The 72,089-nt window shown below is 36.6% G+C and overlaps 1 non-coding gene across 1 annotated transcript; it reads left to right on the forward strand.

Annotated features, from left to right (window-relative positions):
- The first annotated feature begins 44,574 nt into the window (after window positions 1-44,574).
- On the forward strand, window positions 44,575-44,681 carry LOC141669910 (small nucleolar RNA R71). Its single transcript, XR_012554157.1, has one exon. It is a non-coding gene; the product is annotated as a small nucleolar RNA R71 (small nucleolar RNA).
- Window positions 44,682-72,089: the final 27,408 nt, after the last annotated feature.

The following is a 72,089-nucleotide window of genomic DNA, read 5'->3' on the forward strand; positions in this document are numbered from 1 at the left end:
GATACCATTTAAGTTAGGAGAATTTGACGTCATTCTAGGAATGGACTGGCTATCTAAGCATGATGCTCAAATAGACTGTTGTAATAAGAAGGTGATTCTGAAGATGCCAGATGAGAAAATGGTGACATTTAGAGGTCAAAGGCAAGCAAAGAAGTTTTTAACGATGATTCAAGCTAAAAGGTTACTGCGACAAGGATGCGAGCATTATATCGCTTAAGTAATAGATAGAAGTTAGGATCTGGCAAAACTTGAAGATATTCCAGTGGTCAATGAGTTTCCAGACGAGTTACCAGGACTTCCTCCAGATAGAGAAATTGAGTTTGCAATCGACTTAGCACCTGGAACGGAACCTGTATCCAAGGCCCTCTACAGAATGGCGCCAGTTGAAATGAAGGAATTAGTGAAGCAATTGCAAGAATTATTGGAAAAAGGAGTGATTAGACCTAGTGTGTCCCCATTGGGTGCACCAGTGTTATTTGTTAAGAAGGAGGATGGAAGCACGAGGTTATGTATCGACTGTCGGGAGCTCAACAAGCTTACTATCAAGAACAAGTATCTGCTACCTCAAATCAATGATTTGTTTGATCAGTTAAAGGGTAAAGTACTTTTCTAAGATTGATTTGAGATCCGTGTATCATCAATTAAAGATTAAACTTGAGGATGTACCGAACACAGCTTTCAGATCCAGGTACAGTCATTATGAATTCTTTATGATGGCTTTTGGATTGACCAATGAACCCGCAACATATATGGATTTAATGAAGATAATTTTTTAGAAGTATTTCGATAATTTTGTAATTGTGTTCATAGATGATATTTTGATTTATACAAAGTCAATATAAGAACATGCGGAACATTTAAGGATAACTTTGGGAATTTTGAGAAGGGAAAAGTTGTATGCCAAGTTTTTAAAATGTGAGTTTTGGTTACAGGAAGTTCAATTTTTAGGACATATAGTCAGTAATGAAGGAATTAAAGTGGACCCAGCAAAGACTAAAGCTATTATGAATTGAGAGAGACCAAAAACACCAATAGAAGTGAGAAGTTTCTAAGGATTGGCGGGATATTATCGAAGGTCTGTTCAATATTTCTCAAAGATTGCAACACCTCTGACGAATCTTACCAGGAAGAACGAGAAGTTTATATGGAATGAGAAGTGTGAAGAGAGATTTCAAGAGTTAAAGAAGAGATTGATCACGACACCTATTTTATCACTTCCAGACGATCAAGGAGAGTTTGTAATTTATAGTGATGCTTCTCATAAGGGATTAGGTTGTGTACTGATGCAGCATGATAAAGTTATTGCCTATGCATCTAGACAACTGAAGTCTCATGAGCAGAAGTATCCTAATCATGACTTGGAAATGGCAGCAATAGTATTCGCCCTGAAGATTTGGAGACATTATCTATACAAAGAAAAGTGTGAGATTTATACGGACCATAAGAGTTTGAAATATATATTCACGCAGAAGCAACTTAACATGAGATAACGAAGATGGTTGGAGTTGATTAAGGATTACGATTGCACGATTAACTATCACCCAGGAAAAGCAAATGTAGTGGCAGACGCGTTGAGCATGAATGAGAGATTAAATTTGTTGACTGTACCAGATGAGTTATATAAGGAGTTTCAGAAGTTGGAGTTGGAAGTTAGAATTTGTAAAGCATCAGAAGTGAAGATGTATATTATGACCTTTCAGCTAGAATTGTTAGAAAAGATAAAGAGATGCCAAGAGGAGATAATAGATCAGGATATCAATAATTTGGTAGGGGAAGAATTATGCACCCATAAAGATAATCAGGGTATCCTCAGATTCTCTTCCCAAATTTAAATTCCACCAGCGACAGAGTTAAAGAATGAAATTCTACAAGAAGCTCATAATTTTAAGTATTCGATTCAGCCAAGGAGTACTAAGATGTATGGAAATTTAAAGGAGAACTATTGATGACCAGATATGAAGAGAGAGATTGCAGAATGGGTTAACAGATGTTATACATGTCAAAGAGTTAAAGCGGAGCATCAAAGGCCAAGTGGATTATTGCAACCATTATAATTCCAGAATGGAAATGGGAGTACATTGTTATGGATTTTATAGTCGGATTACCAAGGACAAAATCAAACCACGACGCTATTTGTGTTATAGTGGACATACTAACCAAGTCAGCTCATTTTCTTCCTATTAATGAATGATTCTTATTGGGCAAGTTAGTTCACATGTACTTGAAGGAAATAGTAGTTTGTCATGGAGTCCCTGTGTCTATTGTATCTGACCGAGATCCACAATTCAATTCAAGGTTTTGGAGGAGTTTTCAAGAATGTTTGGGAACCAAGTTGAACATGAGTACAACTTATCATCCACAGACAGACGGCGAAAGTGAAAGAACGATCCAGACTATTGAAGATATGTTACGTATTTGTGCCATCGACTTTAAAGGAAATTGAGATGAGTCTTTACCTTTAGTAGAATTTTCTTATAATAAAAGTTACCACGCCAATATCAGAATGCCTCTCTACGAAGCTCTATATGGACGCAAATCTCGATCACTATTGGGATGAAGTTGGAGAACGTAAGATACTTGGACCAGAGTTGGTACAACAAACGAAAGAAGTAGTCGAAGTCATTCAGAAAAGGTTAATTGCAGCACTGAATCATCGAAGGAAATACGCAGATCCAGCTAGAAAAGATATAGAGTTTGCATATGGAGTACTAGTTTGCTGAAGGTATCACCATGGAAGGGACTGTCTAGAATTGAAAAGAAGGGAAAGCCGAGTCTTAGATATATTGGACCTTTTGAAATTTTGAAACGTGTCGGAAAAGTAGCATACGATTTGGTATTACCCCCTCTTATGGAGCATATTTATAACATTTTTTATGTGTCAATACTTAAGAAGTACAATTCAGATTCCAGGCATGTGATAAAATATGAGTCGATAGAACTTCAAGCAGATTTGTCCTATGTTGAGAGTCCAATAGATATTCTAGAAAGAAGAGAGAAAGTATTGAGAAATAAAGTTGTAAATCGAGTAAGAGTATTGTGGAGAAACCTAAAGGTTGAGAAATCAACTTGGGAGTTAGAAAGTGAAATGCGTGAGAATTACCCTCATTTGTTTCTTTAGGTGATTCTGAGGACATAATCCTTTTAAAGGGGCAAATATGTAATATCTAGGTTGTATCATGTAATTATTTTTGACAATAAATGGATATTATGTGAATATTTTATAAATTTTTGGTGCATTACGTGTTAATTGATATCTGTGTTGGTTGTTTGTATGTGATAAAATTCGTGAATTTTAATTTTATATTTCCAGAATAAGGTATAGATTATTTTGATATTTTTCTAATAATTTGTATGTCATAATATGATTTTATAATTGATCTTTAGATTTAATTAATTATTTTTTAATTTAATTATTAATTATTTTGATTATTCGGGAACCGTCCAACTTCAACGGTTTATACGTTTTTACTACCCGGAAGTTATGGAAAACCTCATTTCTAGCCTAATCTTATTATTCCAAGCACTTTTCGTGTTTTAACTTTTTCGATCCGGAATACGAATTTACCTGTACGATTCCCGGTATAAAATTTACGATATTATTTAATCGTTCCGGTAAACCAGTAAACTAGATATTTTCAATATACGAGATATTTTGATTAAAATACTATATTTTCTTGTAATACGAGTAAACAAAAGCTCGAAACCCCAAAGCTTTATTTAAAATCCCGGTTTTGATGGTTATCCTAAAATCGGTATCGAATTGGATCAGTTTTATTAATACTTAGCTATTAAGAATTCTATGTTTATATCCGACATGACCCAACGGGGTACCAATATTCCGTAAATATAAATAGCTTTTACCGTACTGTATTTTGTAAAGATAAACACAAATATACAGTAAAATTAAATAATTATCGAGAGAAAATATAGGTATTCATCGTGTTCTTCATAATCAAACCAAGAATCGAAGGTGTTATCGAACTACAATTTTGGTGTACGAGTAACCAAAACGAATCTCTTGACAAGTAGATTTATGTTTTATCAACCATATTACTACATAAACATCAGGTGAATTTCTATAATTTTTATTAAATTCAAATTTAATTAGGTATAAATTAAGGTTTTTAGATTTTGAAGTTGTTTGTGTGATTTGATGATTCCATGTCGTATAGCATCTCCTGCCATTCAATTCGATATATTATATGATGAATTTTGAGCTCCATGACATAGAGAAATTAGTGTTTGATTTTTGAAATTAGAAATTAGGGTTTGAATGTTGTTTGAATGTTCTTAATTGGAAATTGGGGGTTTTCTTTCTGTTAATTCAGGGTGGATTTTGAAGTTATCAGCGTGTTTGGCTTGATTAGAGGAATCGTTTTATATAATTGCATGTGTTGTGGGAGTTTGGATTCGACTTGAAAGGAAAGCTTCGAGCTCACCGGTTTTTATGGCTGATTTGGCCGGATTCCTTGCTCCAGACGTTGTTTGTGTTGATTGATGCTGGGTTTGAGTTCCCAGGGTCAAGAGGAGTGATTTCATGTCAAAAAACGAAAAGAAAGCAGAAGATTTGGTATCGCCGGAGTCCGGCAAGACCCACTGGAAACTGGGTAGTTCATCGATGTTCTTGAGGACCCGGTGCTGTTCATGTTGACCCAGTTTGGGTATATTTCCGACCCAGGTTTGATCCATTCAGCCCTTATTCCATTTCCGTAAAAGCATTTCCGTAATTTTATTTTTAAAAATTAATTCAAAATTCATATTTTAATTCCAAAATTCATTTTTAATTATTTATAAATTCAAAAATAAATTTGAATTAATTAATTAATTTTAATTAATAATTAATTATTTTAATTTGTCAATCAATTTAAATATTAATAAATTAATAAATTTAATTATTTATTAATTAATTTTAATTTATTATTTAATTGGATTTAATTATTCCTTTTGATTTAAAAATTCTGGAAAATAGTTTCGAAATTTAAAATATTTTTTTAAATTATGTTTAATGCTCGATAATTATTTGTAAATGATTTTAAAGCTAATTTCGGGTATTCGAGCTGTTAGAAATTGAGTACAACACTGGGGGGGGTGAATGTGTTTTATTGATTTTTAGCATTTTTCAAACTTGTTTAAATATGGTGAACAAAGCAGTTTATGATTTGTAAAGATATTGTGTATAACAGAAATAAAATCACCAGCACACTATTTCAAAACTCACTTAATTTGTATTAATTAAGTTTGTCTTGCTACAAGTTATGTGTTCTTAAAATATAAGAACTTAGCTTCTTTCTTGAGAGAGTACAAGAAAATTTAGATATGTTTTGTTACAACTAAAAATAAAGGACCAGTGTTTATTGTATAGATTAGTAAACACAGGTTTACACAACATGCAATAAGATGTACTAAACCCTTTTCTAAGGTATCTCTAATTCTTTCTATTTTGGCTCAGTAAATCTTTGCAAATCTTGTAGGTCTGTGACCAACCTTTGTCAGTTAATCTTGACCCTTGATCTTGCACTCTTCAAGCTGCTTTTGTAGACTTTCCAATCTAAGTGAATAGATCGTTTGTTGATTGATAATCTTGAATCTTTAATACTGTATTTGAGGTTCATGTTGAGATCTCCAGTTTGTTCTATAGATAAGTAACATCTTGATAAGTATGATTACTTATCGAGATCTCTGAGTTCTCTATAAATGTATTTGACTTGTCAAGGTCTCCGAGTTTTCTATAAGTGTACTTGACTTGTTGAAGTCTCTACATCTCTACATGTAAAAATGACTCATCGATATCTTTGGGATCTCTATATACATTTTGACTTGTCGATATCTCTGAGATCTCTAATGAGAAATTGACTTGTCGATATCTCTAATATTCACATCTTTATTTGACTTGTCGATATCTCTGAGTTCTCTGCATGCATAAATGACTTGTCGATATCTCCAATCTTCACATCTTCATTTGACTTGTCGATATCTCTGACACTTCTCTATAAGCCATTTTGGACTTCTCGATAAGTCATTCTGGAGTTCTCGAATGACTTCTCTATATAACTTGATCTGTGACTTGTCGATATCTTGACTTAGAACATTTTTCATAAACCAGATTTATTCAACTCCAAACTTCTACATCTTTTCTCTGAGGCATGATCTTTTCTTGATCTTCTTTCAGAGTTTATTCTTAGGCTTCAAACTATTTACAGAAAAATACTTCAGTCTAATCATCTAACCTTTTTATAGACTCAAGAAATATAATACATAATACAGATTTAGACTATCATACAACTAAATCTCATGGTTATCAATGTGACTTAGTCTTGTTATTATACAGGCATGTCTTGCACAACAATCTCCCCCAATTTGTGAGAAGATTGCTTGTCACAAATTCATGCCTGATAACAAGACTAACCCTAAGTTAAAAATAATTACATAAAAATTGACAGATTGACAAATACAACTTTTATACATTTGAAGATTACATAAGTTCCACAGTTATAGCCATCAAGTGAATTTCTCATAGCCTGATTTTTTTCTAATGAGGTCCTTTAGGTTTACTAGCACTTCTTCTATTATTTCAGTCCCTCTTAGAGCTTCTACAAGATTGAGCCATTCATCTAATGTGTAACCATTGAGGTAACCAACTCAAAATCTTAAGAATATGCCAACTTGTATGTTCAAAAAATGTCCATCCTTTGATATTCTACTAAATCCCCTTACCTTGAGCTTATTTGATCTCTGCTCAAACATCTCTATCTCCTTAGCATATTTTCTACCCCTTTCCTCCTTTTCATCCTTCAATCTTGCATGTCTTTCATCCCTTTCCCTCAACCTTTCAGACATCACAGCCTTCCACATTCTTGTACTTGTATCCTTATCCTTCATCAAGCTAATCACTCTCTTTAATTCTGTGGTTGAAAAAGTTTTCATTACTGTCATGCTGATCAAAATGAAGGTCCCATCTTGGTAGTGGATTCTGACTTTTGCTAGTGATACAACCCAAACTTTGAAAATTTCTTCAGCTAATTGTTGGAAAAAAGTCATCATCAGTGAAGCACATATTTAGAGGCAGAAAGTCAGTTTGATTGATGTTAGGTCACACTTTTACTGTAGAGGGGGTGAATACAGTATTTATTACAATCAAATCAAACTTCAAGAACTTATGTAACAGAAAACAAACTTTATTGAAACAATAAACTCTGTTACAATCTGGAACTGTTATCTCTCAGTGATGAACAAAATATCACGAGAGCTGCTAGGGTTACAGTAAATAATATTCTCGATAATAATAACACTTATAGTGTAAACCCTATGTCTGTGTTTATATACTACACAGTTACAAGATAATCGCTAATTGATATTGAATATAATTCTGCTTCCTAATATATATCAATCAGATATCTTCTATTCCAAGTATTCCATTCTTCACGGAATTCCTTCTTCATGCATATCTCTTCTTATGTTTATCTTGATCTTCTTAACTTCAATCAGCTACTGTCCTTATCTGATCGTTCTTCAGCACTTAAGCTCTGATATTTATCTCCTGATGCTTATCTCCTGATAACATAAGTACTGATATCCCTTAAGTTCTGACGTCCAGTATAAGTACTGATCAGTTAAGTACTGATTTGTTCTGTTCAAATAAGATCTAAAATCTAAACATAAAATATATTAGCCATGACATTATCAAATATATCTAACAATCTCCCCCAACTTGTAAATTAGCAAAATATACAAGTTTAACAGATATTTGATGATGTCAAAAACATTAAGTACAAATGCATGAGAAATAGACAAGATAACTACAACTTACAGTCCTTAAAGCTTTTACCAATTCAACTTCTGATAACAACTTTGGTCTGTATACACATCAGAATTTAAGTAGTTGTAGATCTTTGACTTGGCTTCATCATTTTCTGATCTCTCTGATGTCAGGAGTTGTTCTGAGATAATTCTTCAACAAACATTTCTCAGCATATCTGAGTTCATCAATCATTCTCCGTTTGACATCTTTAAGCTCTGCAGTATCTTCACCAGTTTGAAATATTGCAGCTCTGAGATCATTAATCTTTGCTTTTCTCAACTCCCGATCTAGTCTTATGACATAAGCTTTGTTAGACTCTAGATTGAATTCAAGCCCCTTAATACCAAGATATGTTCTGATCTGTGCAGTATTAGGCTTCATATCAACAATATCACCATTGTGATTTCTGTACTTTGGAACATATCTGCTGTCAGACTTAACAGAATAAAGCCTTTTCTGTCTCTGAATCTGTTCTTTTAAGTAGTTTGCAGCAGTCTCTGTTATTCTGTCATCCACTTGAAGTAAGAAAAGTACATGCTCCAATTCTTCAAAATACTTCAACGGAATGGCATTTTGTCTTATATGATAAACCCTACCATCTGTCATGAAATACACCATGATGTATTCTTTCAAGTAGGTATGGTAAACCATTTGTACAGATTCTAGTTGATTCAATCTCTCAGGAGTTGCTCCAATACCTGGTTCACTCAAGGAAGTTGGATCATTGGTAGTGTTGTGTACTCTTCTTTCATCAGCACTTCCCAATCCAGTTTTATCTCTAGCTTCCTTTCCAGTAACTACTCTTGCTTCAAAACCACTTGGAGTAGTCTTTAAAGATTGAGTCTGTTTTGCTTTAGTGAATCCTGGTAGGAGTGTTTTAAATTTATTTTCTGATATCAAGTTAACTTGAGCACTGTTAGAGGTTACTTGCTTATTCTGAATATCAGAACTTACAATTTCTTGACTCTGAACAACTTGAGCCATGTCAGAGGTTGTTTTAAGAACTTTTCTTGAAGTCAGAGCAAGATCATCTTTTCCATCAGTAATTTCTTCTTCCTCAGGAGATACATAAGGCTTGATAGGTTCACCAACCTTTTCTTTACCCTTGGATCTTGGATCTATCTGTGGTTGTGATCTAGCCAAAGTTTCTTCAGTATGTATCCTTTCTTTGATCACATTGCCTTTAGGTTTTGGAAGTAACTTTTTACCAGAAGCTTCAGATTTAGATGTGACTTTCTCTGATTTAAGTCTGGCTTCTTCTTCCTTTAAACTTTCCAAGTCCATCCCTGGATTTTCTTGAAGAAATAACTGTCTTGACATTTCCTCATCAAGATCTAGAAGTTCATCAGAACTTATCCTTTTACCAGCAGCAGAACTTATTCTTTTCCCAGTATCAGAACTTGTTCTGTGACTAGCTTGTCTTGATGTAAACCTTCTACCTTGACTATGACCACTACCCATTCCAGAGTTTCCTTGGTCATCTTTTCCATCATCCTTTCCTTGCAGTGACTTGTTGGTTTTGCATTTGGACTTAATTACCTTCTCCCCCTTTTTGGCATCAGCAGGTAATAAAAGAGAGATAAGTAGTTCCACTGAGGTCTGGATTTCAGTAAGTTGCGATTGCTGAGAAGCTTGATTTGTCAGAATTTGATCAATCTGAGCTTGTTGCTTCTCTTGAGTTTTCTCAATATAAGCAACCCTATCAATGGTAGGTTGGAAGAACTTTTTCTTATCAATTTTCCAAACTTGTTCCTGTTTGATAAAGTTCTCCTGAATCTTGTGTAGCTCTGCATGAGTGTTGGAATGAAGACCTTGTAGATGTTTAGTACTCAATGCAGTGACTCTAAGCTGGGTTTTAAAATCATCAGAATGTAACATTTCATCAGCTTTAGTCAAGTGCTCAGCAAGATGTAAAGCATTTGGAACACATGAAACTGAGTTCCATTCCTTAGTCCACTCCTGACCTGCAGGAGTTTCACTCCAAGGTACTGGTGCATCCCATATAACAAACTCCTTTACCAGTTCAGACTTAGGAAGAGTCAGTGGAGGAGTATGTCCTGAAGGACCTGCTTCATCAGCATCTACAGTTGTAGCAGCCTCACCAGTATCTCCAACATTTGCAGCATCAGAACTTAGAGAATCAGTATCTTCTGATAAGACAACTGTGTGAGTAGCAATGGAGGCTTCAACATCCTCTAATTGCTGATCTGATACTAAGTTCTGATCAACAACCATATCCTGATGCTCACCTAAAATCTGATCATCAGCATCTTGATGCAGAGAAGGTGTTAGTGATAACTCAGGAGTTTGAACAGCATCAGTAACAGGTGTTGTGGAAGGATTATTTGCTGTTGGAGCTTCTAAGAAAAGTATTTCAGGCACAACCAGGTTCTGAATATCAATTTCAGCACTTGTGCCTGGATCAACAAGAGACATAGAAGGTGAATTAGCCTTGTCAGATACAGGTTCCTGAGATGGAGTTGATGGAGAAGAAGTGACTGGAGCAAATTCCTTGTCTTGTGAGATCAGAGATTCCTGATCCCCTTCCTTAGCTGCTTCCTCCTCATCATCTGAAACTGGCCTTTGTGCCCTCTGTTTCTTGTACTTCCTTGTTGATTTGGATTCCTTGGGAGTTTCAGGAACCGTCATACGTCTAAGCCTCTTGAGAAGCCTAGAACCCCCAATTGCAGAATCCTTCTGAGAAGTTGCCTTCTCAGCTTCATTTACCACAGGTTCTGAAGAGGGAATCTGATCCTCAGAATCTGATTCATCTCTCAAAGTAATGCTTCTCCTCTTTTGAGGTGTTTGAGGAACAATCTTTGTTCTCTTTGGCTTAGAGGATGTAGGCTTCACAGTAGGTGCTGAAGAAGAAGGTTGAGCAGTCTGTGAAGTGGAGAGATAGGATTTGAGATAAGTTCTGAGGGTAGGTTGAGTAGAATGAGAGGTAGGTACTGAGGTTGATGGATTTTGGTTATGGTGAGTTGGTTGAACATTTGAGTAAACAGATTTGTAAGTAGCAGGATCAGCATTTACCAGAATCTGTTTCACAGACTGAGGAATCTGTAATTGTCTCACCATTGATTTCTTTGTGTCAGCATTTATCAGGTCGTTAAAGTATCTTTTTGCAACCTTAAAAGGTGGGGTTTGAGTGCTGACTAACTGGGGTTCAGCAGTACAATACGTATAAATAAGTTGACAGAATCTAGCAAAATAAACAACATCTCGATCCTCTGTCATCCTATCCCCAATAAAACCAATTATTCCAGTTGCAAAATCAAAATGAGTTTGATGGATAATAGCATACCCGATGTGCTGACTCAGAATTGGGATGGCATCAAAATTTGAACACTTGTTGCCAAAAGCCTTGGTAATGCAATCGAAGAAGAAACTCCATTCTCTTCTGATATTAGCCCGTTTCAACTGTCCAAGTTTCGTCAGACTCTTTTCATATCCCAAATCAGTCATTAACCCCCGAAGTTCTGATTCCTCTGGTATAGAGAAGGTACAATCTTCTGGAAGATGTAATGCTCTTCGTATTGTACCAGGAGTGACTACATAGGATGAATCACCCACTTGGAAGATAATACTGGGAGTTCCTCGTTTACCACCATCATCAAAAACTCCAGTCCTCCAGAACCGCAGAACTTGTTGACTTGAAAATAATTCAGGCTGAGTTAAGGCGTACCCAACCTCACTATGTGCAAGAAGATCTTGCACAAAATGCAATTCAGATGGAGCTTCAGCATGATCAAGAATTGCAGCATAGTTGTTTGGAACAAACTTTGCTCCATCAATGATTAAATCCTTTGGTGCCATGTGAAAAAATATTGAAATTCAAGTATGCCTGTTAGGTGTTTGAGATAATGTCTGTATGAAAAACCAACGGGAGCTTGCTTAAGTCCATAAAGTGCTTTATCAAGCCTGTAGACATAATCTGGATGTTTGGAATCTACAAAGCCTGGAGGTTGTTCAACATATACTTCCTCTTCCAATTCTCCATTGAGAAAAGCACTTTTCACATCCATTTGAAAGACAGTAAACTTTTTGTGAGCAGCATAAGCCATGAATATCCTTATGGCTTCTAACCTAGCAACTGGCGCAAATGTTTCATCATAGTCAATTCCCTCCTGTTGAGAATATCCTTTTGCAACCAGCCTTGCCTTGTTCCTTACAATTATGCCATCACTGTCAGTTTTGTTTCTGAATACCCACTTTGTACCAACAACCGATCTATTCTTAGGTCTTGGCACTAAGGTCCAGACTTTGTTTCTTTCAAATTCATTCAACTCTTCCTGCATTGCTTGCACCCAATCAGCATCTTGAAGAGCTTCTTCCACTTTCTTTGGCTCAGACTGAGAGAGAAAAGAATTGTAAAGACATTCATTCAAAGTACCTGTTCTAGTTCTGACACCTGCCTCAGGATTTCCAATTATCAAATCAGGTGTATGTGATTTTGTCCACTTCCTTGCAGATGGAAGATTTTCTCTAGAACTGGATGCTCCCCCATGATTCATGCTGTCTTCGGTTTCATTTTCTGATGCTCCCCCTGAAACTATGCTCTCTGAGTTGGATCCTTCAGCATTTAGATTTTCAGTACTGTTAGTACTTGGCTTATCAGAACTTGACGAATCAGAATTTGAAGAGCCAGATGTATGTTCTGATGCTTCTTGAGATGTGATAATATCTTGAGTATGCTCCCCCTGCATTGGTGCATCTTCCTTTGACGTAGTCACCACAGTTTCAATAACATCAGAGTTTAATCCATCAGAATTTACAGTATCAGGACTTAGACTGTCAGGACTTGAGGTATCAGAATATGAATCTTCATTTTCAAATCTCAGCTGATCATGATCAATGCAATCTTCAAGTCCAGTGATCTTCTTGTCATCAAAAGAGACATTGATAGATTCCATGACCACTTTTGTTCTCAAATTATAGACTCTGAAGGCTTTTGTAGAAAGTGGATATCCAACAAAGATTCCCTCATCAGCTTTTAGATCAAACTTGGATAGCTGTTCAGGATGAGTCTTGAGAACAAAACACTTACATCCAAATACATGAAAGTATTTGAGATTTGGCTTCTTGTTCTTCACCATCTCATATGGTGTTTTTCCATGCTTGTTAATGAGTGTTGCATTTTGAGTAAAACAAGCAGTCTGCACAGCTTCAGCCCAGAAATAGGTTGGAAGCTTTGCTTCTTCAAGCATTGTTCGTGCAGCTTCAATGAGAGTTCTATTCTTCCTTTCAACAACTCCATTTTGCTGTGGAGTTCCAGGAGCAGAAAATTCCTGCTTTATTCCATGATTTTTGCAGAACTCTTCCATTATCAGATTCTTGAATTCAGTGCCATTATCACTCCTCAAAATTTTCACAGAATCTTTGATCAATTTATCCAGATGTTTGACATGATCAATCAGGATAGATGCAGTTTCACTTTTTGTGTGCAAGAAATACACCCATGTGTATCTGGTGAACTCATCTACTATGACCAACGCATATTTCTTCTTTGCAATAGACATGACATTCACTGGACCAAATAGATCAACATGAAGTAGATAATAAGGCTCAAGAATTGATGATTCAGTCTTGCTCTTGAACGAAGATTTTCTTTGTTTAGCCTTCTGACATGAGTCACAAAGACCATCAGGAACAAACACTGATTTTGGCAGTCCTCTCACAAGATCTTTCTTGATCAGTTCATTTATCTTGTTGAAGTTTAAATGAGAGAGTTTCTTGTGCCAATTCCAGCTTTCTTCAGTTGAGGCTCTACTCACTAAACAGATTGCAAAACCATCAAAACTTGTTGAAAGCTTAGCTTCATAAATGTTACCACGCCTGAATCCCTTCAGAACAATTTTTTCTTTAGATTTACTAACTATTTCACAATGTTCTGCAAAGAAATCAACATGATAACCTCTGTCACAGATTTGACTTATACTCAGTAAGTTGTGTTTAAGTCCTGAGACCAGAGCTACATCTTTAATGATGACATTCCCAAGATTGATATTGCCATATCCCAAAGTTTTTCCAATGTTGCCATCTCCATAAGAAACACTTGGGCCAGCTTTCTCCATAAAGTCTGATAGCAGGGCCTTATTTCCAGTCATATGTCCTGAACATCCACTGTCCAGAACTAAAATATTTTTCCTGTTGCCCTGCAATCAAAAAGACCACTAATTATTAGTTTTAAGGACCCAGACTTGCTTGGATCCTTTGGCCTTTTTAGGTTTGTTAACATTTGCAGCGGATTTAGCATCAGATTTTATGTTAACAGTTTTCTCATCAGAACTTATACTACCAGACTTTGAATCAGAACTTACACTAGAAGGAACAACAGAAACTTTCTTTAAAGAAGGTTTTATTTGATAATAATCATAGTACAAACTATGATATTCCTTACAAGTATAAATGGAATGCCATAAACTACCACAATGAAAACAAGGATTTTGTGGTTTGTATCTAACAGACTGACTCTTAACTCCTGATTTTGTAGATAAGGAGTTAATATTCTTATTCTTCCTGCAAAAAGAAGCCAGATGGTTAGAACTTCCACAGTTATGACACGCTTTCCTAGGAGCATCAGGAACAGATTTATAGTTATTGCTTTTATTCACACCTTCCTTTCCATTCCTGTTTTTCCTAGGTGATTTTACCTTGTTTGCATTCTTAACATCTTTCAGCTTATGCTTAAGCTGCTTCTTTGTCATTAAGCCTATGTTAACTTCAGCTGTCTTTTCCTGTTTTAGTTTGTCAGAAGCTAATTCCTTTTTAACTTCTGATTTCTCATTTTCAGATTTTTCAGTTACAAACTTAACAGGTTTTAACTTCGGCTTTTTCTTATCAACAGGCTTAATTTCTACAGTTCCTTTTTCATTTTTATTTTCTCCATAACCTAAGCCCTCTTTCCAGTTTCCACTGCTTAGCAAATTTTGAGTTGTTTTGCCAGAGTTAGTCCAAGTTCTGATAATCTCTCTCTCCTTTTCTAACTCAGTTTTTAGATATTCATTCATTTTTAGCACTTCATCCCTAACATAAAAAGCATCATCTCTATCCTGCTGAGTTTGATGGAACATGACTAACTCTTTTTCTAAGAAATCATTTCTTTTCCTAAAAGCAAGATTTTCAGAAGTTAATCTTTCACATGTTAAAGTTTGATCTCTATAACTAACAAACATGGTTTTAAGATATCTTCTCAACTCATTAATATCATCAGTATGAAAAGCATAAGTAGTCTGAGGTACCTTTGTTTCAGCAGCTTCAGAACTGCTCTCAGAACTTGATTTATCAGCATTTGCCATCAATGCATAGTTCTCCTCACTTTCAGAGTCTGAGGTGTCTGTCCAGCTTTTCTGCTTTGTGACAAGAGCTTTGCCTTTGTCACTCTTGGTCTTCTTGCAATCAGGAGATATGTGGCCTTTCTCACCACAATTATAACATTTAACATTAGCGTAATCTCCTTTGTCAGACTTTCCTCCTCTTCCTTCAGATCTTCTGAAATTCTTCTTATCAGAACTTATGCCTTTCCTGGAAAACTTCTTTCCCTTCCTGAACTTCCTGTATGCAATCTTTGTGATTCCTTTCACCATAAGAGCACACAGCTTCATCATCTCCTCATCAGCATCAGTTTCAGGCAAGCTTTCAGAATCTGAGTCATCATCACTCTCAGAACTTGATGACTCAGTATCAGACTTTATGATAAGAGCTTTACCCTTGTCTTTCTTTGAGGAAGGTGGTTTGGGGGATTCCTCTTCAGCCTTGAGAGCAACTGTCCTTGACTTTCCTCCTTTCCTCTTGCTTCTTTGTTCCATCTCAAGTTCATGAGTCTTGAGCATTCCATAGATTTCATCAAGAGTTGTCTCATCAAGATTGTAGTTGTCTCTTATTGTTGTTGCCTTCAAATCCCAACATTCAGGAAGAGCTAACAGGAATTTAAGGTTTGTATCTTCAAGATCATACTCCTTATTAACCAACGACAAGTCATTCAAGAGTTTGACAAATCTATCATATACATCAGTCAATGACTCATTAGTCCTAGAGTCAAAGTGTTCATACTCTTGAGTGAGTATTGTCTTCCTGTTCTTCTTAACTGTTTCAGTTCCTTGACACCTTGTCTCCAGTGCATCCCATATCTCCTTAGCAGTCTTGCAGTTGATTACCCTGTTTGACATTACATTATCAATGGCACTATGCAATAAGTGTCGTACCTTGGCATCCTTAGCAATAGATGCTAAATCTTCAGCAGTGTAATCACTCTTTTCCTTTGGTACGGTCATTGCTGCTTCACCTGCAACTACAACAGCGAGCTTGGTAGGTTTGTGAGGCCCTTCCTTGATTCTATCAAGGTATTCTGGATCTGTTGCTTCCAGAAACATGGTCATCCTTACCTTCCATATGGGATATTCAGATGGTCTCAATATGGGAACTCTGATAGTCTCATATCGACTCTGAGTTGATGTCTTTGATGATTCCTCAGTTTTGGTAGGCTTAGTTGGAGTTTCTGTGTCAGACATGATTGTGTTTGGATCTTTAACTGTATGTGTGTTAACAGAAGGCTCTGATACCACTTGTTAGGTCACACTTTCACTGTAGAGGGGGTGAATACAGTGTTTATTACAATCAAATCAAACTTCAAGAACTTATGTAACAGAAAACAAACTTTATTGAAACAATAAACTCTGTTACAATCTGGAACTGTTATCTCTCAGTGATGAACAAAATATCACGAGAGCTGCTAGGGTTACAGTAAATAATATTCTCGATAATAATAACACTTATAGTGTAAACCCTATGTCTGTGTTTATATACTACACAGTTACAAGATAATCGCTAATTGATATTGAATATAATTCTGCTTCCTAATATATATCAATCAGATATCTTCTATTCCAAGTATTCCATTCTTCACGGAATTCCTTCTTCATGCATATCTCTTCTTATGTTTATCTTGATCTTCTTAACTTCAATCAGCTACTGTCCTTATCTGATCGTTCTTCAGCACTTAAGCTCTGATATTTATCTCCTGATGCTTATCTCCTGATAACATAAGTACTGATATCCCTTAAGTTCTGACGTCCAGTATAAGTACTGATCAGTTAAGTACTGATTTGTTCTGTTCAAATAAGATCTGAAATCTAAACATAAAACATATTAGCCATGACATTATCAAATATATCTAACAATTGAAATAATTCCAGATGACCACAACACCAGCTTGTATTTTCCTTTATTTTCTTCCAACAGACTTGAAGTGAGTTATGGTTGGAGGCTTGAATAAAGGCAGGTTTGTGATTTTCTGTAATGTGACATGGCTTGATCTAATTTGTATCATGAGTAGGGTGTTTGTAGTTTGTTTATACAAGTATTTTGGCTTTTGAGGTAGGTTTGATTGAGATAGTGTTTGGCTTGGTTTGGTGGTTTGAGTTTGTGAGATTTGGATTTGCAAGACATTTTTCTTGACACCTTCTTCTCCACCTTTTTTCCTCCTGCTTTCATCTCCCCTTTTTCTATCATCCCTCTATTGGGAACCACGGACTTAGGGTGTTACTACGTTTTACGATAAAGATTACGAAAAGAGGATTACCTTGTTTATGGTTGATTCCACGCTCTTCTATTGTATTCCCAAATTCCCTTGAGCGAAGTGTGGCCTCCGTCTTCTCAAGTTATCCTCTCTTCTTGCTCCTTGGTGGCTACAATATGTTTTCATACAATTGCCAAGCAAGAAGAGAATAAGAATATATATAGGCTACAATAGGGACCATGGATAATTAGGTTGGACCTTCTAATTACATCTTGAGCCTAGCCCAATGTAATTAAATATTAATTCAATCCACTAAAGAATTAATATTTGCACTACCTTTCCTAATACCGTAATTTAATTAATTCGGTTCCAATATTATTTGCTTATTAAATTCCCCATGTTTAAAATATCATATGTCCATTAATTAAATAAATTACTGATAATTTATTTAATTAATATCTTTTATCCTTGATCATCCACTCAACCTTTATTTAATTATGCCAGAATAAATTCCACCTGCAGGGTTTCACATAATTAAATCTTTTTGAGATTTCAAGGGGACATCATTAACCCGAATATTATCAGGACATGGATTCATTCAATAAATAATATCCACCATGTATATAATTCCATCACCCAAAATATAATGATATAATTCAAAAGAATTATTTCATATATAAATCAAAGCATGTAAATAATATACACGTGTCAATTACTATTTCCGGATTAAGAACCTAAGCATTAATAATAACATAGAATCTTAGTTCTCCTTCTTAATCAGTATTAAGGGAACAATTCTAAATTTGATCCTGTTCAATATAAACAAAGTATACTAGTATTATTTATTAGTCAATATAAACTAATCTAAATAATACTACAGCCATACCAGTGGATTGTCCAACACCACCTGTGCTGTGAACCTCATTATATTATATAACCGTATTTAACAATCTAATATTCTGTATCCCATTTGATACTAGATTGTTCACAATATATAATATTAGACAACATGTAAACATTCAAATGATTCTCAAATAAACTGGCCAGAAATAAATGTACATACTTCAAATAAATATTTTCAGTATACACTAACAATCTCCCACTTATACTCAAAATATTCTATGTGTACATCAGTGTTTATTTAATCCACTATTACATAAAAATCTATGTGTCCATCCATCTGACTCCTATCGCTTCCACATGCTTGTCAAAAACCTTGGTTGGCAAGCTCTTTGTGAAAGGATCTGCTCGGTTGTCTTCTGATGATATGTGAGCCACAACTATATCCCCTTACTTTACAATTTCTCGTATGAGATGATACTTACGTTCAATATATTTAGCTGCTTTGTGGTCTCGCGGTTCCTTTGAATTTGCCACAGGACCAGTGTTATCACAATACACCGTCAAGCTCCTAGGCAAATTAGGTACCACATCTAAGTCCAAAAGGAAGTTCCTGAACCATACATCCTCCTTGGCAGCCTCAGAGGCCGCCACGTACTCGGCCTTCATGGTGGAGTCTGCAATGCATTTCTGCTTTACACTCCTCCATATAACGGCTCCACCTCCCAAAGTAAAAACATATCCCGAGGTTGATTTCCTCTTATCCCTATCTGATTGGAAATCTGAATCAGTGTATCCCAAAGGAAATAGATCTGAGGCCTTGTAAATTAACATATACTCCTTAGTCCCTCTCAGGTACTTGAGTATAGTTTTTACTGCACTCCAATGTTCCTGACCTGGGTTTGACTGATATCTACTAATCATGCCTACAGTAAAGCAGATGCCAGGCCTCGTACATAACATAGCATACATTAAGCTTCCACATGCTAAAGCATAAGGAACTGCTTTCATGCTCTCTATATCCTTAGGTGTCGAAGGACACTGCTTCTTAGATAGAGCAACTCCATGCTTAAAAGGTAAAAAACCTTTCTTGGAGTTCTGCATGTTAAAACGAGCTAATACTTCATCAATGTAGGGCTCTTGAGATAAAGCCAACATCCTTTTCTTGCGATCCCTTATAACTTTGATCCCAAGGATGTATGCCGCTTCACCTAAGTCCTTCATGTCAAATTGTTTGAACAACCATGCCTTTACTGATGACAACATCTCAACATTGTTTCCAATGAGTAAAATATCATCTACATATAGTACTAGAAAAACCACTGCATTACCTTCACTTCTCTTATACACGCACGATTCGCTTGGACTTTGATCAAATCCATATGACTGGACTGCCTGATCAAAATGAATATTCCAGTCTCTAGAAGCTTGTTTAAGTCCATAAATAGACCTCTTAAGCTTACATACCAGATGCTCTTGGCCTTCCTTAATGAATCCTTTTGGTTGCTGCATATAGATGGTTTCTTCAAGACTTCCATTAAGAAAAGCTGTCTTGACATCCATTTGCCAAATCTCATAATCGAGATGAGCTGCTATAGATAAAAGAATACGGATTGACTTAAGCATGACTACCGGTGAAAAGGTTTCCTCATAATTGATACCTTCTTTCTGAGTATACCCTTTCGCAACAAGTCTTGCTTTCCAAGCTTTCACCTTTTTATCTAATCCCCTCTTTTTCTTGTAGATCCACTTACATCCAATAGGTTTTATACCTTTGGGTGGTTCCACGAGCTCCTAGACCTGATTAGAATACATTGATTCTATCTCAGATTCCATCGCCTTTTGCCAAAGATCTGCATCTTTGTCTTGTGCTGCCTCTTCGTATGTACGGGGATCATCATCATGTTCACCAGAGACCAAGTCTGAAGACTGTCCCAAAAACATGAATCTAACAGGTTGTACATTATATTGTGGTTGTTCTACTTGTACTACAGCTTCATGGGTATTATTTGTCCCTCCCACTAGTTCCTCTAAAATGACACTACTCATGGGTTTGTGATTCATTATATATTCCTCCTCTAAGAATCTTGCATTGGTGCTAACAATGACATCCCAATTCTTCAGACTATAAAATAAATATCCTTTCGTTCCCATGGGGTAGCCTACAAACAACCTTACTTCTGTACGAGATTCTAACTTAGTCGCGTTCTTGTTCAGCACATGTGCTGGACAACCCCATATTCAAATATGTCTTAGACTCGGTTTATCCCCGGTCCACAATTCTAAGGGGGTTTTAGGAACCGACTTAGAAGGTACTAAGTTCAGAAGATAAGCTGCTGTCTCTAAGGCATGTCCCCAAAATGACTTGGGTAAATCCGAATAACTCATCATCGATCTAACACTCTCTAAAAGAGTCCGGTTCCTTCTTTCTGCTACACCGTTCTGCTGGGGTGTGCCTGGTACAGTTAACTGGGATTCTATCCCATTTTCCGATAAATATTCCCTAAATTCTCTAAGCAAGTATTCGCCACCACGATCTGATCGTAGTGACTTGATACTTTTATTAAGTCGCTTCTCCGTTTTAGCTTTGTACTCTTTGAACTTATCAAAGCACTCAGACTTACGGTGCAATAAATAAACGTACCCATATCTAGAATAATCATCAATGAAAGTGACGAAATATTCATAACCACCTCTTACTTGGATATTCATGGGTCCACATAAATCAGAGTGAACCAATTATAACAGTTGTTTGGCTCTATTCCCTTTTGCCTTGAAAGGCCTATTAGTCATTTTACCTTCCAAGCAGGATTCACAAACTGGAAATGGCTCCACTGCCAATGAGCTTAAAGGCCCGTCTACTACCAGTCTTTGAATCCCCCCCAAGTTAATATGACCTAATCTCAAGTGCCAAAGATATGTTTGGTTCAAACTAGAAGGTTCCTTTCTTTTAGTAGAGTTAGAAGATGTGTTGTTCAATTCCCTAAATTGCAGTTGCAGTGCAGGTTGACTAGGATTAATTATATACAAATTGTCTTGCAATGTACCAAAACATATAATTCGTTTATTCATCATAATAGAAACATTACGATCCAAACAAACACTATAACCATCCAAAGCAAGTTTAGAAACCGAAATTAAATTCCTTCTAAAAGAAGGTACATAAAGACAATTGTTCAAAACCAAAATCCTATCAGAACCAAAAGATAAATGAATAATTCCTATTGCAACTACTGCTACTTTCGTAGCATCTCCCATGAACACGTATATCTCACCATCTCTAAGCATTCTGGATAGTTGGAACCCCTGCATAGAATTACAAACATGATCAGTGGCTCCTTATCTACACACCAAGTGCTCGTAGATATAGCCGCTATAAATGTTTCTGTAACTAGAGAAAGAGACATACCAGTATTGTTCGTCTTCTTAGGAAGAGGACAATCCTGTTTCCAGTGACCTGACTGTTTGCATCTGAAGCACTTTCCCTTAGGCTTTTTTACACCACCCTGAACTCCCACTGCCTTCACAGCTTTCTGTGTCTGAGCCTTTTTCTTCTTCTTAATACCTTTCGACTTAGAGGAAGAATCTTTCTCAGCCACATTCACTTGAACACTCTGCCGAAATAATCCTTCAGCTGCCTGAAGTTCTGTCAGCAGTTCCGCGAGACTATACTGCCTCTTGTTCATGTTGTAATTCAAGCGGAACTGCTCAAAACTCTTGGACAAGCTCATAAGGATAATGTCAATCTGGGTTTCCCCGTCAAGTTCAGCACCAAGGATCTCTATCTCATTCAGATGCGACATCATTTTGAGAACATGATCCCTTACAGGTGTGCCTTCAGCCATCTGAGTGTTCATTAAAGTCTTCATGGCTACTTGCCTAGAAGCCCTATTCTGATCTCCAAAAAGTTCCTTGAGATTAAAGAGCATATCCGAAGCAGTGGCCATAGGCTGATGCTGATGCTGCAAAACACCCGACATTGCTGCCAGAATGTAACATCGCGACATTTCATCAGCCTTAATCCACCGTTTATAATACTCTTTCTCATCTTCAGGAGCATCAACAGCAGGCTGTTCAGGCTTGGGTTCATAAGTGCAAAACTTGTACTCCTCAGCAGTCAACACAATGTCCAAATTTCATTTCCATTCAATATAGTTAGGTCCGGTAAGTTTGTTATCCTTAAGTATGGTGAATAGTGGATTAAAACCCATTTTATCCTGAGAATCATGCATAAAAACATCACATAAATAAGGGTGCATTAATTATTAAGATCTATTGATTCCTCTAACAATTATTAAAATTTAATGCACTAACATATAAACACCATAAGCTTCTGGTACGCCACGATGTGTGACATGTATACCACCTAATTTTGTTTAAATGTTACTTCGGTCCTATTACTAAACAATATGCCACGTTGGGGTGGACTATATTATTTTTCATAGCTAAGTGTATACCATCATCAAATCTTAAATTATTTGAAATCCATGGAACTTGGTACGCCACAATGGGTGGCATTTATACCTTCCAATATTTGTAATTTTGCCTTGAATAGAATACTTCAATTCAATATTCATCAATGGTTTGATTTCCAGGTAGTGGAGGAGTCACATCGGTCTCGCTTAAAACCCACAGCCTTATAAGTTCGATGAACCCGTTTTTGACAAAATCGCCCCAAATCAGAAATAAAGAAAATCCGTATTTATTCCTTTCAAAATTTATTAATTTAAGAAGTTTGTTCTAGTAATTTCTATAACATTCTAGACACCATAAATTACATGCCACGATGGGTGACGTATATATAATTTATATTCGTCTTTATGTTAAATTACCTACAATCAATAATGGAGACCATGTGATTTAATTTCATATTAATTCCCTCTCCCACTTAGATTTTTTTTTATTAAAATTGAGGAATTTTAAAATTAAATGGGGCCCTATGTTGTTATAATTATGTCTAATCATGCATTCAAAATACACACATAATTTTAGCAGCATATAACATTTAATTAAAGCAATAAATAAAATTTAAGTCCATGTCGTCCTAATTAAGTTAAACATGCAATTTTAAAAGAATTACACACATAATTAACGACACACATAATCAATAAATTAAAGTAATAATTAAAATTTAATGGAAAAAAATTAAAATAAATTTTCCACTATTATGGCCCTTGAAAAAAAAGTCCAGCTCTAAAAAACAATCTGCCCCAAGCGCGCCCCGACGCCCCCAGCAGCCCCAGCAGCCCCAGCAGTCCCAGCTGCCGCAGTGGCCCCAGCAGTCCCAGCTGCCGCAGCAGCCGCAGCGCGCGCGCCTGTTGCTTTTCTGTGAGTTTTGTTTTGATTTTGTTCGATCCAAACGTCAACAACAGCCTCTTGTAATCGCACAGCGGAACAAAAAACTACCGGAATTGATTTCTGATCGCATATAACTATTACAAAATACCCGGAACAATTACAAAAAAATAGATCTAATACAAAACTAATTTTGTAAAATCTGTTCTAACACGATCAACCCTCGTGTAAATTACAACCACGATTAAACCACGTGGAAACCAAAACAAAAATTAACCACGATTAAACCACGTGGGATCCAAACACATAATTAAAATATACATGGCCATAATAGTGGATTAACAACCTGCATCAAAACCAATACAAGCAAATCACTATATACACGCATATATAATTACGACATGAACATTATATCATAAAATGTAGAACCCATTACCAGGCTCTTGACACCAATTGTTGGGAACCACGGACTTAGGGTGTTACTACGTTTTACGATAAAGATTATAAAAAGAGGATTACCTTGTTAATGGTTGATTCCACGCTCTTCTATTGTATTTCCAAATTCCCTTGAGCGAAGTGTGGCCTCCGTCTTCTCAAGTTATCCTCTCTTCTTGCTCCTTGATGGCTACAATATGTTTTCACACAATTGTCAAGCAAGAAGAGAATAAGAATATATATAGGCTACAATAGGGACCATGGATAATTAGGTTGGGCCTTCTAATTACATCTTGAGCCTAGCCCAATGTAATTAAATATTAATTCAATCCACTAAAGAATTACTCCCTCTGTCCCCCCCATTTGTTTACACTTTCCTTTTTGGGATGTCCCTTCCAATTGTTTACATTTCAAAATTTTCCAAAAATAGTAAAGTTTTTATAATTTTTAAATTAACTACATCCACTACTTTCCTCCACTATACCCACTTTATACATATAATATTAATCGGTCCCACTACTTTACTCACTTTTTCAACTTTTCTCCACTACGTTATCATTTTTCTTAAACTCCGCGCCCCACCCAAATGTAAACATTTGGGAGGGATGGAGGGAGTAATATTTGCACTACCTTTCCTAATACCGTAATTTAATTAATTCGGTTCCAATATTATTTGCTTATTAAATTCTCCATGTTTAAAATATCATATGTCCATTAATTAAATAAATTACTGATAATTTATTTAATTAATATCGTTTATCCTTGATCATCCACTCAACCTTTATCTAATTATGCCAGAATAAATTCCACCTGCAGGGTTTCACATAATTAAATCTTTTTGAGCTTTCAAGGGGACATCATTAACCCGAATATTATCAGGACATGGATTCCTTCAATAAATAATATCCACCATGTATATAATTCCATCACCCAAAATATAATGATATAATTCAAAAGAATTATTTCATATATAAATTAAAGCATGTAAATAATATACACGTGTCAATTACTATTTCCGGATTAAGAACCTAAGCATTAATAATAACATAGAATCTTAGTTCTCCTTCTTAATCAGTATTAAGGGAACAATTCTAAATTTGATCCTGTTCAATATACACAAAGTATACTAGTATTATTTATTAGTCAATATAAACTAATCTAAATAATACTACAGCCATACCAGTGGATTGTCCAACACCACCTGTGCTGTGAACCTTATTATATTATATAACCGTATTTAACAATCTAATATTTTGTATCCCATTTGATACTAGATCGTTCACAATATATAATATTAGACAACATGTAAACATTCAAATGATTCTCAAATAAACTGGCCAGAAATAAATGTACATACTTCAAATAAATATTTTCAGTATACACTAACACCCTCTTCTTCTCATCCTGCGTCTTCTCTTCTAATTTACTGCCAATTGCTTTAGAAGATTGACTTGGATTTAAGCCAGAAGGTTTTTGCTCATCATTCTTCTGCGCATCATCATCATCCTTGTCATCTTTTGTGTTGAATTGAGTGGTTGGCAACATGGTTTCAGCATTCTGAAGGTATCTTCCTGTCATCTTGATCATCTCCTCATCTTCAGCTATTTTGTTCTTGGTTTTGAGATCAGTCTTCAAAGTAATTATCAATCTTATATTCCCCCTTACACAGTTTATGGGAACTGTGAAGTATCTGCACTGTTTGGTTTGAGGACAAATGTAGGTCACCCCTTGCTTGGATGTAGATAGGATTTAGGAAAAGCATCTATCTGAGCTTTTTTGAGTTCATTGAGCAATTGGGTGTCCTCTGGAATTACTGGATTAACTCTATCAATTATTAAATCCAGCTCAGATGCTCTCATGGTTTGAAGATTTGAGAGAGACACCTGTAGACACCTGTCCAAACCACAGTCATTGACATTGGCCACTATCCTCTTGTCCAAATATTTTCCAACCTTTACTATCACCACTCTTAGAAAATTGATGTTGTTGGCCATAGCTCTCTTTCAAGTGATGTAGTTGTTGTGAAGATACATTCTTAGAACTATTAATAGCTCATTGAACTCCTTGTCCTGACAGGGTCCTTCTGCAGCATTCTAGAGTCTGTCTTTTCCAACATCTTGAGAGATTTTTACTTGTGTAGAGCTTTGACCTGAGTGGGATGTATCTTTTCCAACTTCTTTTGATTGTGCATATTTTCTAGCTTCCTTGGATTGTTGAATTCTAGCTTCTATCTCCCCCTTAGTCTTGGTAGCAGGCAGGAGTAGTGGAGTTGGAATTTCTGGCCTCACAGCTTCAAGTAGAGCAGGTAATTGAACATTCAAGGAATACATAATACAATGAGATAAAATTCTGCATTTGGAGATGTTTGTGAGAGTCTACTAGGGTCCTGATGTCATTTTATTGACTCTGCACTAGAGTAGTGAGAGCTGTGACCTAACCTGTGAGTGAATCATTTGAGGCTTGCAGATTGGAAACTTGCTGTTGAAGAGACTGAATGTGAAGATTTTGGGGTGGAGATTGGTTGTTGTGAGCTTGTGGAGAGAGAAGCACCAAATATGGCTTGAATAGATTCCCTGATTCCCTCCATCAAAAGAGCTGAGGGTTCATACCTGGCTTGGTGAAGTTGATCCAATTTGACCCTTGCGTCATTGTTATTGTGATTTGATTTTGGACAACTTTATACAGAGCCAGAAAGGATTGCTTTAGATTTTTGATGCTCTGCTCTATACTAGTCACATCAAACCTTGCCATTTGGTCAGCAAATTTGTTGAATTTGTTCTTAATTTCCACCTGAGTTGGCACAAGGTCATCTAGTTCGTCTTTTAGCAATCTTCTGATTCTGTCTTGATGACTATTCAGAGTCTGTTGTAATGCTTTACCAATGAGGTTAAAAGTTTTAAGCTGTGCCTTGTAGACTTCCGTAATAGCATCATAGACTTCCTGTAGACTGAGAGTCTTGGCATTGCTTCCTAGGATAGTGATATACTCTTTTCTAAACCTATCTAAAACCCCATCCATCTCCAAACTGAAATCTTTATCTAGCCAAACATCCAAATTTCCATCTTGCTCAGCTTTATTGACAATCTTTTACTGTTGTTCTTCAACATCTGTTTTATAAGAAAATAAGATAGCCTGATTGTAATATCCGGGATATATCGTGTAATTATTTTTGCTATTATATAATTATTATGTGTGTTCAGTATCTATTCTGTGAGCTAATTGTTAAGTGTTATCTGTACTTGAATATTCAAAAATAATATTAATTGAGTATTTTAATTTTTATATGTCCAAAATAAAATATAGATAATTGTCATATCTTCCTAATTATTTTTATGTTGGTTTATGGATTTATAAGAATCATATAAAATTTCTAAAATCTTTTTCCGGGTAATTAAAATCTATTTTATAAAAACGGGAACCAACCGACGTCAACCGTTGTTACGTTTTTGGAACCCGAAACTCTTTCAAGAACTCCTTCCTAACCTAATTGTAATATTCCGAGCATATTCCATGTTTCGACTTTTTCGATCCGGCGTACGGTTTGTCCTGCGCGGGTCCCGGCGCAACATTTTCGATATAATATTCGTTTCGGTAAATCAATAAAACCCGTATTTTCGATAAAAGGAGCTTTTTATTAAACTATCACAATTATCACTTCGTAATACGTGTAACCAGGCGCTGAGACCAAGACCGCAGTACAAATTGTACTGATTTGGATAATTATCCCGAAAACCGATACCGTTTGGATCAGTTTTTACAAATAAACGTACCGTTTTATATCCGGAATGATCCAACGGGATACTAATTTTCCGTAATTATAAATAGCCTTTTACCGTAACTTATTTCGTATCAAAATCATTTGCAGACAGATAATTATATAATTTTCAGAGAAAAACCCTAATTTCCTAAAACTGTTCTAAGAATCAAACAAGCATTTGGAGGTGTTATTGAATTCGGTTTGGAAAGCTCGAGTAACCAATCTGAAGGTCTTGAAGAGCTCTACCAGATTCTGTAATCCATACACCTGCAGAAATCAAGGTTATTTTTCTAAAAATTTATTTATTTTCGAATTTATTTTATTAAAAATATGAATTTTTGTTCGGATGATTGTTTGTATGATTTGATGATTGCATGTTGTAGAGCTTGTTTTCCTGGTGATTTTCATATGTCATACGTCTGATTTGGAGTTCAATAACATGTTCAAATTTGAGTTTGATTTTCGAATTTTAAAATTAGGGTTTATAACCCGTATGAATGTTCTTAATTGAAATTTGGGGGTTTCTTATTCTGTGATAGATTGATGTTGTCTTATAGTGGGTTGTGTTCTCTGTGAAATTTGCAATCTAGTCGTATAAGTTTCATGAACCAACGAGGTCTGTAGAGAAGGGAGTTGTGTTTTGAAGTTTTCCGATGTTCGCTGGAAACTGGAAAATTTCACGGCCAAATTCCGGCCAACTCAGGGATTGTTAGGATGAATTGATTGCATGGTTGTGTTCCTGGTGTTGTGTAGATGTGATCTGGAGGTGATGGTGGCCTGAGCATCCCTGGAACGTGTTCTCCGGCCATCCCCGACTGTTTTCCGGCGACCCCCTGAAAAATTACAGTTTAGTACCTATAGTTTTGAAAATGATGCAGTTTGGTCCCTGTAGTTTCCAGACTTTGCAAAAATTGGATTTCTGTTTTAAAAATGTTTAAAAATCATATTTCTTATTTATTTTTATTATAAAAATTCATTTTTAATTTCTGAAAATTCTAAAAATTATTATTTTAATTCTGAAAATTATTTTTAATTCACAAATAAATCTAAATTAATTAGTTAATTAATTTCAGTTAATTTCTAATTGATTAATTGGTCAATTAATTCGAAAATTAATTGATTAATTAATTTAATTAATTATTAATTGATTTTAATTAATTATTTAATTAGATTTAATTATTTAAAAATTATTTAAAAATTTTGAAAAATAGTTTCGAGCTTTAAAATAGTATTCTAAATTATTTCCAAGGCTCGATAATTATTCTAAAATTATTTCGGAGCCAGAATTGGCCAACCGAACCCTATTTATTAACCCGAAATTGATCCAACGACCCGTTTTAATTCCGAAAAATGTTTTAAAAATCATTTTAAATACCAGAAAGCCTATTTATGACCTTAGACTTCTTTATAAATAATATATCATTGATTACGTGATGTATTATGTGCTATATGTGACTTGTTAATTGACTATCAGTCTATATATTCGGTGTTTACTTAATTATTGCATAACTTTCAATCCGTTAATCGGATTTGGGTAAAACGAAGGGTAGATAGAAGTATGTGTTGAATAGAATTCCATGAGTAAATTATTGATAGATGCTTATGATATGTGAGCAGAAGAGGCAAGACGTAGGAAAGGGAAACAAAGAGTTAAGGAGTAAGACGGTTGTGTAGTAAGCTAATATTAGACAAGTATTCCGAACTTTCTCGAAATATTGTAATACGTGATAGTCTTGTTGATATTGCAAGTGCTTTGAAGCACTGAAACCTAAACCCTGATTCCAGTTATTTTTTTGAGCCATGAACCTTATTCTTTCTAGACCATTGATTATTGTATACCCAAACACGAACCTCAAGTATACGATACTACTCCACAAATACATGCAAACAAAATCCCAAACACTGAACTGAATTACTTGTACATTCAATCATTGTATCCTATGCATTGAAAGCCCAAATCTTTGAAACCCTGAAATGTTGATTTCTTTGTTATCCAATTCTTTCATTACCCAGCACCCAAGTTTTAAATTACCTTATTGATCCTTACAAGGATTGAAACCCTTTCAATATTAAACACTCATTGTTGTTAATGATTCTGGTTATTGTTTATTATTGCATATTCTGTTATTATGTTAGAATTGGATTGTTTTTATAAAATTATGGACCAAATTCGTGGTCAGACCATATAATGGTCAAGTTAGGCCAATGTGTGCCTTGGATCCAGTAGTTAGAGCAATGCTGTGTGCCTTGCTCGGGGTTAGTGCGTGACTGATCAGCAGCCTAACTTTGGTTTTTAAATTAAAAGTATAATATCCAATTCAAAATCATAATCCAATGTTCACTTGATATCATAATCATATTCAATTGATGATCATTATTCTCAGTTTTGTCATTGTGACTTGCTGAGCTAGTTAGCTCATTTGTGCGATGTTGTTTATATTCTTTCCAGTTAAAAAGGAACCAGTTGGTAGCGAGGATCCCCAGTCCAGTGCGAGAGCTAGGGGTTCAGGTTGAGAAAGCTGAGCTAGTAGGCTTCTTTTGGGATAATTTAAGTTTGTAAAAGTTTGTAATAATGTTTAATACTCAGTTTGAGTTTGAAATAGTTGGGATTTGAACGGTTTGTAATATATTAGTGTGTTTGGCTTGTGTGCATACTTTAACCTATTGCGGTCCGTGGTGGTTGGTAAGTAGGGTCACTGCATATATTATTATTATCTTTATTATTGTTATAAGCAGGTTATAAATAAGGTGTGTGTGTGGACCCCAAACTTCTGACCCGGGTTTGGAGGGCGCCACAGGTTTGGTATCAGAGCTACAGGTTATAAGTCACTAACACAAGCCTAGGTTGACGGGAATGGGTAGAGGGATATGATTAGAAGTAAGGTATAGGATGATAGAACGTCGAGAGGTTGAGTGTTATGGTATAACCGGTATTAGTATAGTTTGCGTCGTGGTACGAGATTCTTATATTATGATATGATTTTAGATAGCAGAGATGGCTGACTCTTTTATTCCCATATCAGCTGATCACTCAGAGCCTTCAGTTGGAGCACCAGCATCGGATCCACGACCTGTTATTCCACCAGCATTGGCTATTCTACCTCCACCGGTGTTGCAGCCCGTACCATTGCAGGCCATTCCACCTCCAGGCATGAGGCCACCTGTTAGAGGACCCCCACCTGCTGATTCAGGCTTTACTAGTCATTCAGTCACGAGAATACCTTTCCAGTTCTCTTCCTATCCTATCCCATATCATCAGTTTGAGGCTTGCCTTGTGGAGCAGCGATTCCTACAGGGTCAGATCCAGGAGTTATTGCATATCATGCGTACCAGAGAGATGGGGAGTGGTGAAAGGCGACTTAGGGAGAGGCTCCAGGCGTTTCGTAGAGCAGCTGCTGTGAGGATTGCTGAGGCTACACATGAGGACATCACCCCTGATTTCCTAGTGGAGTGGGCTAAGTGGGTTCTAGAGGAGCTTGAGGAGATAGGAGGTCCAGATTTGCCATGAGTTAGAGATTCTGAGATGGAGATGCTGAGCAGTGTTGTTATGATTATGTAGTATGTACAGTAGTGTGTAGTATGTATCAGTAGACTTTTGAGTTGTATTTATAGACTAGCGATGTTGACTAGTGAGTAGGTTATTGTACCCTTTTTGCTTTTACTTTCGAAGCGTCTTTACGCTTGTACTACCTAAAACTTTTGATCTATATATCAGTACCTTTTCTTTTCCAACACTGTCATTTACTTTATCGCACCTGTTTTACTTTACCTTATTTATTGCACCAGTATACCCTGTGATACCATGTACCCTGTTTTCCATAACTATTTATATTCTGTAAAGAAGCATGCAATTTACTTAGTTACAACTGTTTTCAAAAAGAGATATTCCTGTTTTATAAAACTTTTCTTTTATACAAAGATTTGATTCAAAAGCTAAATAAATTGATTGATTCTTTACAGAAAATGCCTTCCAGAAGAAATACCCGCACCAACACCCAGAATGAAGAAACCAACAACAATAACAATAACAACCAAGATGATACAAACCAGAATATGAACCCAGGACCCATGGACCCAGCAATAGCCTAGATTCTTCAAATCTTGGCCCAACAAACAGTTCACCTGGCACAACAACAGCAGAGACAGACCAATCCCCGGGTAACTTTCAAAACTTTTCAGGCAGTAAACCCACCAGATTCAAGGGTTCCTTAGAGCCAATTGAAGCAAATGTGTGGTTAAAGGAAATAGAGAAGGCATTTGCCTTGGTAAAAGTGAAAGAGGAGCAGAAGGAAATAGAGAAGGCATTTGCCTTGGTGGGAGATGGTGAAGACATTGGAAAGCACAGATGTTATTACTTGGGAAAGGTTTAAGGAATTGTTTTTAGAAAAGTATTTTCCTCAGTTTGTTCAGGATCAAATGGAGCTGAAGTTTTTAGAATTAAAGCAAGGGAACATGTCGGTAACAGATTATGAGGGGAAGTTTGAGGAATTGTCAAGGTATGTGTCGTCGTATGTTGATACTGATAGAAAGAAAACTAAGAGATTCCAGCAAGGCTTGAAGCCATGGATCAGAGGGAAGGTAACTATTTTTGAATTGGATACCTATACCGGGGTTGTACAGAAAGCTATGATCGCAGAGACAGAGAGTGAGATGTTCCAGAAAGAAAAGGAAAGCAAGAAAAGGAAAGTTGAGGGAAGTGAGGGTCAGTCACAAACAGGGAAGTTTCCAAATTTTAAGAAGGGCAAGTTTCAGCCAGGGAGAAATTTTAATTTCAGGAGACAAAATGCAGGAGACGGAGGCCAGGGCAATCGTCCAGCTAATGTGAATCAGCCGAATCAGTTGAGATTAACTTTTCCAGATTGTCAAGTATGTGGAAAGAAGCATGGAGGAGTTTGTAACAAGTTGAATGTGGTATGTTTTAAATGCAACCAGAAAGGGCACTACTCGATGGAGTACCGAAATCAGCCAACAAGAGAGCCAGCAAATAAGGATCAGCCTATCCGGAATCCAGCAGTGAAGGTTCCGGTCATTGGATTTACATGCTTTAAATATGGGAAGCCAGGACATATCGCCAGGGATTGCAAGACACCAGCCCCATTCAGTAATGCATTAAGGATTATGGGATCTACCCCAACAGTGAATGAGACTCCGAGGGCTAGAGTTTTTGACATGTCGGTGAAGGATGCGATCCAGGATGCGGATGTCGTGGCAGGTACGCTTAATGTAAATTCTTTATGTGCCAAAGTGTTAATAGATTCGGGAGCAACTCGATCGTTTGTTTCACAAGATTTTGTTAGTAAGTTAAATTGTCCAGTTGGGTATTTAAATGAAATAATGACTGTGGAATTAGCAAATCAAGAACGTGTAACTGTTAACCAAGTTTGTGGGAATTGTGAGATTGAGATTTCTGGTAGTAAGTTTTGGGTAGATTTGATACCGTTTAAGTTAGGAGAATTTGACGTTATATTAGGAATAGATTGGTTATCCAAGCATAATGCTCAGATAGATTGTCGAAATAAGAAAGTAATGGTAAAAACGCCAGACGAAAGAATAGTAACGTTCAAGGGACAGAAGCAGGTAAAGAAGTTCTTAACGATGATTCAAGCCAAGAAGTTACTACGACAAGGATGTGAGCATTTCGTAGCATATGTGATCGACAGAAGTCAGGAGCCAGCAAAACTTGAAGATATTCCAGTTGTGAAGGAATTTCCAGACGTATTTCCCGACGAGTTACCAGGACTTCCTCCAGATAGAGAAATTGAATTTGCAATCGACTTAGCACCTGGAACCGAACCAGTATCCAAGGCCCCGTATAGAATGGCGCTCGTTGAGATGAAAGAGTTAGCAAAGCAATTACAAGAGCTGTTAGAGAAAGGAGTAATCAGACCCAGCGTATCCCCGTGGGGTGCACCGGTATTATTTGTCAAGAAGAAAGATGGAAGCATGAGACTGTGCATCGACTATAGGGAGCTCAACAAGTTGACAATCAAGAATAAGTATCCGTTACCCAGAATTGATGATTTGTTTGACCAATTAAAGGGAGCCAAGTATTTTTCCAAGATCGATTTAAGATCGGGATATCATCAACTGAAGATCAAACCAGAAGATATACCAAAGACAGCTTTCAGAACAAGGTATGAACATTACGAGTTTTTAGTGATGTCTTTTGGATTGACCAACGCCCCAGCAGCGTTTATGGACCTGATGAACAGAATTTTCAAGGAATATTTGGACAAGTTCGTTATAGTATTTATAGACGATATTTTGATCTATTGAAAGACGGAGGAGGATCATGCGGAACATTTAAGGACAACTTTGGAGATTTTAAGGAAAAAGAAGTTATATGCTAAATTGTCGAAGTGTGAGTTTTGGCTACAGGAAGTTCAGTTCTTAGGACATATAGTCAGTAATGAAGGGATCAAAGTGGACCCGGCAAAGATCGAGACAATTACGAATTGGGAAAGACCGAGAACACCCACTGAGGTAAGAAGTTTCTTGGGATTGGCAGGATATTATCGACGATTCGTTCAGAATTTCTCAAGAATTGCAACACCATTGACAAAGCTTACACGAAAGAATGAAAAGTTTATATGGAATGACAAGTGCGAAGAAAGTTTTCAGGAATTGAAGCGGAGATTAATCACAGCACCTGTTTTGTCACTTCCAGACGATCAAGGGAATTTCGTAATTTATAGCGATGCTTCTTACAAAGGATTAAGATGTGTTCTTATGCAGCACGACAAAGTGATTGCGTATGCGTCAAGGCAATTGAAACCACACGAACAGAAGTACCCTACTCATGATTTGGAGTTAGCAGCTATAGTTTTCGCTTTGAAGATTTGGAGACATTATTTGTATGGAGAAAAATGTGAGATTTTCACGGATCACAAAAGTTTGAAATATATATTTACCCAGAAGGAACTTAATATGAGACAAAGGAGATGGTTAGAATTGATCAAGGATTATGATTGCTCGATTAATTATCATCCCGGTAAGGCGAACGTTGTAGCAGATGCGTTAAGTCGGAAGGAAAGGTTAAATATGTTATCCGTACCTGAAGAGATATATAAAGAATTTCAAAAATTGGAATTGGAGATTAGAATTTGCAAGCCCGAGGAAGCAAAAGTGTACGGTATGATTTTCCAACCGGAGTTATTGGAGAAAATAAAGAAATGCCAGAAAGAGGTAATGGATCAAGATATAAATAGTTTGGTAGGTGAGGAATTATGCATGCAACAAGATGATCAAGGTATTCTTAGGTTTTCTTCAAGAATTTGGATTCCACCAGTGACGGAGCTGAAAAATGAAATTTTACAAGAGGCACATAGTTCAAGATATTCCATCCATCCAGGGAGTACCAAAATGTACAAAGATTTAAAGAAGAATTATTGGTGGCCAGATATGAAGAGGGAAATTGCGGAATGGGTTAGTAAATGCTATACATGTCAGAGAGTTAAAGCAGAGCATCAGAGACCAAACGGATTGCTACAGCCATTGGAGATTCCAGAGTGGAAGTGGGAACATATTACCATGGATTTCATAGTTGGATTACCAAGGATAAGGGCTAATCATGATGCCATTTGGGTTATAGTAGATAGACTTACCAAGTCAGCTCATTTTCTGCCTATAAATGAAAGATTTTCGCTCGACAAGTTAGTTCATATGTACTTGAAAGAGATCGTAGTTCGTCATGGAGTTCCAGTGTCTATCGTATCTGATAGAGATCCAAGGTTTAATTCAAGATTCTGGAAGAGTTTTCAAGAATGTTTTGGAACAAGATTGAATATGAGTACGGCCTATCACCCCCAAACGGATGGCCAAAGTAAAAGAACGATCTAGACAATCGAGGACATGCTACGTGTTCATGCTATAGATTTCAAAGAAAGTTGGGACGAGCATTTACCCCTGGTAGAGTTTGCCTATAACAACAGTTATCACGCCAGCATTGGGATGCCACCTTATGAAGCCCTTTATGGACGCAAATGTAGATCTCCAGTATATTGGGACGAAGTAGGAGAACGCAAAATACTCGGACTCGAATTGGTGCAGCAGACAAAGGAAGTTGTTAAAATTATCCTGAAAAGATTAATAGCCGCACAAGATCGTCAAAGGAAATATGCAGACCAGTCAAGAAAAGACATGGAATTTGAAGAAGGAAGCTTGGTATTATTGAAAGTATCACCGTGGAAAGGACTAACGAGGTTTGGGGAGAAAGGGAAGCTAAACCCAAGATATGTCGGACCTTTTGAAATCCTAAAGCGTATTGGCAAAGTAGCTTACGAATTGGCGTTACCTCCGCACATGGAGCACATTCACAATGTTTTTCACATATCAATGCTTAAGAAATATAATCCAGACTCCAGGCATGTAATAGAATATGAGCCAATAGAACTTCAAGCAGATTTATCATATGTAGAGAGTCCGATAGAGATTTTAGAGGAAAGAGAGAAAGTATTGAGAAATAAAGTGGTAAAGTTAGTAAGAGTATTGTGGAGAAACCCAAAGGTTGAAGAGTCAACCTGGGAGTTAGAAAGTGATATGAGAGAAAAGTACCCTCATTTGTTTTCTTAGAGATTCTGAGGACAGAATCCTTTTAAGGGGGGAAGGATGTAATATCCGGAATATATCGTGTAATTATTTTTGCTATTATATAATTATTATGTGTGTTCAATATCTATTCTGTGAGCTAATTGTTTAGTGTTATCTGTACTTGAATATTCAAAAATAATATTAATTGAGTATTTTAATTTTTATATGTCCAAAATAAAATATAGATAATTGTCATATCTTCCTAATTATTTTTATGTTGGTTTATGGATTTATAAGAATCATATGAAATTTCTAAAATCTTTTTCCGGGTAATTAAAATCTATTTTATAAAAACGGGAACCAACCGACGTCAACCGTTGTTACGTTTTTGGAACCCGAAACTCTTTCGAGAACTCCTTCCTAACCTAATTGTAATATTCCGAGCATATTCCATGTTTCGACTTTTTCGATCCGGCATACGGTTTGTCCTGCGCGGGTCCCGACGCAATATTTTCGATACAATATTCGTTTCGGTAAATCAATAAAACCCGTATTTTCGATAAACGGGAGCTTTTTATTAAACTATCACAATTATCACTTCGTAATACGTGTAACCAGGTGCTGAGACCAAGACCGCAGTACAAATTGTACTGATTTGGATAATTATCCCGAAAACCGATACCGTTTGGATCAGTTTTTACAAATAAACTTACCGTTTTATATTCGGAATGATCCAACGGGATACTAATTTTCCGTAATTATAAATAGCCTTTTACCGTAATTTATTTCGTATCAAAATCATTTGCAGACAGATAATTATATAATTTTCAGAGAAAAACCCTAATTTCCTAAAACTGTTCTAAGAATCAAACAAGCATTTGGAGTTGTTATTGAATTCGGTTTGGAAAGCTCGAGTAACCAATCTGAAGGTCTTGAAGAGCTCTACCAGATTCTGTAATCCATACACCTGCAGAAATCAAGGTTATTTTTCTAAAAATTTATTTATTTTCGAATTTATTTTATTAAAAATATGAATTTTTGTTCGGATGATTGTTTGTATGATTTGATGATTGCATGTTGTAGAGCTTGTTTTCCTGATGATTTTCATATGTCATACGTCTGATTTGGAGTTCAATAACATGTTTAAATTTGAGTTTGATTTTTGAATTTTAAAATTAGGGTTTATAACCCGTATGAATGTTCTTAATTGAAATTTGGGGGTTTCTTATTCTGTGATAGATTGATGATGTGTTATAGTGGGTTGTGTTCTCTGTGAAATTTGCAATCTAGTCGTATAAGTTTCATGAACCAACGAGGTCTGTAGAGAAGGGAGTTGTGTTTTGAAGTTTTCCGATGTTCACCGGAAACTGGAAAATTTCACGGCCAAATTCCGGCCAACTCAGGGATTGTTAGGATGAATTGATTGCATGGTTGTATTCCTGGTGTTGTGTAGATGTGATCTGGAGGTGATGGTGGCCTGAGCATCCCTGGAACGTGTTCTCCGGCCATCCCCGACTGTTTTCCGGCGACCCCCTGGAAAATTACAGTTTACTACCTATAGTTTTGAAAACGATGGAGTTTGGTCCCTGTAGTTTCCAGACTTTGCAAAAATTGGATTTCTGTTTTAAAAATGTTTAAAAATCATATTTCTTATTTATTTTTATTATAAAAATTCGTTTTTAATTTCTGAAAATTCTAAAAATTATTATTTTAATTCTGAAAATTATTTTTAATTCACAAATAAATCTAAATTAATTAGTTAATTAATTTCAGTTAATTTCTAATTGATTAATTGGTCAATTAATTCAAAAATTAATAGATTAATTAATTTAATTAATTATTAATTGATTTTAATTAATTATTTAATTAGATTTAATTATTTAAAAATGATTTAAAAATTCTGAAAAATAGTTTCGAGCTTTAAAATATTATTCTAAATTATTTCCAAGGCTCGATAATTATTCTAAAATTATTTCGGAGCCAGAATTGGCCAACCGAACCCTGTTTATTAACCCGAAATTGATCCAACGACCCGTTTTAATTCCGAAAAATGTTTTAAAAATCATTTTAAATACCAGAAAGCCTATTTATGACCCGAGACTTCTTTATAAATAATATATCATTGATCACGTGATGTATTATGTTCTATATATGACTTGTTAATTGACTATCAGTCTATATATTCGGTGTTTACTTGATTATTGCATAACTTTCAATCCGTTAATCGGATTTGGGTAAAACGAAGGGTAGATAGAAGTATGTGTTGAATAGAATTCCATGAGTAAATTATTGATAGATGCTTATGATATGTGAGCAAAAGAGGCAAGACGTAGGAAAGGGAAACAGAGAGTTAAGGAGTAAGACGATTGTGATTGGAAGCGAGTGCAGTGTAGTAAGCTAATATCAGACAAGTATTGTTGTGAATATGTTGTGTCCTTGATGATTACCTAAACAAAACATCTAAGTTAATTTTACTTAGTGAAATAATGTAGCACTCGACGGATAAGAATTGTAGTCCCGACGGATAACTCGTTTTAGTCCCGACGGATGAGTAACTTATTATCCATCGAGTGAGTAGCTTATGTAATAATAAGTTTAAAGCACAGTGTTGTATGCACCTTTGTATAGAATCTGTAGTAGTATATAAGTCATGTTGACTTTAACTAGATATGCAGAATAGGTTGATTAACTGTACATAAGCAATGTCTTGTAATTCTGTATAAGTGAAATGAAGTCAAGTGCCAAAATAGCTATCAACGGATGCTTAACAAAGCTTCGACGGATGATCAAATGACTTTCAACGGATGTTTAAAATAGCAGTCGATGGATGATCAAGTAAGTCATCGACGGATGATCTGAAAGTCGACGGATGATCATATCAAGATTCAAACATCAGTTGAACAGTGAAAGCTGACACACAGCCGTCGAGTTGGATACAAACACACTGTGGAAGCCCATTAACTGGGTAATAGAGGATGAAAAGCAGCAAAGATCAAGACTGTTAGATTTTATATTTATTCAGTTCTTTTGACTTTGTAATCTTGGTAATATATAAACCAAGAGAGTAGAAAATAGAAAAACAACTAAGAGAGCTAAGAAACAAACACAGAGAAATCTTTATAAGCACTATCTTTAGCATTTCCTGTGTTCTTAGTAGTTCTATTTTGTATAAGCAGCTGTGAGCATTTCTGCACACAAAGTCCTCTCGATATATTAAATATATCTCTGGTGGAATTATTTAAATCCACCAGAAAGTTTTTAAAGACTCTTGTTTTTAATTACTCTTGTTTTGATTCATTAAAGTTTATATTCCGCATTGTGCTAATCAAAACAAATAAATCTATAATCGAGTTGAACATTTTTATTTCAAGAAAAAGTTCAAGAATTCCATTCAACCCCCCTTCTGTAATTCTTGCTATATTGTTAAGGGACTAACAATTGGTATCAAAGCAGGCTCTTAATCTACAAAGAGTTTAAAGATCAAAACAATACAGCAAGATGAACAAGAAAGATGTTGGATTTAAGATTCCTTTTTCTTGATAAAGATAATTACCAACATTGGAAGGTAAAGATGCATCTTCATATGCTTTCTCAAGATGAGGCCTATGTGGACTGCTGTTAGGGCGAAAACACGCGCTAATATTCACGCAAGTATACGCGTTCGCAAGTAGTATAAAATATTTTCTAGTTCGTTCCCACAGAGACTGGTTTAGGTTAAGTTCAATTTATGCACCTATGCAACAATGTATGGTTATCGCTCAATGCTAAGACAAATAACAAATTGGGTTTTTATTAAACTAAGAGATTATACTAAATAACATTAACTAAGAGAATTGAGGTTGAATTACTATATATGACAAACATAAGATTCTAACTTCATTAAATACTTCGTTCAATAGCCTTCTTGTTTTTAACCTTAGCATGTGATGGTGATGACACTAATCAGATAACACGAAACTGATAAACGCCAACTTTCGTTGCACGAGTACCATTCTACCAGACATCCACAAAAGAGATAGAAGCTGAATAGGCACCAATTATATTGAGATCCTATATGTCTATAGAATTTGACAACATAACGGTTTAAGAACAAGTTATCTTTCTTGATTACATAGGGCAAGTAAAACGGTTAGAGTTACCTACGAATCATGCATACAATACATGAACCTATGCTAGCATGGCAAGTTCTAAACCTCTATATTCGCTGTCGCTTCAATAGAGATTAACACGCTATCTTATATGTTAGCTACGCACATAAGACGAATAAGCACAACCAATACTAGGATATCATACAATCACCACACACCAAGATATCGAAATAATTAATTATTGAAATCCATAAGTAAATCCGCTAGAACCCCATGACAACGATTAGCCCATAATCGAACTCATCGTCACCATGGGTTCCAATGAAAGCATGGTATAAACAAGGTCTTAATAAACTAAATAATAATCAAAGTACGAATAAACGAGATCTAGGTTCAACAAGAACGAAAACGAGCATCAAAAGTTACAACTAATTCAAAGAATCACAAGTTGAAAACAAGATCTTCTTTTTCGGAGTTGTTCTGTGCTTCTAGGTCTTCTCCTTGGTATCCCCTTCGCTTCTTGCGTAAAACACAATCTTCTTCTTCTTAATCTTAATCCCCCTTGTGAAAACGTCTCAAATCTACTTATATAATAGTCCCATAAAACTCAGATTACATAGAAGTTGGAAGCCAAACAGAAGTAGAAGTCTAAAATAATTCAGCAAAATTCCCGACCCTGCGCGGCTGCTCAGCATAGCTGCACGGGCGCGCAGGTTACTGCGCGGCCGCTCAGCATAGCTGCGCGGGCGCGCAGGCCTCTACTGGAAAAAATCCAAGTTTGCTCCGTTTCTTCGCCGTAATCTGCCCGTTCCTTTCCTCTTGCAATGGTGAACACATGCCAAGGCTTATTCTTGATGATTCCTCCCCCGAAATGCAACTAATACCCTGAAATGCATAAACACTAGAAAAACGCATCAAATACACAAAATACTTGATTTTAAGACACCAATTTAAGCCATTTTAAGACGTTCTAAGTGGTATAAAATGCCACTTATCACACCCCCAAACTTAAATCGATGCTTGCCCTCAAGCGTCACAGACTCAAAAACAAATAAAAATATGCATGAATGCAATCTATATGAAAATGCAGCGATCCCCCTTACTACAATTAATCAACCGAATTGCCACATCTCAACGAATGCAGTTAGACAACTAAAGATCAATAAACTCATGCAAACGGACATACAGCCAGAAACGTGGTGTGTGCAAATGCTTAACAGATATGCTTCGGAACTAGACCAATTACTATGACTAGACTATCCTCAAGGCAATCCTATGATTATACAAAGAATAAAAATTCCAGGCACAAAGTGATATACAACACTACAAGAACTCTGGAGCTTACTACGGAATCGTGCTTTTTATTTACAACTCAAATGCTTATTTGACCGTGCAATGAGTGAGGTCCACAAAAGACTTATACAATGATATCCATGTAACGAGCGTTAGGTTAGCGGATCCCAGACTCTAAAAGCCTTAGGTCGCTAGGCACAAAGTCCCCTAAGAACTTAATAACTCGAATACCAAAGAGCCCACTCTTGATCAATTATGCCAATTTTTTTTTTTTTTTTTTAATTTCTGAGCAAGTGCGTTTCGCTCCATCTTGCTCAACCCTAGACTACTCGTAACATACGCGAGCCGGCTACTAGCCATTTGACGCCTAGCCACAACTAGCAACAACTTCCATATTTTTTTCTCCAAAATTTTTCTTTTTCATGTCTTTATCACTAAGAACCTATAATCGAATTCTAAGCATAATAAGTAGATTGACCTTGAAAACAACCAAATCATAACACAATCTAGCCCTTTCGCATTCTCTAAGACTTAGTGGACTTACAATTGTTTCTAGCATGCATATCAACCTACACAACTTAATATCACTTTAATGCTATCACTACACTCACATCAATATCACAATTCAGTCGATAAATCATTGTAAAAGGGATCATGGTAAATGCATGAGCTACATGACATTCATAAAAAAAACTATATGGCATAAATTATGCAACTATATGAAATTACATAAAAACAAACAAATATGTCCTAAATGAACAATCATACAAAAATATGAATGAACTACAACTAAACATGCAACATGAATCTATATGAATCTATATGGACACACACTATTAATCCTTACATTATCACCCCCAAACTTAAAATTTTCAATGTCCTCATTGAAGGTAATAATAAGGATTTCAGGCATACCTAATTAGCGGGAGATTCACCCTCGTCGGGTGGAGGATCAGGTGGCCAATCAACCTCACCACTAGTGTCTCGGAAAATAGTACCGAAAGCATGTGTCAAATCTTCAGCAAAATGACGGTGAATGTCGTGCATGGCCTCCATACGCCTAATTACTCGCCTGTACTGCTCGTCACCAACACCAGTCCTATCAACTACCTGCTGCACATGAGAAGAACCCTATATAGGAACTGGAGGATCCGTTCGGCTACCCTCTACATCATCAAAGATATATCCCAACCCCTTGTCAGGGGGTGCACCTAAGAATGAATAACTCAAGTGATCTGGTAGTGGGTTGAGTTCAAGTGTGGGAGCATCTTCAATAGACGGCTCGAGACGCTCCTGAGAAATTTTCAGCTCTGCTAACCCAAGAGAATCGAATGGCACATCCAACTTCCTCTTCCACGGAGGTGCATTCAAAACCTGCAGTTGCTCTACTTTAAAACACTCCTCTTTAGCTGTGGGTAACTTTATTTCCTTGAACACATTAAAAGTGACCTTTTGATCGTGAACCTTCATCGTAAGCTCTCCTTTTTGCACATCGATCATAGTTCGGCCTGTAGCCAAGAATGGTCTTCCCAAGATAATGGGAATCTTCTTATCTTCATCGAAATCAAGAATTACAAAGTCAGCAGGGAAGAAGAGTTTATCCACCTTGACCAAGACATCCTCCACTATACCTCGTGGATAAGCGATGGAACGGTCAGCTAGTTGCAATGACATGTATGTTGATTTCGGCTCAGGCAGACCAAGCTTCTTGAAGATAGATAAGGGCATCAGATTGATGCTAGCTCCTAAATCACATAAACACTTGTCGAACGACAAGTTTCCGATGGTGCAAGGAATAGTGAAGCTTCCAAAATCTTTAAGCTTCGGAGGCAACTTCTGTTGCAGCACAGCACTGCATTCCTCCGTTAGAGCAACGGTCTCTAAGTCATCGAGCTTCACTTTCCGAGAGAGAATACCTTTCATAAACCTCACATAGCTAGGCATCTGTTCAAGAGCTTCAGCGAAAGTTATGTTGATATGAAGTTTCTTGAACACCTCCAGAAACTTCTCAAACTGTTTATCCAGCTTTTTCTTCTGCAGCCTTTTAAGAAAAGGAGGTGGAGGATAAATCTGTTTCTCCCCTGTATTACCCTCAGGAGGAGTGTGTTCCACAGTAGTCTTCCTTAGTTCCACCTCTACTTCCTTCTGCACATCTTCTTCAGCCACAACTGCATTTTCTGAATCTTGAGATTTTTCTGGCTCTTCGTCTTGCTGAGCTTGGGGGCTTGCGACCTTTCCAGACCTTAAGGTGATGGCATTCACCTGTTCTTCAACTTCCCTCTTTCTTGGATTGGCTTCTGTATCACTAGGAAGCGTTCCTGGTGGTCGATTCAATAAGGCATTAGCAATTTGCCCTATTTGGTTCTCCAGAGTCTTGATAGAAACAGCTTGGCTTTGGCATATAAGAGCCTGGTTTTTGCACATAAGCCTCAACTCCTCTAATTCAGATTTTTCATTCGAAGATAGACCTGCATCATGAGTTTGTTGTTGAAGTTGGAGTTGTTGCTGAAAACCAAGAGAGTTGAACAGCTTATTTCCAAACGGCTGGAACGGCTGTTGCATCGCATTCTGATTGTTGCTCCAGCTGAAGTTAGGATGATTCCAGTTGTCAGGATGATAAGTGTCTGGAACTGGTTGCTGCGATCTCTGAAAGTTGCTCACAAACTGAGCTGAGTCGCTAGATATAGCGCATTGTTCTGTCACATGCGGACCTGCACACAGCTCACAAACACTAATTATCTGCTTAACACCATAGTTAGCCAGAGAATCGATCTTCATAGACAACGCCTTTAGTTGAGCAGTGATAGCCGTAGCTGTATCCACTTCAAGAACTCCTGCTACCTTGCCCTGTGGATATCTCTGGGTTGGATACTGATATTCATTAGCAGCCATCAGTTCAATTAGATCATAAGCTTCCTTAAAGCTCTTTGCCCATAATGCTCCGCCTGATGCTGCATCGAGCATGGGTCTGGACTGTGCTCCCAACCCATTGTAAAAACAAGTGATGATCATCCAATCAGGAATTCCATGATGAGGACACTTCCTAAGCATCTCCTTGTAGCGCTCCCAAGCTTCACTTAGCGATTCTCCTGTTTGCTGCGCAAATTGAGTAATAGCATTCCTGAGTGCAGCTGTCTTCGCCATAGGGAAGAATTTAGTAAGAAACTTCTGAGCAAGATCTTCCCAAGTAGTAATCGAACCAGCTGGTAGAGAGTGTAGCCAGCTCTTAGCCTTATCCTTCAGAGAGAATGAGAACAGTCTCAGCTTCACAGCATCTTCAGAAACACCGTTGAACTTGAAGGTGTCGCATATTTCAATGAAATCCCTAATGTGTGTATTGGGATCTTCCGTTGGAGAACCCCCAAACTGGACTGAAGTCTGTACCCATTGAATTATGCCGGGCTTGATCTCAAATGTATTAGATGTGATAGCTGGCCGGATAATACTAGATTGAATGTCATTGATCTTGGGTTGAGAAAAATCCATCAAGGCTTTCGTTTGTGCTGTTGGATCTCCCATTGTAATGAGTACCTGAAACAAAAACAAATAAACTGTGAAAGTAAAAGAATCCGAGTCAGTGAACTTTAACGACCACTGATGACAAGCACATAAACTAAAAATTAACACCGAGTCCCCGGCAGCGGCGCCAAAAACTTGTTAGGGCGAAAACACGCGCTAATATTCACGCAAGTATACGCGTTCGCAAGTAGTATAGAATATTTTCTAGTTCGTTCCCACAGAGACTGGTTTAGGTTAAGTTCAATTTATGCACCTATGCAACAATGTATGGTTATCGCTCAATGCTAAGACAAATAACAAATTGGGTTTTTATTAAACTAAGAGATTATACTAAATAACATTAACTAAGAGAATTGAGGTTGAATTACTATATATGACAAACATAGGATTCTAACTTCATTAAATACTTCGTTCAATAGCCTTCTTGTTTTTAACCTTAGCATGTGATGGTGATGACACTAATCAGATAACACGAAACTGATAAACGCCAACTTTCGTTGCACGAGTACCATTCTACCAGACATCCACAAAAGAGATAGAAGCTGAATAGGCACCAATTATATTGAGATCCTATATGTCTATAGAATTTGACAACATAACGGTTTAAGAACAAGTTATCTATCTTGATTACATAGGGCAAGTAAAACGGTTAGAGTTACCTACGAATCATGCATACAATACATGAACCTATGCTAGCATGGCAAGTTCTAAACCTCTATATTCACTGTCGCTTCAATAGAGATTAACACGCTATCTTATATGTTAGCTACGCACATAAGACGAATAAGCACAACCAATACTAGGATATCATACAATCACCACACACCAAGATATCGAAACAATTAATTATTGAAATCCATAAGTAAATCCGCTAGAACCCCATGACAACGATTAGCCCATAATCGAACTCATCGTCACCATGGGTTCCAATGAAAGCATGGTATAAACAAGGTCTTAATAAACTAAATAATAATCAAAGTACAAATAAACGAGATCTAGGTTCAATAAGAACGAAAATGAGCATCAAAAGTTACAACTAATTCAAAGAATCACAAGTTGAAAACAAGATCTTCTTTTTCGGAGTTGTTCTGTGCTTCTAGGTCTTCTCCTTGGTATCCCCTTCGCTTCTTGCATAAAACACAATCTTCTTCTTCTTAATCTTAATCCCCTTGTGAAAACGTCTCAAATATACATATATAATAGTCCCATAAAACTCAGATTACATAGAAGTTGGAAGCCAAACAGAAGTAGAAGTCTAAAATAATTCAGCAAAATTCCCGACCCTGCGCGGCCGCTCAGCATAGCTGCGCGGGCGCGCAGGCCTCTACTGGAAAAAATCCAAGTTTGTTCCGTTTCTTCGCCGTAATCTGCCCGTTCCTTTCCTCTCGCATTGGTGAACACATGCCAAGGCTTATTCTTGATGATTCCTCCCCCGAAATGCAACTAATACCCTGAAATGCATAAACACTAGAAAAACACATCAAATACACAAAATACTTGATTTCAAGACACCAATTTAAGCCATTTTAAGACGTTCTAAGTGGTATAAAATGCCACTTATCAACTGCATAGAAAGAGGCCCTCATGTTCCAATGAGAGCTGCAACAGGAAATGAACCATCTATTCCAAAGCCAAGGCATGAATGGTCTGAACCTAATCTTGAACAAGTCAGGAAAGATAAAAAGGCCATGAACATTCTGTTCAATGGTGTTGATGCAGATATGTTTGATAACATCATCAACTGCAAGACTGTCAAGGAAGTTTGGGATACAATACAGATAATTTGTGATGGTACTGAGCAAGTAAGAGAAAATAAAATGCAGCTCCTGATTCCGCAATATGAGCATTTTCACAATGAAGAAAGTGAGTCACTCACTGACATTTTTAGTAGATTCCAAAAGCTACTAAATGCTCTTAAATTGCATGGAAGAGTCTATCAGACTAAAGACTCCAATCTGAAATTTCTCAGATCTCTTCCAAAGGAATGGAAACCAATGACAGTCTCATTGAGAAACTCTCAAGATTATAAGGAGTTTACTTTGGAGAGACTGTATGGCATTCTGAAGACCTATGAGCTTGAAATAGAGCAGGATGAAAGAATGGAGAGTGGAAAGAAGAAAGGAGGATCCATTGCACTAGTGGCTGAACTGGAAAAGGAGAAGGAAGTGAAGATGGAAGCTGCAGAAAGTGAAGATTCTTTGAGTCAAGATGACATGGAGGACATTGATGAGCACCTAGCATTCCTTTCAAGAAGATTTGCCAAGCTCAAGTTCAAGAAGAACTTTGGAGCTGCCAAGCCAAATAGAAACATGGTGGATAAGTCAAAATTCAAGTGTTTCAAATGTGGCTTGGCAGGGCATTTTGCAAATGAGTGTAGAAAGTCAGATTCCAGTAAGAAGAGATTTGAGTCTGTGGATTATAAGCAAAAATACTTTGATCTACTCAAACAGAAGGAAAGGGCTTTTATTACACAAGAGAATGACTGGGCAACTGATGGTTTGGATGAAGATGAGGATGTCAGCTATGTCAATCTAGCCCTTATGGCCAAATCTGATGAAACAGAGACAAGTTCCTCAAGCAATCAGGTAATTACTACAAACCTTGCACATTTATCTAAAGCTGAGTGTAATGATGCAATAAATGACATGTCTACAGAATTGTATCATTTGCGTGTTACACTTAAGTCCCTCACTAAAGAAAATGCTAAAATCAAAGAAAACAACTTGTTTTTGAGTGAGAGAAATAATGTGCTTGAGTCTCAGTTTGTTGAGTTTGAGAAACTAAAAATTGAGTGTAGAATTGCTAAGGAGGAATTAACTGAGTCCTTGAAAAAGGAAGAAATTTTAAAGAAGCAGCTTGATCGTGAACATGAGGTGATTAAAGCATGAAAAACATCCAGAGATGTTCATGCTCAAATCACCAAGGTTCAAGGAATTGAGTCCTTTTGTGATGAAGCCTGGAAAAAGAATAAGGAGAAACTAGAACCTATTTTGGTAGATGGATTGCTGACAGATGTCTCGACGGATGATGAGGACTATCCGTCGGATAACAAAATGTGTTATCCGTCGAATGATAAAAATCCTAATCCGTCGGCTGTGAGCAAACCCATTAGCAAAGCCAAATTAACCAAGCTAAATGATGAAAAGTATGGGTCTGTTTCCAAGAACTTTGTTTCAGGGGAGTCAAGTCAATCCAAGAAAGGGAAGAAGGCTAATGTTGGTCACATGACTGTCAAACAGTTGAGTGACAGACTTGAGAAGATAGAGGTAAAAACAGAGACTAAAAGGAAAAACAATAGGAATGGTAAAGTAGGGATTAACAAACATAATAACTACACACCTGAAAAATATGCTCCTAGAAAAATCTGTGTCAAATGTGGTAGTGTAAATCATTTGTCTGATAATTGCAAATCTGCCATGCCTACTCCCATGTCTGTTCAGCCTCAATTCTCTAACATGAATGCCATGCCTCCTATGCCTGTTAATGCTATGCCTACACAGAACATGAATGCACAGTTTGCTAACATGCCATTTGCACCTAATCCATATTATGCTGCATACAATATGCCTCAAATGCCATTTAGCATGCCTTACTGGAATAACATGTTTGCACCAAGCATGCCATTTCCTGTTAGCCATAACATGCATAATAATTCTGTTGCATCTAGTGGTTTCAAAGGCCCAACCCAAATGACTAAGGAAGAATCTGAAATTCCTAAGTCAAATGAGTTAAGACCTAAGAAACAGAAGAAGAAAGCTAACAAGGCAGGACCCAAGGAAACTTTGGTACCAAAATCAACTTGATTTGATTTTGATGTGTGCAGGGAAACAGAAGGAATCTTTGGTACTTGGATAGTGGTTGTTCAAGACACATGACTGGTGATTCTACCCTGCTCACAGAGTTTGAAGAGAGAGCTGACCCAAGTATCACTTTTGGAGATGACAGCAAAGGTTATACTGTGGGATATGGCTTGATTTCAAAGGACAATCTCATCATTGAAGAGGTTGCCTTAGTGGATGGTCTCAAACACAATCTGTTGAGTATCAGCCAGCTTTGTGATAAAGGAAACTCAGTAACCTTCAACAAAGAAACCTGTGTTGTGATTAATAATCAAAACAACAAAGTGGTTCTCACTGGTGTGAGAAGAGGAAATGTGTATCTAGCTGACTTCAACTCAACTAAAGCAGAATCTGTAACTTGTCTTCTCAGTAAAGCAAGTCAAGATGAAAGTTGGCTATGGCACAAGAAGCTATCCCATTTGAACTTCAAGACCATGAATGAGCTGGTAAAGAAAGAGCTGGTTAGAGGCATTCCTCTGGTGGAGTTTACAAAGGATGGACTGTGTGATGCCTGCCAAAAAGGGAAGCAAATTAAAGCATCTTTCAGGAAGAAACTTGATTCAGCAATTGAAGAACCTCTGCAACTGCTTCACATGGATTTGTTTGGACCAGTCAATGTATTGTCAATCTCAAAGAAAAGATTTTGCCTAGTAATTGTAGATGATTTCTCAAAGTTCTCTTGGACCTATTTCCTAAAGTCCAAAGATGAAGCTAGTGAAATCATCATCAATCACATAAGGCAAGTTAATAATCATCCTGATTTCAAAGTTAGAAGAATCAGGAGTGACAATGGAAGTGAGTTCAAGAACTATGTCATGAGAGCATTCTGTGAGGAAAATGGGATCTTTTATGAGTTTTCAGCAGCAAGGACTCCACAACAGAATGGAGTAGTGGAAAGAAAGAATAGATCTCTTATTGAAGCCGCAAGGAAAATGCTTGAAGAATCAAAATTACCAACATATTTCTGGGCTTAAGCTGTCAACACTGCATGCTACACTCAGAACATCTCTCTGATTAATCAAGCAAAATGCAAGACACCTTATCAATTGTTCAAAAACAAGAAGCCAACTCTGAACTTTCTTCATGTCTTTGGCTGTAAATGCTATATTCTGAGAAATCAAACTGATCAAAATGGGAAGTTTGATGCTAAAGCAGATGAAGGAATTTTTGTTGGATATGCTGTTGGTAAAGCATATAGAGTCTACAATCTAAGAACCAACATTGTTGTTGAATCTATACATGTTGTGTTTGATGATAAAAAGATTGAAGGACTAAAAGATGGAGATTACCATGAGAGCCTCAAATTCGACAATGTTGAGATGGTCAGTGATGAAAGTGATGATGAGAGTGATCAAGAAAAAGGGTCTAAGGATAATGCAGACAAATCTACTACAAATGAAGCACAAAACTCAACATCCGTCGAGTTACATAATGCTTCATCCGTTGGAAGGCAATCTGTATTATCCGTCGGAAGACAACCTGCCTCATCCGTCGATACTCAAAATTCACCATCCGTCGGGTTAATCAAAAGGAGCAGGAAGTCAAGGCAGATCACCCATAGAAAGCACCCCAATCTCAAATCAAAGATCCACAAACTCAGAGGGAGTTTCTAGCAATCAAAACTCAATCACACATCAAGACAACATTGAGGTCTCTTCATCTAGGGCTAATCTACCTCAACCAAGAAAATGGACAAAAGATCACCCCTTTGAACTGATTATTGGTGATGTTTCTTCCAGAGTTCAAACCAGGAGAGCAACTCAAGAAGAATGTCTATACAGCAGCTTCCTGTCTAAGGAAGAACCAAAGAAGGTAGAAGAAGCCTTATTAGATCCTGATTGGATTTTAGCTATGCAAGAGGAGCTAAACCAATTTGAAAGGAATAAAGTATGGAAGCTGGTACCCAAGCCTAAAGGAAAGAATCCAATAGACACCAAATGGGTATTCAGAAACAAGATGGATGAAAATGGCATAGTAGTAAGGAACAAAGCAAGATTGGTTGCTAAAGGCTATTGTCAGCAAGAAGGGGTAGATTTTGATGAAACATTTGCTCCTGTTGCAAGACTTGAAGCCATCAGAATCTTCTTAGCCTATGCAGCCCATGCCAATTTCAAAGTCTATCAAATGGATGTCAAAAGTGCCTTTCTGAATGGAGATTTGGAGGAAGAAGTGTATGTAAGTCAACCTCCTGGCTTTGAAGATCCAAATTTCCTAGAGTATGTCTATTATCTACTGAAAGCACTTTATGGACTGAAGCAAGCACCTAGAGCCTGGTATGACACTTTATCAAAGTTCCTTTTGGAAAGTAACTTCACAAGAGGTACTATAGATAAAACTTTATTTTTCAGAAATATGAATGGCTCTAACATACTTGTTCAAATTTATGTAGATGATATTATTTTTGGCTCTACAGATGAGAAACTTTGTAAAAAGTTTGCCAAACTGATGCAAAGCAAGTATGAAATGAGTATGATGGGAGAACTAACTTACTATCTTGGTTTACAAGTTAAGCAAGTTAGTGATGGAATATTCATTAGTCAAACTAAATATATTTTTGATCTTTTAAAGAAGTTTGATCTAATGGATTGCACATCTGCAAAAATTCCCATGGCCACTGCAACTAAGCTTGAACTAAACACTACTGAAAAGTCTGTGGACATTTCAAGTTATAGAGGCATGGTTGGCTCACTTCTGTACTTAACAGCCAGTAGGCCAGATATAATGTTTGCTACATGTTTGTGTGCTAGATTTCAGGCTGATCCTAGAGAGTCTCATTCGATAGCTATTAAAAGAATTTTCAGATATCTCAAAGGAACACCAAACCTTGGCATTTGGTATCCTAGAGATTCTGGTTTTGATCTAACTGGTTATTCAGATGCAGATTATGCAGGTTGCAGAATTGATAGAAAAAGCACAACAGGAACCTGTCAATTTTCAGGAGACAAGCTTGTGTCCTGGTTCAGTAAAAAGCAAAATTCAGTTTCTACTTCCACAGCTGAAGCTGAATATATTGCTGCTGGCAGTTGCTGTGCACAGATTTTATGGATAAAAAATCAATTGCTAGACTATGGGTTGCAAGTTGAAAGGATTCCTATTTTCTGTGACAACACAAGTGCAATTGTCATCACTGAAAATCCAGTGCAACATTCAAGGACAAAGCATATAGACATCAAGTACCATTTCATAAGGGAACATGTAATGAATGGTACTGTAGAGTTACATTTTGTTCCAAGTGAGAAGCAACTTGCAGATATTTTTACCAAGCCACTGGATGAATCCACCTTTTCTAGGTTGGTAAGTGAATTAGGTATGCTTAATTACTCTTGAATTTATCTGTATTATTCTTGCAAATTGAAAAGAAGCCAAAAATTTAGTTGATTTTTAGTCTTGGATGAAATTTTGGCTAAGTCAAAATTTGTATCTCGACGGATGACCATTATCCATCGGGTTGAGTCATCCGTCGATATACAAATTGTAAATAAAAATCAATTACTTTTCTGGAATATTTTAAAGCTCGACGGATAAAATTTTATCCTCATCCGTCGAAGTATCTAAATCTGAACCGTTAATTCCCTGAACATTATCCATCGAGTATAATTACAGTTTATAAGCATTACACGACGAATAATGGGTGGAATTTTTAAAAGCTTATTTTAAAACGGTCGTTTTAGGCAATTTCTATTGGGTAATTTACTTCTCTTTATTATTTTCATCCGTTGAGTCTGAGCAAAGTATAAAAGCCTATTTCATTCTAATCATTTTCTTTTATCATTCTCAAATTCAACTGTGTTATTTCATTCTCTCTCAAGCAAAAATCCTCTTTCTCTTCAAGCTTTTCTTCTCTAACAATGGCACCCGTAGTAAAGATCATGTCACAGACTGGGTTCATCTATGAGAAGAACAACTTCACTGCCTTGGTCAATAAGGGGATTCAGCAATCTGAAGACTATCATAAGATAATGGACTTCGTGAAGAACTGCAAGTTAAGTTTTGCTATGCTGGAATCACCCACAATCTATTGTGAAGTTGTTGAGGAAATGTGGACAACAGCAATCTACAACTCTACTGACAAAACCATCACTCTGACCATCAAAGGTAATGATTTCTGTATCAATAGTGATGTAATAAAAGCATGTTTCAAGATTCCTGATGATAATGTAACTGCACCACACACTGATACTGATATTGTCAATATGCTTAATTCCATTCATTATGCACTTCCTATTGCAAAACTAAGTGAAATTAGAAGACTAGGTCTTAGGAAGGAATGGAGTTACTTGTGTGATGTAGTAACTAAAGTCTTTTCTGGAAAAATCAGTAATTTTGATTTTGTGAACATTTCCATGCTTAACATGCTATACATGCTAGTTACAGACAAATATTATAATTTCAGTGACCTTGTTGTGTATGAGTTAGGTTTTAAATTAGGTGACTTAGCCAAAAGAGGAAAGAATATTTACTATGCTAGATTTTTTATGCTTTTGGCTAACCATCTTTGTCAAGAGATTGAACTTGAGAACCCAAACAACAAATTAGCTTGTTGGGTTCAAGAGAGAAGAATCATTGCAGACTTGAACAGAGCCAACCATCACAAGGATGTGCCAATGTTCTATTTTCCTATAATGCTGACACCTCAGGTAAGTAAGGTAAGTTTATCCATACCCTCAACTATTCCAATCTTTTCTATTTCTTTGACTTCAGGCATAGCTATGGCAACTGTGAAAATGACCAAACAGTTGCCTGCCAAAGCTGCCAAAACAACTGCAATTCCCAAATCCAAATCAAAGAAAACCCCCTCTGGTATCTCTCAAAAGGTACCAGTTGAAAAATCTACCAAAGCCAAAGAGGGGAGTGTGAAGGAGGGTAAGATAGGTGAGGGAAGGGGTGAACATCAAAGAAACCCCAAGGATAAGGTTGGAGAGATGAGTGAATCCCAGCCTAGCCACACTGCAGTTTCCCAACAAACTGCAGTGCTTTAAAAGGACAGAAGCTCACTTCTAGCTGCATCCTCCCAAAAGGATGTGGCTATTGAACAAAGCTCTCATCCAAGAGCACAGGCCAAGAGGGTTAGGGACACAAGCTCACACCAAACTTACACTAGAAAGAAGAAATCCAAAACAACTGGGGATGCACAGGGCACACAATTAGTGCAAACTGGTGCTAAAGACACAGGCCCTGCACCTTCTCAAATTCAGATTGATGTGGCTCCAATAAATGTGGATTCACAGCCAAAATCTCTCATTATAGAAGCCACTGAAACACAATGCTCACCAACCAACTCACTGGAAGTGGACATGATAAACACTTTAATTCCTGATTCCCCTTCTTTAACTCTGTTGGGGAAGCCAAAATCCAGTGCAAGTGAGCATCATCTTTTAGATGATTTGTTGGCTCACTTGCCAATTCTTTCTGATTCTATTGTGACATCTGTGCCTCAAATAACTTCAATCAACACAGAGTCAACAATAGTTTCTCTTCCCACTTCATTCATTTCCACTCTCTCGATGGATATTGCTCATCCATCGAGTAGTGATTGTATCCCGACGGATAAGCTTAACAGCAGTTATCCGTCAGATAGCTTTACCACTCACCCGACGAATATCACTTATCCGTCGAGTGTCTCTGCACAACTTCAAACTTCAATAATTTCAAGTGCAGAAGATTTGGTGGTAATACAATCACTCTTAGGACTGAGAGAGGAGAGTGCATTGAGTGAGAGGCTGGGTTGCTCCCAGGCAAAAGGAGAGGAAAAGAGTGAATCTCAGCAATCCATTCATTCAGGATTGGCAAAAGTGAGTGAGAGGAGTCCCACCTTAGTAGGTAAAGGTGAGGGTGGGGAGCCAGGGTGAGACCCTGATGCAACAAAAGAGAGAACATGAGAGAAAAACAGGTACTGGAGAAATAAGAATGGAACCAGCCATTGCTAGTAAGTCAATGATTGTGGATGATGCTGAAAAGGAAAGACAATTTCAGCAACATTACAAATCTATAATTGATAACATTTCCTTGGATGCTGACACTTTTACTCACCCTGTTTCAGCCTATCAACTGTTGGCTGCTCAGGGCAATGTGGAGGCAGAGCAGACTTTGCACTTAGTGCACACCACAGAATCTCTTCAAAGAGATAAAGCTGCTGTAAACAGGATGCCTCCTCAAGCTGGAGAGCCATCTGAAGAATTTGGAGTAAATTCTGATGATGATGACTCTAGTTCTTTGAATGGTAGCATGAACTTAGGGGGAGCTGAAGGCCCAAGTTCTGCTTTAAGTTTACCTGAATGGGCATGGGCAAAGGAATTTACACCAGGACAATTTGAGGTGTCTTTGGTAAAACAAGTAACAGCTATTCAGCAAGCCCTTCAGGAAGCTTCAGATGCTGGTACCTAGGCTGTTCTTAAAGCTCATCTAGACTCTTTGCACTTAATGAAGATCCAACACTCAAGACAGAATATTAGTGTGGATGAATTGAAAAAGGAGATAGCTGACTTAAAGACATACAACTCTGAGAAGCTGGATTCAATAATGCCATATGGTACCATGCATGATCTATTACTAAGGTTGAGAAGAGAATCAGATTCTGACAAGAAGATAGCCAAGCTGGAGACCAGAGTTCAAGTTATTGAGAATTCAGTGGCTCTACTTCTTCAAAATCAACAGACTCAGACAAATCTTCTCATGCAACTGGCTAAAACACAAGGCCTAACTCCTCCACTTGATGATAACAAAAAGGGGGAGAGAGAATCAAGTAAGGGGGAGAAAGGACCAACTGAGGGGGAGAACATTTTAGTTCAAATCAGCAAAGTAATTGTACCTTCAATTACTATCTCCAAGCCACCAGTTGCAGATGGTATAGATCTTATAAATGCAGCAGCAGTAAATTTGAAAGATGCTGATAAAGAAGAGTTGACTCTGATCAACTGGAAAAAGATTGATGAGGAAATACAGAAAAAGTTTCAATTAGTCAAGGAACCAGATCAGTCAGCCATCCATCACTCTCATGTCAAGCCAATCAATGTGAATGAGATGAGCATGAACTATCTGGAGAAAGGACAATCTTCCTGCATCAAGACTAAAAAGGCTGAGATAATTCTTAAACCAAGGGCAAACTATCCAAAGTCATCTTTGAAGAACCCTATGGATACTGTCTATGAGACACCCAAGCCTGATGAAAAGAAGCATGTGCAAAGATATTCAGAAATGGGAAGGAAATTTGTGTGGTAGCTGGACATCCATAATTTGCTCATGCAAAGGAAGAAGAAAAAGTCAGATTGAAGCAGGAAAAGAGGCAAGCTGCTCTAGATGCAAAGAAGTCTAAACAAAAGAAAGAACAGTTTGCTATCTTGACCAAGCTACAGGCTGTGAACTCTTCTCAACAAATTCCCTCTCAACCAACTCAAGCTACTGAATCAAAGAAGAAGATTGAAGAACAGAAGAAATCTCCAAGAAAGAAAGAACTGGCTAAAAGAACAAAAAGAAAGTTGGATATTGTTAACAAGGAATTGGAAGATCAATTTCCAATGGAATCCACTAAAGCTAAAACTCAAGCATCAAAGCCCTCTGTGGTATTTGAAGACATAAGGGTGGTGGACACCTACATGAACATACATGGAGAGCCTATTGTGCCAAAGGATGAGCCAATAGAGTGGGATAAATTACCAATTCCTGACTTCAACTTGCCAATTCTCACCAAGCCAAGAAGGACAAAATCAAGGGCAGTCAAGAAAGTGAAGCTGTCACCTCTCAAATCCAAGGCAGTAGTCAAAGCTCAACTCAAGATCAACAAGGGAGACTACTTGTACTTGTGTGACATCAAAGAATTCTCAGACCTAAACCTTTATCTGGAGGAGCTGGATGAGGTAAGGGCAATTGATGCATACAGAAACCTACCTGAAAGGTTGGTATTCAAGTACAAAGGAGGAAGAGAGATTCAGTGGCCTCTTCACAGGATACTTCAAGAAAGCCAAACTGTGTTGATCAAAGTCTATTCATCCTTCAAGAAAAACTTTGGGTTTAATGTAACTGCAAGAAGATTAGTATTGAAGAAGATTGAAGAGCTAAGGAGTGTTAGAGCCAAAGATGCACTACCCAAAACTCTTAACATCCCATACACAGGGAGAAGAGTGCATCTAAGGCCCTACTGGCTGATGGAATTCATGGATGACAAGGGTGTGAGAAGATTCTTCAGATTAGAAGACCAATTGAGTATCTCTAGCAATGAGACTCTCTTTGAAATGCAAGAAATGTTAGATCTCTCAGAATCTGATGAATTAGAATTCCACAGACAGCTCCAGAATCAAATTGAAGAAAACAACAGAAAGCTTGGAAGAAGATCCAGACCTTCAAGAAACTAGAAAAATCTGCTCAGGCTAGAGGAGCATCTTGAACTGACTGTGAGCCAAACCTTGTATATCCTGTTTAAATTGAAGCACTCTCAGTTTTATCTACTTATCTTTAAAGATATATGTTTAGGATGTTTTGTTATCATCAAGTATCTCTTAATTTATGGCTACAATTCCAGTAGACATAAATTGGGAGAGATTGTTGTGAATATGTTGTGTACTTGATGATTACCTAAACAAAACATCTAAGTAAATTTTACTTAGTGAAATAATGTAGCACTCGACGAATAAGAATTATAGTCCCGACGGATAACTCGTTTTAGTCCCGACGGATGAGTAACTTATTATCCATCGAGTGAGTAGCTTATGTAATAATAAGTTTGTAGCACAGTGTTGTATGCACCTTTGTATAGAATCTGTAGTAGTATATAAGTCATGTTGACTTTAACTAGATATGCAGAATAGGTTGATTAACTGTACATAAGCAATGTCTTGTAATTCTGTATAAGTGAAATGAAGTCAAGTGCCAAAATAGCTATCAACGGATGCTTAACAAAGCTTCGACGGATGATCAAATGACTTTCAACGGATGTTTAAAATAACAGTCGACGGATGATCAAGTAAGTCATCGACGGATGATCTGAAAGTCGACGGATGATCATATCAAGATTCAAACATCAGTTGAACAGTGAAAGCTGACACACAGCCATCGAGTTGGATACAAACACACTGTGGAAGCCCATTAACTGGGTAATAGAGGACGAAAAGCAGCAAAGATCAAGACTGTTAGATTTTATATTTATTCAGTTCTTTTGACTTTGTAATCTTGGTAATATATAAACCAAGAGAGTAGCAAATAGAAAAACAACTAAGAGAGCTAAGAAACAAACACAGAGAAATCTTTGTAAGCACTATCTTTAGCATTTCCTGTGTTCTTAGTAGTTCTATTTTGTATAAGCAGTTGTGAGCATTTCCGCACACAGAGTCCTCTCGATATATTAAATATATCTCTGGTGGATTTGTTTAAATCCACCAGAAAGTTTTTAAAAACTCTTGTTTTTAATTACTCTTGTTTTGATTCATTAAAGTTTATATTCCGCATTGTGCTAATCAAAACAAATATATCTATAATCGAGTTGAACATTTTTATTTCAAGAAAAAGTTCAAGAATTCCATTCAACCCCCCTTCTGTAATTCTTGCTATATTGTTAAGGGACTAACAAGTATTCCGAACTTTCTCGAAATATTGTAATACGTGATAGTCTTGTTGATATTGCTAGTGCTTTGAAGCACTGGAACCTAAACCCTGATTCCAGTTATTGTTCTTGAGCCATGAACCTTATTCTTTCTAGACCATTGATTATTGTATACCCAAACACGAACCTCAAGTATACGATACTACTCCACAAATACATGCAAACAAAATCCCAAACACTGAACTGAATTACTTGTACATTCAATCATTGTATCCTATGCATTGAAAGTCCAAATCTTTGAAACCCTGAAATGTTGATTTCTTTGTTATCCAATTCTTTCATTACCCAGCACCCAAGCTTTTAAATTACCTTATTGATCCTTACAAGGATTGAAACCCTTTCAATGTTAAACACTCATTGTTGTTAATGATTCTGGTTATTGTTTATTATTGCATATTCTGTTATTATGTTAGAATTGGATTGCTTTTATAAAATTGTGGACCAGATTCGTGGTCAGACCATATAATGGTCAAGTTAGGCCAATGTGTGCCTTGGATCCTGTAGTTAGAGCAATGTTGTGTGCCTTGCTCAGGGTTAGTGCATGACTGATCAGCAGCCTAACCTTGGTTTTTAAATTAAAAGTATAATATCCAATTCTAAATCATAATCCAATGTTCACTTGATATCATAATCATATTCACCTGATGATCATTATTCTCAGTTTTGTCATTGTGACTTGCTGAGCTAGTTAGCTCATTTGTGCGATGTTGTTTATATTCTTTCCAGTTAAAAAGGAACCAGTTGGTAGCGAGGATCCCCAGTCCAGCGCGAGAGCTAGGGGTTCAGGTTGAGAAAGCTGAGCTAGTAGGCTTCTTTTGGGATAATTTAAGTTTATAAAAGTTTGTAATAATGTTTAATACTCAGTTTGAGTTTGAAATAGTTGGGATTTGAACGGTTTGTAATATATTAGTGTGTTTGGCTTGTGTGCATACTTTAACCTGTTGCGGTCCGTGGTGGTTGGTAAGTAGGGTCACTGCATATATTATTATTATCTTTATTATTGTTATAAGCAGGTTATAAATAAGGTGTGTGTGTGGACCCCAAACTTCTGACCCGGGTTTGGAGGGCGCCACACTGATAATCCTGATTGGACATATCAGTTGTGAGAAATTGTTGGGTAATGTTGGCAAGGCCAGAGAATTGGTCCACAAGGAGGTCATTCATGGTTATTGGCTGAGTTTGAGCATCCTTCATGTAACGTCTGAGAAAATTACACTTGTATTATATCATATTTATAATAAATTATGTGTGTTAATGTGTCATTTATGTGTAATTAGTAGTAAAACCCTAACTGTTACGTGTTACGTGCATTCTGTATCGTCCGGGTATTTTCAGGGTATTTTTCAGATATTTTATTTTGTATTTATAGTTTTCATATCAAAAGTTATACGACCCAAATTATGATTTTATAGTTGATATTTCAAATAAAATAATGGGCTTTATTTTTCATCAAACAGCTTGTACCATCGTGTTATTCCGAACATCTATATATTTTATAAATTTTCTCATTTCGTGAAAAATGAATTTTTCGGGCCCCATTAGGTGTTAAAACCCCCACAAAAATTATAATTTTATTTTTATAAAATTATAGGACTTTCATTTATACCATTTCTTTGTATTTTTGCATTATTCACAATTTTTGGGAAATTTTGGCATATATATTGTATATATAAAATATTTAAAAATTAAATGTTAATACTCAAAAATTATTAAATTAGGGGCTAATTAATTTTAAAAGATGTAGAGTTAGGGCCTTAATTTTAACTAGGAGTTTTAATTTTACTATGTTAGGTCACACACACTATAGAAGGGGGTTGAATATAGTGTTTAGCACAATCAAATCGAATTAAGAACACAAGTAACTGAACACAGATTTTATTCAATACAATAAACTCTGTTACAATATGGAACTGTCCTCTCTCAGTGATGAACAAATTATCACGAGAGCTGCTAGGGTTACAATGAATAATAATTACGATTATGATAATACATATAGTGTAAACCCTACGTCTGTGTTTATATACTACACAGTTACAAAATAATGTTCTAATTGATATCAAATATAATTCTGCTTCCTAAAATATATCAATCAGTTGTCTTTTCTTCCAAGTATTTTATTCTTCATATAATTCCTTCTTCATGCATATCTCTTCTTGTATTTGTCTTGATCTTCTTTCCTTTCAATCAGCTGCCTTCCTTATCTGAAAGTCTCCTTCAGTCATGATATTATCTCATGATAAATATCTCCTGATAACTTAAGTTCTGACAACTTAAGTTCTGATATCTTAAGTTCTGACTTCAGTATAAGTACTGATTTCCAGTTAAGTACTGATTTGTCCTATTTAAGTAAGATCTGAAAACTAAACACAAATCATATTAGACATGACATCACAAATATATCTAACAATCTCCCCCAACTTATAAATTAGCATAATATACAAGTTTAACAGATATTTGATGATGTCAAAAACATTAAGTACAAATGCATGAGAATTTGACTAGATAACTACAACTTACAATCCTTTCAGCTTTACCATCCTTAAGATCTGATATCAGCTTCAATCTGTATACACTTCAGAATTTAAGCAGTTATAGATCTTTGACTTGGCTTCAATTTCTGATCTCTTTGATGTCAGGAGTTGTTCTGAGATAATTCTTCAAAAGACATCTCTCAGCATATTCAAGTTCATTGACCATCCTCCTTTTAGCATTTTTCAATTCAGCTGTATCTTTACCAATTTGAAAAATAGCTGCTCTGAGATCATTTATCTTAGTTTTCCTTATATCCTGATCAAGTCTGATCAGATATGCCTTGTCAGACTCTAGATTGAATTCCACAGCCTTATAACCCAGAAAAGTAGTTATGATCTTAGCAGTGTTAGGCTTTATTTCAACAATATCACCTTTGTGATCTCTGTACTTGGGACAATATGGGCTGTCAAACTTTACAGAGTAAAGCTTCTTCTATCTTTGAATTTGTGACTTTAAATAACCCGCAACACCATCTGCTAATCTATTTTTCACTTGAAGTAGGAATAGAACATGTTCCAGTTCTTCAAAATACTTCAATGGAATAGCATTCTTCCTGATCTGGAATACCCTACCATCTGTCATAAAATATAACATGATGTGTTCTTTCAAAACAGAATGGTAAACCATTTATACAGATTCAAGTTGATTCAATCTTTCAGGAGTTGCTCCTACTCCTCGTTCACTTAAGGAAGTTGGATCATTGGTAGTGTTGTGTACTCTTCTTTCATCAGAACTACCCAATCCATATTTATCTCTTGCTTCCTTTCCTGTAACAACTCTTACTTCAAAACCACTTGATGTAGTCTTCAAAGGTTGAGTCTGTTGAGCTTTGGTGAATCCTGGTAGGAGTATCTTTGATGGTTTAACATGAGCAATGTCAGAGGTTTCCTTTTTCTTAACTTATGATATCAATTCAACTTGAGCTATGTCAGAGGTTGCTTGCTTCACTGTCATATCAGAACTTACTACATCTTGAGTCTGAACAACATGAGCCATGTCAGAGTTTGTTTGAGAAATCTTCTTTGTCATCAGAGTAAGACTAGCATCTTTTTTATCAGTTATTTCTTCATCCATGACTGGCATATAAACCCTTACAGGTTCATCAACTTTTTCTTTGCCCTTGGACCTTGGATCTATTTCCACTTGTGATTTAGCTTTGGTTGCCTTAGAATTTGTTCTTTCTTTTATCACAATACCCTTAAACTTTGGAAGTTTCTTTTCAATAACAGAAGCTTTAGATTTTGTCTTGACACTTTCTGCTTTGAGTCTAGCTTCTTCTTCCTTTAGACTCTCAAAGTCCATTCCAGGATTTTCTTTAAGAAATAATCTCTTTGAAATTTCTTCATCAAGTTCCAGATGTTCACCAGAGCTTATCCTTTTACCAGTATCAGAACTTATTCTTCTCCCAGTATCAGAACTTGTTCCTTGACTTGTAATTCTAGATTTATTTGATGAAAATCATTTGCCTTGACCTTGACCTCTACCCTTATCAGAGTTTCCCTGTTCATCATTTCCATCATCCTTTCCCTTCAGTGTCTGAATAGATTTACATTTGGACTTAATCACTTTCTCCCCCTTTTTGGCATCAGCAGGTAAAAGAAGAGAGACAAGCAATTCCACTGAGGATTGGATCTCATTGAGTTGAGTTTGCTGAGAAGCTTGATTCTTTAGAATTTCATCAATCTGAGTTTGTTGCTTCTCCTGAGTTTTCTCAATGTAGGAAATTCTGTCAAAGGCAGGCTTGAAAAATCTGTTCTTTTCAAGTTTTACATTCATATCTTGCTTGATCAAGGTTTCTTGAATTTTATTCACCTTGGCATGAGTTGTTGAGTGTTGACCTTGAAGGTGCCTAGTACTCAATGCAATAACTCTCAGCTGTGCCTTGAAATCATCATTTATCAGCATTTCATCAGCTTTTGCTAGATGCTCAGCAAGAATCTTTTCAGAAAGAACAAAACTAACTGTGTTCCATTCCTTAGTCCACTCCTTTCCTCTAGGAGTTTTACTCCAAGGTACTGGTGCTTCCCCTCTAACAAACTTCTTGACTAAATCAGCTTTATTAACTGTTTGTTGAGGTGCATGTCCTGATGGACCGGCTGCATCAGCATCTAAATTAGCAGCAGCTTCACCAGTAGTTTCAGCATTATCAACATCTGAACTTATAGATCCAGCAGTATCAACATCCTCTGATAGAATAGCAGTATGTGAGGCAATCGAGGTTTCAACATCATCCTCTAAATTCTGATCTGCAACTAAATTCTGATCAACAGCAAAATCTTGATGCCCACCTAAAGTTTGATTTTCATCATCCAGATTCTTAATTGGTGTTGTTGGAATATCTTTATTGAAATCAGCATCTTGAATTGGTGTTGTTGGTGGATTGAATTGAGTTGCTGGAGCTTCCAAGTACAGAACCTCAGGCACTATCAAGTTATGAATATCAATTTCAGCACTTGTACCTGGGTCTTCAGTATGTACTTGTTCAATTGTAGGTGACACAGGAGGTGTAGGCACTCTGTCTTGAGCAGTTTCTGGTTGTACAGAAGGAAGTGATTCAACAATAATTGGTTCTGTTGGGATCAGAGATTCCTGACCCCCTTCCTTAGCTGCTTCCTCATCTTCTGAATCTGACTCAACTATGTCCCTGTTTGCTCTTTGCTTTTTCATATTCTTCAAGGGTGGAGACACTGTAGGAGCTTTATCATTAGAATTTAGCTTTCTAAGCCTTTTGAGAGGCCTAGAACTCCCAGTTACAGTATCTTTCTGAGATGAGACCTTCTCAGCTTCGACAACAACAGGTTCTAATATGGGAACCCGTTCCTCCAAAGTTTTCTCAAATCATCAAAATTTATTATTGACCATTATTAAATCAAAACATTCATCACAGGATAAAATTTAAAATTGATGAAGTAAAGATTAACAAATTGTAATTAAAACATGCAATGTCACATAAATTGAGAAACAAAGATCAAATCTTGCAATTAAATAAAATTTCATTCATATATCAGATGATTACATTTGATGAAATTTATCAATTACATGCAAAAGTACAATATAGGCCTAATCCTAGAATCTTAACATCAACAGCCTTAGTCCTAGTCTAAGAAGACCTAACGACTAGCTTCTTCTGCTGCTGACGAAAAGCACTGAAAGATGAATGATTCGTTCTTGCTGATAGAGAGCTTCCTCCTTTCCTCTTCCAGACGATCACAATGGAGATGATAGTCCATATAAAAGAATAAGAGGTTTGTGTGAACCTCTTGTGGAACTGAGTTCCAGATCTCTTCAGGAATGACAGTTACATGCCACTCTTGTCTCCAATTATCACAACTCAACTCGATATTAAAAGTATCATAGTTCAGGAGCAAGTTGAAATGAGCCATGTTTTTGATGAGTATGTAAAAAGAGTGAGTTTGTGAGAAAATGGAAGATGTATTGGCTGGAAGGAATAGTTGGTTTAAATAACCAATAGAATACCAAGAGACGCAAGGAGTATTTAATAGTCACAGGTAAAAAGAATGATACCTCGTCTCCCTAAACCAATGCTTACTTATAGCAGTCATTAAACGATCTAAAGCCAGAGTTAATGGGCACGGGAAATAATAACAGTTACTATGCACATGTAGGTTTTCAAGATATACACGCTAACCACTAACCCATAATGATTATGACTGATTTATCTCACATAAACCAATATTCTGTAAAAAATATGACCGTTCAAGTAATGACCAAAAATAAACCAAGTAAATAAATACTGCCAAGTCAGCATCAGAACTTGATTATTATCAGAATTTAAAAGTCATCAGAATATGGCTCCTTTTAAGCGAAAAGTGAATGTTTATTCCTGTAATTCTTCACACAAATACTGATATGGTTTCATCAGAACTTAATCATCAAAACTTCCATCAGAACTTGTCCTCAGAATTTATGCAACTGACACATAAACTGTTCATCTAAAACAACATTTATCATCACAGCAATTTTCATCATTTATATGTAGTGTACGTGTGTGCAATAAGCTAACTATCAGACAAAGAGTAAAGTCTGATTCACTTTAATACATCTTAAAAATAAGGCATAGCTAAGAACTTTGCTCAAAATCTGTCATTAGTCTGAAGTCTACTTTAGAATGAGTTCATGCATGAGTCGACCTCAACTGTTTTGTGCTCATTTTATGCATCTTTTGAAATTCCATTTTACAGTGGCTTCTCAGTGTAAGTGAGTCACGACTGCTTATCAGAATTTATGCTGTTATCAGAGTATTTCTCCAGTAATCAGAGAATGTGAAAAGTCACCAAGAAAATTTTATTTTGCTTTTCTAATGCATATTACTTAATACCTGCAATGCATTTGGGTCTTCCCTTCCACATTTTTACTCTAGATATCAAAGGAGTACCTGATTTTTATTTCTTTTCTTTTTCTTTTTCTTTTGATAAGTGAGGCTTATCAGCACTTAGTACATCCATCAAATTTACTAACATCAGAACTTAACAGATACGAAGCACTATTCTAGTTTTTGACTTAGTAATAAGATACACAAAGTAAACTTCAACTAAGCTCAGTATCAGAATTTGCTTGTGTAAAAAGATGTCCACATAAACAATTACTTCAAATATGGGATTTTAGTATATTTAAAGACTACTAGGTCAGCATCTAGCACAGTTATCCTCATTGGATTGAATAGACACAAAAACAATCATATCACTATCAGAGTTTAGAAATTCACATCAGACAACAATCAGCACTTAAGCAAATTTCAATTTAAGCACAGAATACACAAAGATAGTAGTATCTATAAATACTGATCATAAAGTATGATGTATTAGAACATAAACTAAGCAGATTTAGAGAAAGAACCTGAAACCATTCCAAGTTCATTTACCAATCTTGTAAAAGTAGCTTCACACAGTGGTTTTGTGAAGATATCTGCTAGTTGTTGATCTGTTGGAACAAAATGCAATTCCACTGTACCTTCATCCACATGTTCCCTTATGAAGTGGTACCTAATGCTGATGTGCTTTGTCATTGAGTGTTGAACTGGATTACTTGTCATAGCAATAGCTCTTTGATTATCACAGTAAATAGGGATTTTAGAATATGTTAACCAATAATCCAGTAACTGATTCTTCATCCAAAGAATCTGTGCACAACAGCTTCCTGCAGCAATGTACTCTGCTTCTGCAGTTGATGTGGAAATTGACTTCTGTTTCATGCTAAACCAAGAAACCAATCTGCCTTCAAGAAATTGGCAGCTTCTACTTGTGTTTTTCCTGTCAATTTTGCATCCTACAAAATCTGCATCTGAGTAACCTATTAGCTTAAAGTCTGATTCTCTAGGATACCACAATCCCGGATCAGCTGTACCCTTAAGGTACTTGAAAATTCTTTTCACAACTGTTAAGTGAGGTTCTCTTGGATCTGCTTGAAATCTTGCACAAAGACAGGTAGCATACATGATATCAGGTCTACTTGCAGTTAGATAGAGTAGTGAGCCAATCATACCTCTGTAATCAGTAATATCTACTGATGTACCAGTATCCTTATCCAATTTTGTTGCAGTGGCCATAGGAGTGGATGCACTTGAACAATCTTGCATTCCAAACTTCTTCAACAAATTTCTGGTGTACTTAGATTGACAAATAAAAGTTCCTTCTTCATTGTGCTTAACTTGAAGGCCCAGAAAATAGCTAAGTTCTCCCATCATAATCATTTGATATCTTAACTGCATCAGCTTGGCAAACTTCTTACAAAGTCTGTCATTTGTGTAACGACTCGTATACTTTTATATTATTTAAAGGTGTTATTATCAGATATTTAACTAAATAAAGCTATGTATTGGTTTCGATCGCTATGTGTCGATCTCCGGGTGAATTAGGGTGTATCGGTTTATTTGTGTAATTAAATATTGAGTTGTATGGGATCGTTTTCACTTTTAAAAGTAAATTTAGTGCAAATTTATTTACATAAATATTTGGAATGTCTCTAAAATTTTTTTTATGGTTTCATAATTATAATAATTATTTTTGGGATTTTATAAAATTTAGAAATTAATGTTTCATCAATTATTTAGCCCTGTATGATTTTCTGAGTGCCTTTATTTGTAAAATCCGTATTTAATTCTAGAATCCTTCAAAAATTATGAAACTCATATTTATTTAGGTTTAGAATATCCTGAGAATTTTAAAATTATTTTGGGAATTGTTGGGATTAATTTCACCCGCACTTTTGTTCGCTTAAATTATTAAATGTGGGTATATCTTATGTTTCAGAAAAAGGTTAAAATTGAGAAATTATAATTTATGAGTTTTAAAATATTCTGACAATTTTTTTATATTATTTTAAGTTGTTGGATTTATAATTATTCACAATATTGTATTGATAACTAATTAAGACGGTGCGAAATGGGAGTGCAATCAGTACATGTGTCGGTGATAATAAGATATATGCGAATTGTTACTATCAGATTGGGACAAACGAGCTTATCCCTTCTCTCTCCATTTCTCTCCCTCGACTTCTTCCTGCACACTCTCATCTCTCAATTTTTGTATCACTCAATTGATCTCTTATATTTCCCTATGTTCTGCTCCCTTGGCTTCCTGTAATTCCACCGCTGTGTTTCCCTTCCTGTTCTGGTAATTGCCGCCTGCGATTCCCGTCTTCTTTTTCGGCCGCCGTCGGACTTCCCTCCGGCGAGGTGGTCTGTATATGTGTTATACTGTGCGTGTGTGTATCGATTCTGTGTGTGCATGTGTTGTGTGTGTTTCGTGTGTGTGGCGTTGCTCTGTATGGTTGCTGTTTGTTTCTCCTTGCTCAGCCGCCGCCCTTCGCTATTTTCCGGTGAAGAGGTGGCGCGTGCTTGGTGTTGTTCTCTGTAGCCTCGGTTCTGTTGTTTCCAGTTATGCTGCTGTGATTGCATAATTCGAAGATTTGTTTCATGATTTTGGTTCAATTCGATGACTGTTTTCGTGATGTCGTGAATCAATAAATTCGAAAGAATTTTGTGGATAATCGTATTATTGGTATTAGTTATTTATAAAATTAATCGGTGAAAATTTGTATGGAAACCCGAAATTAATCAGTTGTATTGGTGGAATAAATTGTTGGATTGTTTGGTGTGATTTGATGTCGAGTTGTTCGACGGGTAGGCCGATAAACAGAGGAGGTGCTGCCCGAATTTTCGGAAATTAAATTCGAAAATGCGGGCGTACCCTGTAATTATCGAAATGTCGAACAAGTATATATAAGTATATAGATATATCTTGTGCGAAACCTGATTGTATGATGTGGTGAATATTTTTCCAAAACCCAATAACCCTAATTTCGTAAAAGGACGAGTATGCGTATTTCCTGAAAATGATCACCGAACCGATTTACGAGATTGTGAACCCTAATTGTTGTGTGTGTTATTATAATATATAATTACGAGTCGGGTTTGAATATTGTTGGGTAGAATTGGTATCGAGGATATGTCAAGCATACCTAGACGTCTAACGTAGGGTATTTCGGCTCTGTAGTTCTAGTCAAAGGACTCAAGGATTGATATCGAACTAAGATAACCTAGTGATCAGTCAACGAGCGCAGCGAGGTTCCCAATCGAAGGACCTGAGCGTTGAAGTCGGATCCAGGATAGTCAAATAGTAAAGCGGTAAAGCCAAGTGTCCCGAATCGGTTCAAGGTCAATCGGAGATAGTTGTAGCGCTGTGCAAGGCAAGTACCCCTGACCATTCTTTTATGGTTCAGTATATGTGAATAACTAAATGTGGTACTTTCGTAATGGAACAGAAACGTTTAAAGTTACGTATCCCCAGTATTTGAAAATGTTGTTTAAAATTATGTTTTGAGGAAAAGTAACTTCTGAAAACACCTATCTCTAAATGTGATTTAAATGAAAAGAGGATTTAAATAGTGTGCTGTGACAGAATTGATTTTTAAAAAGAGATAGGTAAAAGTGATGATTTTGAAAATTGGATTAAAACGATCAGATTTGGGATACATTGGGGCCAGAGTAGGCCTATTGAGATGGCGTAAGAGGCTAATTCGGTTACGCGCACTGTATAACCGATTAGTCCAGTAGGTCAGAGACCTAGCTAGTCTCTGAGTTCTGGAACAGGTAAATGAGATGGCAGTTGGAGCCATAAATGAGATGGCAGTTGGAGCCGTCTGGTGTTGATAGCCTGATCAGCTGTCTTCACATATCCGCTACGTATGTGATTTTGTTTTGTGTGATTCCCGTAAGGGCATGAGTAGTTGATATAGCGGATTTGGAAATGAAAATGGCATGCTAGAATTATACTCTGGTATTTATGCACAGCACACAACTGTTGATTTTTGTTTTACAGAGCATGCTAGTTTTGATATCCAGTTTATGAATGTTTACTTGTTTTCTAAGCAAGTTGTGAATTCTGTTCCTATAACTGCTATACTTTAAACTATTTTTACCCGTTATTCATATAGTGGTGCTGCTGAGCAAGCAATTGCTCACCCTTGCAGAATATTTTATAAGTATTGCAGATGCCTATGAGATTCTTGCGCGGTAGTCAGGGCAGAGTTCCAGCTGCTTTTGTGTCAGGCTCCTCTGAGGTAGTTGTGCTCAGACCAGATTAGGTCTTTTGAGTTGCTGCGTTAAATTAGTAGTCAGGATTGTGTAAGGTAATTTATGTTGTATTAGTTGAGTAACCTAAATCATACTTAAACCTGGAAAAGGTCTTGGTAAAAAGGGGTCGTAGTTATGTATTATTAATGATAGGGATCAAATTATAATTGTTATTATTATTGTTGATGACGTCAACTCCTGACCCCGGGGTTGAGGCCGTCACAGCTTGTATCAGAGCTACAGGTTTGAGTCCCTAATTTAGGTTGGGTAGAGTCAAGAGAGTGAAGAAAGGTTCGTAGATAGATGTGAGTCAGCAACTCAATCAGAGGAGCAAGTCTATGAGTTTAGTCAAGGGTTTCATAAGCGTAACCCTGACATTTGTTGAGGATTGACTGGAACTGCCCTAGTTTAGAATACGTCTCCTTTGTATATATATTATTAGTAAGGTTTGATAGAGATTTCTAGATTCCCTCTCGAGAATTCGAGTCTGATTGAGCGAATTCAGCTTCTGAACAGACCTTTGATGTGTCAGCTGAAGAGACGCCAACGTTATTTCTAAATATCGCAATTTCTGTGTCGAGGAATGTTATTGGACTGATTGTGTGACCTTGATGAATTTGGATAGCGTGATAATAGTCAGGGGTTGTTATGACGACTAAGTTTGGAAGTGACTGTGAATTAAAACGGGAAGTGATATCTTTGAACTCCTTTATTTCTTCCTTGAAATGTATTTTGCTTCCAGAGTAATTGTTTTCTATTCCATAAGTTGTTTACTTTTCTTGTGAAAAAGTTATGAACCCGAAGTAAGCTACTTAGGGTTCTATCGACCTCAGTACAAATCAGATTCTTTCTTTTTTATTTGCGAACTCCTTATTTGAGTATTGTTCCTTTCCTCGGTGATTTTTTCCGGGTGATTGGTGCAAACAATGTATATGAATTGACCATTTGTCTATGTGAGAAAAGGGTCTGGTGGGACGCCACCAAGTTATGTATTGTGAACTGTGTGGTACTAAGACTGGCCATCTTATGTACTTGTATGGTTGCTCTCAGTCATACCTATATCTTCTTCACAGTTTCTTCTTATCTGATTCCCTTGAGTTAAAAATTTCCTTTGATATTCGATGATAATGAATTTTTGCGATTGGATGGCCCTCTTTATAGAAAGCAAGTCAGAGTAACCGTCAGGAAGAAGGAAAGCTTTATTCCAGGATGTTATTGGAGAGTAATGGTAACCGTGAGAGTTCAGGATCTAATGATAGAGTGTAGCCCTGAGAAAGGTAACTCAGTGATGGTTGAATTACTTGAGGGTGATAATAAATCATCCTTAGAGAAATGGTTGATTGAAATTTAGACTATGGTGCCTAGAGGAGTCTAACATTCCTTAAGAGCGACTTGAATTACTAGTGGGCTCTGTGTAATTGGTGGCTGTTATAGCCATCCAAGTTTCATTGTATACCAGATTGGGTTAATGTGGTAATAGAGTAGTGATGGGAAATGGTCAGTTGCTGTCGTATTAAGGATCTATACTATGGTGAACAGTATTCTAGTTTTCCTGAACTGTTGTTGATTCTGCTACTGTCATTGTTGCTGTGATTGCTAGTGCTGTTAACCTAGATTTCTTTTATAAGTGGACCCCGATATTAAGAACTTGGGTACTCTGATTGGGCAGCATTTTCCTGATATAGGTGCACCGTTTAAACGGTGATACCTTCTGTCAAACATTTTATTATGTTTTGAATAAAACCCATTTATATATTCCAGGAAGATGCCACCTAATAAAGTTACCCAGTCCAAAGAAAATAGCAGTAGTATTGCGGATGGTCCAATTATAAATGAAATTCTAGATGTGTTGTGCCAGCAGCAACAACAATAGTTGCAGTTAATCCAACAGGTTCAGCAGCGGTAACTATGGTTGCAGCTGCAACAACAAGGAGTAAACCCAAGTGTTTGTTTTAAATCTTTTCAGAATGTTAACCCTTCTAAGTTTAAAGGTGAACCTAATCCAGTAAATGCTGGAGCACGGTTAAAAGGAGAGGGAGAACGCTTTCGATTTTGTCCATTTAGTAGTAATTTTAATACTGAGTATGTAAATCAATCCTTAAGAAATAAAGTGAATTATTGGTGGGAATCAGCCAGAGTGTTAGAAGGGAAGGCCCTGTTTTATGGGCTAGGTTTATTGAGTTGTTTTTGGAAAGGTATTACCCAGATTGTGTGCGGAATTGAATGAAAATTGAGTTTCTAGAACTGAAACGAGGTGGAAGAAGTGTGTTGGAATATGTGGCTAAGTTTACAGAATTGGCCTGATTAGTTCCTGAGTATGTAAGTACAGAGAGTCAGAAGGCAAGGAGGTTCCAACAAGGGTTGAATCCTGAAAATCGCAGAGGAGTTGTGGCATTGCAACTCAAGACATACTCCTCCATGGTTCAGGTCGCCCTGGTAATGGAAAATGAGCAGAAGTTGAT

The sequence above is a fragment of the Apium graveolens genome, chromosome 6 (assembly GCF_009905375.1).
Source record: "Apium graveolens cultivar Ventura chromosome 6, ASM990537v1, whole genome shotgun sequence".
In the NCBI taxonomy this organism is placed as follows: Eukaryota; Viridiplantae; Streptophyta; class Magnoliopsida; order Apiales; family Apiaceae; genus Apium; species Apium graveolens.